The sequence below is a fragment of the Eschscholzia californica genome, unplaced genomic scaffold (assembly GCF_041429995.1).
Source record: "Eschscholzia californica isolate CP2 unplaced genomic scaffold, dmEscCali1.0.p SCAF_4, whole genome shotgun sequence".
Classification (NCBI taxonomy): domain Eukaryota; kingdom Viridiplantae; phylum Streptophyta; class Magnoliopsida; order Ranunculales; family Papaveraceae; genus Eschscholzia; species Eschscholzia californica.
In genome coordinates, this window is record NW_028238461.1 from 29750380 (window position 1) to 29821821 (window position 71442).

The following is a 71442-nucleotide window of genomic DNA, read 5'->3' on the forward strand; positions in this document are numbered from 1 at the left end:
TAAGCCCACTTCACTCAGTTAACTTCACAATGCTGACCACAGTCCTCCTACCAACACTACGGCGGAATAGGACACCCCATCATGAAGATCACTGATAAGGAGAACGAAAAATAAATTATGTCTATCAATTCAAGTAGACAACCGAATGAAGAAATAAAAAGAAACTGAAACATTAAAGTTCAATTAGAAGGAAAACAAAAGAACCCAGTTCTTAAACAGAAAACCACTACTGCAGGAGAATACTTCAAGTACTGTAGGTTCCTGCAAGTATCAGTAGATTGATCGTTTTCGTACGAGAAGGAAAACCCGACACAGACCGCCATAAGAACTCGATATGATTATTTTAATTGCTTCAGGTGGTAGATTGCAGCAACAACCGTAATGCAAATCCCTAAAATTGAACTGAAAATCAGCGAACTGCTACACAAACAACTTAAAATAAGGAATCAAGCAGTAAAACTCACAACTGCCAATAGTTTGACTTCAAAAGGAACTTGCCGAAATCACAAATTTGTTTAGAAGTACGAAAGAAATAAAAAATTAATAAAAGGTTACTCATAAACGATGAAAGAAAAAGATGTGTATATGCTTACAACACAATCAGTATGGCCTACGGAGTTTTGAATAGATTCAGCTGATCCAATATCCGCCCACATAACTCGATAGTTTACTGTGACGTGCACATTACCTGTCGAATTTGAAACACGAGCCAACCATAAAAAGAAACCAATTGCCAGCATTAATCTTGAGTGGGAACCATGTCTTTGGTTACAAGAGATATTCATGCAGAAACCATTCAACTACAACCCAAAATTATATCAACTGAAAAAAAATTCCACGAAAAGTAATTGCGTTTTCACTACGAGCAAGTTCTAAGACATTTTACAGGATCCCAGCTAATACAATAAGCAACTTTTTATTTACGAACTCTGAAAAAATATTGATAGAAAACAAACTGTAAGAAACACAAAACCCCCCATGGTTAAGCATCAATAGCTTAGCTAACAATAGTGCTTGCACAACTCGTGGTGGAGATGGGACAATAAACCAGTCAACGCCATAGTTCAATGTCGATAGCATAACTAAAATACCAACAATGAAGGACGACATGGGCCTAACAAGAACTCTTTTTGTTAACCAAAACTAAATACTTTTCAAGAAACTTGTTTGCGAAGGAACTTTTTCATTTTCAAACTCGAAGAAAATATATTATTAAACAACTGAATATAGGAACCACAAAATCCCCCGTTGTTCATGTATTAATAGCTTAGCAAACAATACTGCTCGCACAGCTCATGATGGAGAGATGGTACAATAAACCAGTCAACCACCATGGTTCAGTGTCAAAAGCGTGTCTAACAATACCAAAAATGGGGGAAGATACAGGTCTAACGAAAAAAACTTTTTGTTACGGGTAGATAGTTTCAACACTTTTGATTAGTAAAAACTCATTTAATAAGCATTTTTTCACTTTGAAACTCAAAAAAGTTGTTACTAGAAAAATGTATAGGTACCACATTACTGTCCGCGCAACTCATGGTGGAGATGGTGCAATAAACCACCATAGTCCAGTTCTGAAAGCGAAGCTAACCAACAATGGAGGACGATACGGGCCTACTAAAACTCTTTTTATTTACCAAAAACAAATACTTTTCAAGACTTAGTACTACTAAAAACTCATTAACATATTTTTTTTTGCACAATTTTTTAAAACTTGGCACTTAAATGAAGAGATTTTTAAGGAATTAAAATCTATTTCAGCCACAATAGTTTCAGATAATATAAGAACATCAGCTGAAAAATAGGGATTCACTACAGATAATTTGATGGGAACCCTCAAAAATAGTTTTAACATTTGGTTGATTTAAAACAAATAATTTACGTGACATATGTACCAAGTTACTAGCAACCGTGGACCTATAAGTCTAGAACTTCAGTTGCGCAAGGAATATTAACTGTAAAAGTAGTTACACCTGTTTGAAGTTTAAATCATAAGCAACATTGAAGTGTCGCCGCAATTGATTCCCTCCAACCCAGAGGTAGCCCGCCACAGTCCTTTAACAATCCTAACAAAAAAATACATAGAAAGTCAATTTAATGATCGAGAAAGAATCCAATTGTAATCTGGTGCAATCATTTACCAAACAAATAACAATCAGAGTTGTGCCTCGCCCTCTTTTGTTATTCTCTTTTCAGCAACCAAAAGTTTAAATTAGGACATCATTGCATCAATACGTATAACATGATTTACCATTTAGGGTTTAGGTAGTTGAGATTAGTTTTAAACTATTAGTTTTGTTAATGGCTAGGCATTTGACATCATTTTAGTAACTCTACAACGAAGCCTGGTATAATTCAGGAAGAGTTTAGACTGCAAGATAGGGGTCAGCAGGATGCGTTATTCAAGCTAGGGCAAATAAGGCGCAGAACTAGTCAATTTCAGCTATACTTAAGAACTAGTAATAATCCGTACAATATTATGACAAGGTGACCTATAACGAAATATCCAAATACGCATCAACTCTAAAATCAGAAGTCAGTGTACCCAATTTATCATAGGAAAATTAGAGAAGCAATGGTGATAAAGAACAAAAACAGATCATCCTACACATTCCTTAGTTCAGTTTCCCAGTTGGACTGAGTCCCAACATTAATCTCGAATGGAACCGCGTTTTTGGTTTACAAAGATATTCGTGCAGAAAACCATTCAACTACAACCCAAATTTATATCAACAGAAAAAAATTTTGCAAAAATGATTGCATTTCACTACGAGCAAGTTCTAAAACATCTTGCAGGGAGTCTGGTGTAAAATGGTTGAAGGTTCCGGGTTAGTAGGTGCAGAGAGGGATGAGGGGAGTCGGATGGCGCAAGTAGCGGTGCATGATGATAGGCCTTCTATTCTGTCTGCGTCTGATGATGGTATTGCTTCTTGCCATCAAGTTAAGGCTACTCGTAGTCTTGATTTTGGTAAGATGAAGGCTAAGGATGGTGATATTCTTACTTCAAATAATGTCTCTATTATAGCTTCGCGACTTGCTTTAGTTGGTTCGAATGTTAAGAAATTTGAAGCTAAGATTTCTCAAACTAAGAGAATGGCCCGCGGGGTTGCCAGTGTTCCGCCTAATGATTAGGTGGATTTGATCTTGGTATTACTATCATCCTGGACACTTTGTTTAGATGCACTGGTCTTAGAGCAAATAACAACAAAAGCTCCATATTTTTTGCTTGTGTGGAGGATAGTTGCAAGTTGGAGCTGAAAGAGATTTTGGGTTTTCAAGAGGGTGCTCTTCCTGTGAGGTACCTTGGACTTCCTCTCTTGTCTACTAAGCTGTCCTACACTGACTGCCTTCCTTTGATGCATAAGATTCTTGGTAGGATCCAATCTTGGAAAGCTAGGTTCCTCACTTATGCTGGCAGGCTATTATTGGTTAATGTGGTGCTCAATAGTATGCTGGTTTATTGGGTTTCTGTTTTTATCCTTCCTAAGAGAGTGTATAAAGAGATTAATAGAATGTTTAGCAAATTCTTATGGAATGGTATTGATATGGGTTCCAAAAGAGCTACTGTGAAATGGCCTACTATTTGTCTTCCAAAGACAGAGGGTGGTTTGGGTGTGAGGAGCATTGAAATTTTGAATCTTGCTGCTAATATGAGACATGTGTGGGAAGTGGCAGTGGGTAAAAACACTCAGTGGGTGCAGTATAATCTCATTAAAGATTCCAATTTTTGGCTTATGACTACCCCTTAGAATTGCTCCTGGTGTTGGAGGAAGGTGATGGAGTGTAGAAAAGGTGCTCGGGGGCTGATGCTTCAGGTGATAGGGAATGGTGCTGGCACTTCCTTCTGGGCTGACCCTTGGCATCCCATGGGTCCTCTTCATGGGTTGTTTGAAGACAAATTCAGGTATAGCTCCTTCTTGAACATTCATGTGAAAGTTGCTAACTATATTAAGGAAGGCCATTGGTATGTGCCTGAATTCTTGTATTATGAGTTGGCTGAAGTCTTTGCTAGAATCCATGAGGTACCTATATATGTTGGGACGGCTGATAGGTTGGTTTGGAAAGTTAGCTCTGAGGGTGATTATACTTTGAAGGACACTTATGAAGCTCTTAGACATAAGGGTCCCATTATGGATTGACATACTCTTGTGTGGGCTGCAAATGGTATTCTTAGGCACTGCTTTATTATCTGGCTAGTTTTAAGCAATGGGCTGAAGACTAAGGAAAGGTTAGGTCAGTGGGGAATGGAGGTGGACAGGGCTTGTGGTCTTTGTGGTGGGGCTACTGAAAATGAAGATCACCTGTTTAGTCAATGTAGTTTTGCTAAAACTCTTTGGAGTAAACTTTTAGCTGCTCTTGGTTATCATAGACCATGTCTGCATTCTCTTGGAGCTGAAGTGGAGTGGTGCACTAGAATGTTCAAGGGTGTTTCTCTTATAGCCAGATTGGGCAGATTAGTGTTTTGTGGTTCTATCTATCATGTTTGGCAGGGAAGAAGAATAGGGTGTTTAGACAGCAGGGTCTTGCTATTGATGCTCTTTACCATCTGATTATTGAGGAAGTGAGAATAAAAGTTGGCACTTGGAGGTGCAAAATAGAGCATACCTCTCAAAATGTTGATGTTGCTGAGGCTTGGAACCTTAGTGTCAAGTTGACTAGGCAGAGATTGAAAGGCTATAGGTGGGAGCCTCCTCCTAGTGGCTGGATCATGGTCAGTACTGATGGTTCTTTAGACAATCTGGCTGCTGGGTATGGGGTTGTGCTCAGAGATGAGGAGGGAGCTGTCCTTTGTATGGGTTCTGGGTCGGCTATATGTCAGACCATCATGGTTCATGAGCTTCAGAGGCTTGAGTTAGGTTTAAGGTTTGTGATGAGACATGAAACTGTCCCATATGAATCTCGTAACTCGGGTTAGTTAGTCAATTTCGAGCAATTACTCTGATGATTTGTATGTTTCTTTTGTCCAGGTGCCTTATATGGAATTGAGCTCGAAAAGTAGATAAAATCGAAAGAAATACGCACCTGGGGCATTTTGGTCATTTATAGGTTATGACATTCTGGTAACTTGGAAAGTATTGGTACTCGGATGCAAAGTATAGTGGAAGACGAACCCAACGACGAAAACGGGAGTCAAATCGGAGTTCGGATGAGAGACTTATAGCTGGTCAAAGTTTGGATTAAAATCAAGTCAACAGTGACACGTGGAAAAAACCTAACGTCGAAGAGGAATGTGTCGGTACAGTCTTCGGGTTCTGTGGGATAGAGTCACGTTGGCAAATGAAGAAGGATCGGGTACTTTCGTGCATCCAGATTTTGGTGGCCCGCAAGAATCTAGCGGTCCATCTTTCGGTCAGCAACACATGGGTCCATCGAAGCCTGTGTTGTAACTCTCTTTGACACGTCCGCGAAACAGCTTATCGGACCTAGCTTGACAGCCAATTGCCAACAACCGATTGTTACCCATATTTGGGGAGATTTCTTCGTCTTTATCTCTTTCCCTCTTATATTTACAGTAGAAAAGAATTGAGAAGTCAAAGATGGAAAGAGATAAACCGAAAAAGATTTAAAAGAGAGATTGCTAGAGATCTGTTAGAGATTAGAGATGGATTCGTTGGAAATAAGATATTGAGCGAGATGATTTGAAGATGGAATTCGGTTTTGTATTTTAGAGAGAGAAGGAGATCTTGGCTACTGATTTTGCTCCTTATCTTGGTTAGATCATGTAGAGATTACAGAGATGGAAAGAACAACATTTTAAAGAAAGAAAGATGGATATTTGGAAAGAGATTTCTCTGTTCAGAGAAGGAATTTTGAAACAGAATTTTAGTGAGAGAGGAGAATACAGGGAGCATAATTTACTTCCTCTTCTCGGCTGAATGTGGAGAAGATTCAGGGATTCATTTGGAGAAGAAAAAGATGATGGAAGGTGCTAATTGAAGGGTATTACAGAATATATATAGGACAGGGAACAGAAGAGGGGAGGATCATCTCGGCTTGGGGAGCAGAGTTCTTCTACTTCTCCTTCTCTTCTCTTGAGCTTCATTATATATCTTATATATATATAGAGAGAGAGAGGGAGAGGGAAAGAAAACATCTCGGCCATTAAAAGACTAAACCGAGAGCTAGAGAAAGGAAGGAAGTTTAGAGTTTCTGTTGCTTTTTCTTTTTTCTAATTCTTCTCTTTGTGAGAGAGAGAAGATTAGATAGAAAGAGTTAAGAGAGAGAGAGAAAGATACTGCAGAGAGAAAGAGATTGAGTTAATTAAAATTTCATTATTTTTATCTTCTTCTTCTCCTTTCTTTACTGTTCGGTTAGAGAGAGAAAGAGAGAGTATATTACTGTTTTTTAGAGAGAGAAAGAGAAAGTTTAGAGTGAGAAAGAAAGAGAAAACAGTGAAGAAGACGAGAAAAGAGATCGGAAAAAAAATTTCCCAGAGAGAAATCGTTTCCAAGAAGATGAGAAAATCGATTTCCTTAGGGTCTGTTTGTCTGTAAAACAGTAAAAACAGAAGGAAAAGATTTTCCCTTAGGGGCGCGTTTGGCTGCACCAGGGAAAATCAGCAAGAAAAGTTAATCCTTTTACCTTTTTCTCTTATACTTCATATTTGTTTTAATCTCGTACCATGATTAGCTAAATCTCTCATCTAGGATTTTATGAAGAAACTAATTCTTGATCTTTTAGATATATTCTTGATTGACTAATTCTTTTGATTGAACGATAAAGTTTAATTTGTTTTAATTTGTTAAATCGGTTAGCTTTTCACTATTTATACTTTTAGATTTGATGCATCGTGCTTATGTTAAATCATTTGACGGTTCATACTTATTAATTGATAGATAGTAGTTTAGAAATATATTTTTCAAAAGAAGACAAATACCATTTTATGATCTAAAAACCGATTTTATCGAAAACATCTTCCGAAATTCAGATAGTTTATTATCCAGAATTTTGAGTTATAGAAAAAAGAACTAGTTAGTTAACTATGTGTAATAAAAGTGATTTTTGTGTAGATTCTGAAATCCTAGGTTTCTCCCCCGTCGATTTGAGTGTATCATTTGTACTTATTTCTCTTTTTGTTCAGGTACTTTATTAATCACCAAAACCAAAATCAATTTTAAAGAAAACGTCTAAATTCTAAGTTTTAGAATAGATTTCACTTAGTCTCTGAGGAACAAACCGGTCTTACCGGAACTATTACTTGACGTCCGTATACTTGCGGGTGGAGACCTATTTAGGAAACCTTTCTAGGCCCATCAAGTTTTTGGCGCCGCTGCCGAGGACTATGTTTTAAATTTGTTCTAATCTTGGAAAGTTTTTATTTTTGGTAAGTTTTTATTTTTGGGCACTTTGACTTGTTTCTCTATTTTTGGTGTGTAGGGCATTAAGGAGCGATAGAGAATGCGCAAACAAGGAAGAGGAGTCGAAAAGAAGAAATTTACATTTTTATTTTATTTATTTTTTTGTGAGAGAGAGACTTTGGATTAAAGTTTTGACCCTAAATTAGAGGGCTTGTAAATTGTAACCGAAAATCAAACGAAGCCTCGGGTTCGGACACTTAAGGGAAGAGTGGCCCGGGTCGTCTACAAAGGTCGTCGCCCGTCTTGAACGGGAGGTAACTTTTCTGATCTCCCACGAATCCCCTGTAAGTGGGTCCTTGTATGTGTTTTGTGTGCCTAATTGATTTGACGAACTGCTTAGTTTAATCGTCTTTAGTAAGGGCACAAACCCCATTACAAGATAGGAGTCAGATTTCATCACCGATCTCTTGCCCATTTAGGAAACAACGTTGCGAATCCCAAACCTCACTTAAATTAAAATTTGGTGTAGACATTGGCCTTAGGGTATCGAGCTCATAGGATATTTGAAACAATTCAAGGACTTGATTTTTATTTGGGCATTCCTCAAAGGAAAAAGTCACTCAATTCTTTAAAAGGTCACCTCGAGAAGAGGCAACGCTACCGAAGGTTGGACGGCTATCACAACGTTCATCGTTGGTCGTCACCAAGAATTGTTTGACCGTATTACTTTGACGGAGTAACCCTCATAACAATTATAGTTCAAGCTTTGTAACGAAGTAGGAGCTGTCTAGATTTTCAGGTAAATCTGACCAACTTGTCTTTCGTCTAGATTTTGTTTAGGTTGCTTGGTGGAGTCATACTGATTGTGTTTGCTTTCCTCTAGGGTCTTCGTAATGATTCCTCGGTTTTCGATTTAAAAAAAAAAATGATGAGAAATGGATAGATCGTGGTCCCAACATAATGGCAGAAGGGACGAGAGTTCTTCAAATCTACCATGGTGGTATTTAGCAAATGGGCAGAATAGTAGTAGTCATCCTAGAGACAATGTGCATAATGATGGTCGTAGGGATTATTATAAACCTTAAGAAGGTTATGAACCATATTATAGATATCCTGACAGATCATCTTACATGCATTATAGTAGACAGTCTTATGCTCCAAATGTGTCCCAACCTTAATGGGAAAACATTGAAACTAATGACTCTTACATGCATTATAACGAAGAATTTTATGCTTCACACGTATCTCAACCTCAATGGGATAACGGTGAAACTGTTGATTCTCCATCTTTAGCATCATCTTCGTTGGCCGAAACTATGAGTATGTTAAAGAAGATTCATGAAGAGTCTATTAGTATGCTAAGTAGGAGTAATGGAGAATCTTCTGCTCCACACGTGTCTCAACTTCAATGGGATAACGGTGAAAAGGTTGACTCTCCATCTTTAGCATCATCTTCGTTGGCCGAAACTGTTAGTGATCTTCAAAAGAGTACTTTCGAGTTTTGTCAGAGTTTAAAAGAAGAGAATGACAATACCTATAGAACTCTACAAGAAATAACAACCAGTATTATAGAATAAGATCACCATGAGAATGTAGAGTACGGTCCACAGTGTCCTGTGTACTATGATGACGAGGATACAATTTTAGAGGAGTACAGTTCTCCCGACAACATCGTTATTGAGGCTAAAATCTCAAAAACGATGGAGCCCGATATTGAGATATCCTCTCATTGTATCGAACTTGAAATCCATTCAGACCATAATGAAGAGTTCACTAGAGTTGAAGATAATTTGCAGTCGTTTGACTCAACTGAGGATGATGAATCATGGTTGACCAATTTGCTAAATGAGAGGATTGACTCGCCTGATTTAGGCAAAGATTTAGAATTCTTTAGGGACACCGATGATAACATGATAAAAGAAATTATAGAAGGACTATCTAACTCGACTTCTAGGGATTGTGACTCTGATAGTAGGGTTTCTCCATTGAAGGAACCCGAAGTACCTGTTTTACAGAACCCTAGTTTAAGTCCGGGTGTCATTGATAGTCCTCTAGATTACTTTGCATTTTGTCCCTCAAAACCATGTGTAGATTTTGAAGCACTTACTCCCTCTGTCGATCATCCATATGAAGACCCATTCTATCCGGTCTGTACTCTCTCTAGTGCGGTGCCAAACTTAACGACCTTATTGTCGTCTAAGTTTGGAGATTGCCCTTCTTTCTTGATAGTCTCACTTACACTATCACCAAGTTACGAAAATGTGAGACTATCGTTCACTGAAAACTTTGTGTTTTGGGTGGACCCATAGATGTATCGATTTTCCTGTTGCATTGAATCTTAACCCAACTGAACCAGGAGTATCATTTCGTGTGATCGGTTGTTGGTGTTGCAACGCAGCAGAGGTTTCTTCCATCACAACATCTGCATTAACCCCAACAGAGTTACCATCTATCATCTCATCCTCATCTTCACTTGGTAATCGGTTAGCAGCCAACAAGAATCGACCTTCCCCTATCTCTCCTTCATCCCTTAAACTAGTATCTTTGCTGCGAGAAAGCGCCTTCATGGCTGGAAAATCCAACCAGCAGCCTTTCCGATCAGCAAAAACCTTAGAAAAACCCTAAAAAATCACTTTTCACTTCCCTTTCTCTCTCCTCACTGGATTTTCTCTCTCCTCTCCACTTCCCTTCCTCTCCCCACTCCTCAAGTTATCTTGGCCATGAAAGGGAAGTCTTGTGGCAACTGAGTAGAAGTTCTTGGTGTTGGCGTCGGATTCTAGCTAGCAGACCGACAGCTCATCGACTCATTTGCACTTCTTTGGGGGATGGTCATGATACCAAATTTTGGACTGATTCATGGCATCCTCGTGGTCTTCTATTTGATGCTTTTGAGGAGACACATAGATATGATTCTCACCTTCATTTAGATGCCCGGGTTTCTCAGTTTATCGGGCAGTCAGGCTGGGCTTTCCCTGGGCATGTGGGAGCTATGTTAGGGACTATTGAGGTCGAGGCTAGAGAGGTGGTGGTAGATAGTACTCGAAGAGATGAGGTGATCTGGACGCCTAGCCAGAATGGAGAGTTTACTCTCAAAGAGACGTATGAAGCTATTCGACCTAGAGGAACTCGATTGAGCTGGACTACATTAGTATGGTCACCGGGTGGTATACCCAAACATTGCTTCATCACGTGGCTTGCTTTCCGACAACGCCTCAAAACCAGATCGCTTCTGGCTAGTTGGGGTATGGCTATAGACACTACTTGTGTATACTGTGGGGGAGACGAAGAAACGGTCTTCCACCTATTCTTTGGGTGTTCAGTCACAAAGATTATATGGGAATCGTTATTACTTAAGATGGGATTCCAGAGAGTATGTGTATCAATCATTTTGGTGGGCTTTCTATCGCTGCCCGAGTGGGTCGTTTGCTTCTAAATGCCTATGTTTATCATATTTGGAAGGAGCGGAATAATAGGGTATTTAGAAGTAATGTCATGCCACCGGGGTTGATTATACACACTATTTGTGATGAAGTGAGGATCAAGCTGAATACCGTTACCAAACGGTTTGAAGTTACGGAGGAGAATTGGAGAACCATTGATCGATGGAATCTTACTATCTCTCTCCAAAAGCCGGTTTACACTCCATGCAAATGGACTCGGCCGACGGCAGCGAGATACATGATTAATACGGATGGTGCATTGAACGAGGTGGACGCGGGGTATGAAGCCATTATTCGAGACTCGGAGGGGACTGTTGTGAGAGCAGCCACAGGTCAGGTTGACGGACAGACTATTTTCATACATGAGCTACAGGGCGTTGAGTTGGGTTTGGAGTTAGCACTTAGTGCCGGATTGCAGGAAGTTGAACTTGGCCTTGACTCGATGAATATCAAGTTACTTCTTGCAAAACCACATCAGAAATTACCATGGAGGGCGAGGCGTTTGTGGAAGAGAGTTCAGAGGCTTCGAAGTCAATTTCGGAGTTTTCGAGTTTTTCATGTCTATAGAGAAGCCAATCAGGCTGCAGATTTCTTGTCAAAGATGAAGCTCGGACCGGGGGTGACTCACTTGAATATTAGTCAACTTCTGGTGGAATTAGTCAATATCGTTAATGCGGACTCTAGAGGGACAGTGAGAATGAGGAAAGGTGGGCTAATGAAATGATGTAATTTTGATTTTTCTTTGCTGTTTTTTGATTTAATATTTCATTGTTCTCAGTTCGGGCAACTCCCGCTTATCATTTAAAAAAAAAAACAAGTTGCTGACCACTTGTCAAAGATGAGGCTCGGACCGGGAGTAACTCACTTGAATGTTAGTCAACTACCGGTGGAACTAGTCAACATTGTTAATGCGGACTCTAGAGGGACAGTGAGAATGAGGAAAGGGTGGGGCTAATGAAATGATGTAATTTGATTTCTTTGCTGTTTTCTTTTTTGGTTTCTTTTTTCTTTGTATCGGTTCGGGCTTCTCCCGCTTATCATTATCAAAAAAAAAAACAAGGGCTGGACCCCATAGATCAGCATGGATCATATGCAAAGGAGAAGTGGAATAATGATTAACAGGAGAGAAGGGAAGAGAATGATGCTTAGCCGAAACACAATTTTCACACAAAGTGTTTTTGATTACAGAGGTGGTTACTGGTAATTTAAATTTAGACATAATAAACTTAAAATTTCGAAAATGTGGATGAGCAAATCTCTTGTGCCAGGTTTCAGGGCTGGTACGAGATCCTTTTGACGCCACTTTGGTGAAGAAAGTTGAAGAAGAAGCAGAAGCAGGGATATTATGGAGGTGAAAGAGGCCATCAGAGATCGTTCCGGCGAGCAGGGTCTTCCCTGTGGGAATTTCCTTAACAAAGAAACCAGATCGATGGAAAAGAATGAAGCAATTAATATCACGAAGAAGTTGAGAGATGGAAATGAGATTTTTCTTGAAGTCAGGAACAAGAAGAATATGTTTAAGACGAAATTTGTTAAAGGGGAGTAGAACATTACCAGTGCCAGCTACAGAGGAAGTCTGACCATTTCCTACCATGACTTGATCAGGAACAGTAGTATCAGCACGAGAAATAATAGATGCTGAATCAGATGCAATATGATTGCTGGCACCTGAATCCATGTACCAATGTGGATCATGAGTGAGATTATCAAGTCCAAGAGCTGCAAAGGAGTAAGCCAATTCAGAAGAACGAGTAAGTTGAAAACATTGACGAGCTGTGTGACCAGGTCGACCACAATACTGACAAATAACTTGTTGTCTCTCTGGAGGAGGTGAACAGTGGAGAAATTTCGAGAAGTAGCACCACCTCTCCCTCCATTTCGGTAAAAACCTCTTCCACCACCTCTGTTGTAAGAACGACTCTGTTAGGTCGATATTGAGGAACAGGGGGTCGTGATGGAGGAGTTGATTGAGTGAGAAGAACTGTGGGTAATGGAGGAGTTTGAGTTTGAAGTAACTCAATACGAAACGCCTGTGTGAGAAGTAGAGAGTAGAGCTCATCACAGGTGGGAGGGGTTAATCGAGTGGTAATAGAGGTGACAAAAGACTCAAACTCAGGACCAAGACCAGAGAGAACAATGAGAACAAGTTCTTGGCCTGAAACAGAGTGACCAACAGAAGCAAGAGAATCAGACAAATTCTTAATACGAAGAAGATAATCAGAGATACTTTGTGAACCCTTTTTGCAGGTTTGAAGCTGAAGTTTAAGATTCATTAGCCGAGCTGAGTTAACAGAGGAGAAATTTCTCTCAAGGGCCTCCCAGACAGCTTGAGAGGTGGTTAAACCAATAGAACTGGCTCAGTGAGAGTAGCATTGATCCAAGAAAGTAACATTTGGTCAATACGATACTAGTAACAAAAATCTGGATTGGGGATAGGAGTAAAGGAAGAAGGAGTGGGAAGAAACTCAAGAGGAGCAAAGCAAGAGCCATTAACATATTTGTATAAGTCTTGACTGTGAAGAATAGGGAGCATTTGGCTACGCCATAGGAGATAGTTTGTTTGATCAAGTTTGATGGAAATGAGATTGGAAATGTTAGTGAGGGTGGGAAAAGGGAGAGAAGAGGGTGAGTTTTTCAGTAGAGATAACAGTAGGAGAGGTAGTGTGCCGAGTGGAGTCAGCCATTAGAGAAGAGAAGCACTGAAATCAAGGAGACGAAGAATATCTCTTTAGGCGGCTCTTGATACCATGAGATTGTATTTGATCAAGATGCCCTAAAGAGGGCTGAACAATTCTATTAAATAGAGGAAAGATACAATTGTAAAAGGGCCAAAAATACCCTTAATAAAGTATAAAAAGGACTATGAAGATGACTACACAAATATACATATATAATAACACCCTCAACACTCTGAAGAGAAAACCAGATCGCGTCTCGTTGCAAATACCTTGGAAACATCAAATGGTTTTTTATGTGTTATTTATAATTCTCAAACAAGGATAAAAATTAAAGAAGCAAGTTCAGAAGCCCCCTTCACACAGTTAACTTCACAATGTTGACCACAATCCTCCTACCAAGCCAATATATGGCAAAATAGGACTAATGACCCGATCATGAAGATCCCGAGTAAGGAAAAATTATGTCTATCACTTCAAGTACACAACCTAATGAAGAAATAAAAAGAAACTGAAACAAGAAAGTTCAAGTAGAAAGAAAACAAAAGAACCCAGTTCTCAAATAGAACACCACTACGACACGACAGGTTCCTGAAAAAGTATCAGTAGATTCATCATTTGTATATGAGAAGGAAAACCCGACACAGACCGCCAAAAACTCCAAATGTTTTTCTTAATCGTTTCAGGTGGTTAACAGAAGCAACAAACATATTTCAATTCTGCTACACAAACAACTTAAAATAAGGATTCCCCCTGAAAGACCAAGTGATTTGTTAGCGCAATTCGTAGTCCTAAAATATGGAAAATAAAGATGAGTGCTGGATGCCGAACTTTCACTGACATTTTCTCAAATAATTTGATGCCATTGCAAACAAATGCCGTAAAGACATTGCCTACAAAAAATAAGAAACTTCTACGAGTTGGGTGTAGAAGACCTTCTTCAAGAAGAAACCATGAAACTATGTCAACCTAATTGCATGCTGCAGAAAAAAAATCAAGAAAGAGTCTACATGGAAATACAAGAAATTCAATGGAATTTATAGTACGAAAACCCAAAGAAGAAAAAATGTGCATCAATTCGAGAAGATATGAAGAAAAGCAGGGACCTTTAGAGGCATATTTACTTGCATTGTTGGACCTCATACAGGAAAATTTGTTCTTATAAAACAATTAACGTCTCCCCATTCCCCAAGACAAAGAAATGAGTTGGAGAGAGAAGGAGCCGAGAGGCGCTCCTTCAAGCTTGTCTCCTGAGTTGTTTATGCCCTCTCTACCATTAGTTCTGATAAGGCCCCTGGGCCTGATGGATTCTCCTCCCATTTTTTTATAGCTTGTTGGAAGATTGTTGGAGATGATGTTGTTAGTGTTATTTCTAGATTCTTCTCTTCTGGGAAGTTGCTTGGGGAGATGAACTCTACTTTGGTTACCTTGGTTCCCAAGATTCCTTCTGCCTCTAAGGTTCATGAATTTAGACCCATTGCTTGCTGTAATGTGGTGTATAAATGTATATCTAAAATTCTCACTTTAAGAATGAGAGGGATCATTGGAAATTTGGTGAGCACTTGCCAATCTGCTTTCATTCCTGGTAGGGTCATTCAAGATAACATCCTCCTTGCTCATGAGCTAACCAGGAATTATCATAGGGAGAAGGGGTCTTCTAGATGTGCTATTAAAATTGATTTACAGAAGGCCTATGATACAGTGGAATGGGAGGGGCTCTGAGGAAAACCATGGAACTTTTTGGCTTTCCTCCTCTTTTCTTGAGTTGGGTTTTTGCTTGTGTGACCTCTCCTAAGTATTCCATTATGGTGAATGCCAGCGCTTATGGTTATTTTGAAGGGAAGAGGGGTATTAGACAGGGTTGTCCCATGTCTCCTTTTCTTTTTCTGCTCTTAATGGAGGTTCTCAATGTTCTTCTCTTGAAGAAAGTGCAAGAGGGTGGTATTCATCTTCATCCTAGATGTTCTAATCCTCTTATTACTCACTTGTGTTTTGCAGATGATCTTCTTGTTTTCATCAAAGGGGATGTTCACTCAGCTATGGGTTTACATCAGGTCTTGGAGAAATTCTATGTTTGTACTGGCCTCAGAGTAAATCAACTTAAGAGCTCCATTTTTGCTGCTGGAGTGGATCATGACACTCTTTGTTTGATTAAAACTGCTATTGGGTTTGATTGCAGCCCTCTTCCAGTAAGGTATCTTGGGGTGCCTCTCATTTCCACTAGACTTAAGTACGCTAACTGTTTGTCACTTATTGATAGATTTTTGGCTAGAGTTAAATCTTGGAAATTGAAATTCCTTTCTTATGCTGGTAGGCTTACAATGATTTCCTCTGTTCTTTATGGTATGGTTCAGTTCTGGTTTTCTGTTTTTGTGCTTCCCATGAAAGCCATTGATGAAATCAATAGAATCATCATGAGGTTCTTATGGACTGGTTCAGAGATAAGGATTGGAAACAATGCTGTTAACTGGGCTATGGTTTGCTCTCCCTTTTCTGAGGGTGGTCTCAAATTGAGGAATTTGAGGAAGCTAAATGTTGCTGCTTGTTTGAGACATATTTGGCACATTGTTACAGGCAGGATGTCTATGTGGGTGATCTGGGTTCATAAGCATTTGGTTAGAGAGAGGTGCTTCTGGACCATTAAAACTTCAGAGGATGCTTCTTGGGTTTGGAAGGAGGATTCTTCAATATAGGAAGCTTGGAATGAAGTTTGCAAAGCATCTTGTGGGAGATGGTCATAACATCAGTTTCTGAAAGGACAATTGGCATCCCTTGGGAGTTCTTATTGAATTTCAGACTGATTTTTTCAGGATGGACAGTAGGCTTCACAAGAATGCTAAAGTCAGCTGCTGCATTGTCAATGGCAAATGGTATGTTCCTGTTATGGTTGAGGGAGCTCTTAACCTTATTTCTTCCAGGTTTGATGACATTCCTATTGGTGGAGGTGAGGATGCCCTGGTACATAAGGGAGGTTGCTGTCTCAGTTCCCTGGCATGGTCTCATTTGGTTTAGTTACAATATCCCTAGGCACAGCTTTATTGCTTGGATTGGTATGCATAGAGCTCTTAAGACCAAGAAGAAACTTATTGGCTGGGGGTTAGACCTTAATCCCACTTGTGTTCTCTGCTGCAACTTTGTTGAAGATGATTATCATCTTCTTTTTGATTGTGAGTTCTCTTGTTCTATTTGGAAGAGATTGATGAACTTGTTTAATGTTCATTGGGTGTCTCATAATGGCTGGGAGGCTACTATAGCTTGGTGTGCAGCCATGTTTGCTGGTAAAGACAACTTTGCTATTCTTGGGAAGCTGACTTTCAATTGTTTCTTTTATCATATTTGGGCTGAGAGAAACAGGAGAGTCTTTACTGGTAAGCTGGAGAGTTGTGATGCTATCTTCTATAGGATCTCTTCTGATGTCAAGCTCAAGATGTCCAGGATCAATATAGGAAAGTGCTTGATTGTAACAGGAACAGGTGGGTGTTATCATGATCAACTCAGATGGTGCATATGGTGCTGAGAGAGATGGGTTTGGTAGTGTTCTTAGAGATCACAATGGTGAGGTCCTTGCTGCTATATGTGGCAGATCTAACCCTATTAATGTGATTCACCATGAGCTTGAGGGGGCTGAGGCAGGTCTAACACTTGATGCTGATCTTGGTCTTACTAAAGTTATCCTAGCTACTGATTCTTTATTAGTTCATGGTCTTCTTACTAAGTCTGAAGTGGTTCCTCCTTGGAGGTCTTTGTTTATCTGGCGCAAAATTAAGACTCTTATGGGGGGGTTTTGAGGCTTGTTTGGTTCAGCATGTTTATAGAGAGGTTAATGGCGTGGCAGATCTTCTTTCAAAGGCTAAGTTTGATCTTGGTGTTGAGGTTTTATATGGTTCGGCCTTAGGGGAAGAGATTCATAAGGTGCTTAGAGAAGACAAAAATGACTTTCTTAGAAGAAGATATCATTAAGATTGCTTAGAGATTCATAAGTGTTGCTGTGTTTTTTTTGCTAGTTTTTTCCTTGCTTATTTTTCTAGCTTTGTAAGACCTTGGGTCTCCTTTGTCTTTTGTCTTCTTTTGTTGGGTTCGGGCCCCTTATAGCTCGCTGATTTATGCAAATAAAAAAAAAAGACAAAGAAATGAGTTCATCACATGTTAGGGAATGAAAAGATGAAGCGAAATTCTTAAAATATAGCATGCTAGAAACTGAGAAGAAAACTTAAAAGCATACTATTTTCCCTAGAGACATTAGATAAGCATGGAAAGCCGGTCTTTGGATATGGGACACTCCTGTAACGTAATAAAATAGACTTGATTATCTAGAGAGTAAACTTTAAATGACAAAGAAGAACAATGTGCGATCGATGCAAAATAAGAAAACCCCCTTGAGAGCAAGCCAAATAACATCTCCTGGGTGTTAGCCCAATTTGTGGATTCCTGGGAAAATTAAACAAATTCCTCATGCTGTAATTACCAATCCTTTAAATATGGCACCCAAGAAACCAGTAAGGTTTCGCTGGGGAGGAAAGGAACGCAGACAATTGATCTATGGATTATCCCATATTCCTTGAAATATTAATTAAGTTAAATGTGATCGATATGAATACATAAACCCTCATAGAGAAGAATCAATGGTAAGGAAGAGTTTTATGAAATATATGCAAAAAGGAAAACCTCATTGAGAGCAAACTGAATCACATCTCGTTGGAGACAGTCCAATTAGAGGATCCCTGTAATAAAATGAATGAATTTTGCATGTGTCAACTATTACTCCTTGTTTCCTCTAACAAGGATAAAAGTTAAAGAAGCAAGTTAAGAAAGACCACTTCGACTCTCATCGGAATCAGTTCACTCTATAATGCATTGCATAAGGTAGACTCCCTTCCAATAAAGATTTTCGCTTTTGGTTCCAAGAGCCTCCCACGAAAACAATCTACAGACTTAAACCTTGTTGACAGGAAGTGTGCTACAAGCAACTGAAAACGACAATCACTTTACACGATGATGCTAGGGGTAAAATTAGGTTAAGGAAATGTTGGACCTGATGTATAGTGTCTTGGGTTGATTTCTTTTTTGTTGTTTTAGCTTGTTGCTTTGCTTGTTGCTTGTTAGGGTCGGGCCCTTTAACCCGCTCACTATTGCAAAAAAAAAAAAGATTTCAAACCACAATAAACCTTCCTATGACCAAGATGTCATTAAGTACGCAAAACAGCCATACCCATCACCACGAGCGGATTCACAAAAACTCATGTTCATGTTTTCCATACAGACATATCTAACATCAACTATATTGATCTTAGTGTTTCCGCGAAAGCCTCTTAGGAAACCACACAGCAGGAGCTCAAAGATTAATATAAATATGAAACCTGAACAGTCCCTACTTACAGTTTAAAGTAGCCACCGAAAACAGAGAAAACTAATTGATCCAGAGAAACAACACAAGATAGACACATGGAGCCAAAACAGATAAACAACACAAGATAAAGACATATAAGAACGACCATGAGGCCTTCCCACGCAATGGCCGCGAAGTACATCTAAGACAAAGACCATTCGACAAACAACATGGGTCTAAGGTAAGATCAAACAGAAATTCAACAGCTCGCAAATAAATTGTATAACAGTACTAGGTCAAACCGCTCATATCAACAAGATGGAATCTCCACCACGAGGGACAAACCATCTAGCACTTTCGAAAGATGAACAAAGAGAAAAAAGGAGGAAGCAAGGGTAAAGGACCTGGCTACAAGCTTTAACTCCTGCTAAGACTGCGTGAGGAGAGAGAAAGTGACGTGAAAAGTGATTTTTTAGGGTTTTTCTAAGGTTTTGCTGATCGGAAAGGCTGCTGGTTGGATTTTCCAGCCATAAAGGAGCTTTCTCACGGCAAAGATACTAGTTTAAGGGATGAAGGAGAGATAGGGGAAGGTCGATTCTTGTTGGCTGCTAACCGATTACCAAGTGAAGATGAAGATGAGATGATAGATGGTAACTCTGTTGGGGTTAATGAAGAAGTTGTGATGGAAGAAACCTCTGCTGCGTTGCAACACCAACAACCGATCACACGAAATGATACTCCTGGTTCAGTTGGGTTAAGATTCAATGCAACAGGAAAATCGATTGGTCTAAAGCAAGGGTCTGTCTCTCGAGTCCTTGAAGAACAAAACAATGGTTCTGCTCGTTTTGGTGCTACTAGCACTGCTCGTGAGAAAGGAACCAATCAGGGTTCAAAGTTATTAGCCGATTCTATTAGAAACAACATTTTTTCGGGTCTTCTTCGCAATCCAAATTCAAGTATTGGCATGACTATAGTAGGTGAAGAAGAACAGCAACCACCGGAATTACAGAGAACTCAGGCCGAAGAGATTAGGGTTCCAACAACAGGTAGGGTTTCGAGGTGCGACGGGCAAATGGGCCATGGACCTGCAAACCAGGGCAGTGCTTCAGCAAGTTCAGGGGGTGTGCATAAAGTTTCTAACTGGTCTAACTTATTCCCACGTCAAACAGCAGCTAACCGAGCTACACTAAGATACATACCTCCAATCAAAGTGAATAATCGTTTCGTGGCAAACCTAAAAGTATCAAACTTTGCTAATGAAATGAAGTTATGCGAGAACATTCTGGTTGGAAGCTTTGTTGGTGAAAGACTAGCCTACGGGTTAGTGTATAGTGTTTTATTGAAAAAATGGAGTCCGAAGGGAGAAATGAAGCTTACGGTACATGGTGATTCGGCTTATGTTATACATTTCTCTTCCATTGAAGACAGATTGCGAGCCTTGGAATTCGAACCTATATTTATTGCTGGGAGACTTTTTGTGGTACGTCCATGGCGACTTAATGTTGAGAAGGAACTTCAAGAAATGAAAACTATTCCATTATGGGTTAATCTCCGAAATATTCCCTTTCTCTTTTGGAACCCGGAAGGTATTTCAAACATTGCTAGTGTATTGGGTGTTCCTTTAATGCAGGATAGTCGAACGGAATCCAGAGAGCGGATGGCGTTTGCTCGTGTTTGTGTGGAAGTGGCAGTAGACACTGACTTACCCGACGACATAACTATTCAGATTGAGGAGGGTGATTCTGAATATTTTGTCCAGGTTCAAGTAGAGTATTCATGGAAACCAACTAAATGTGAAGTCTGCTCTGTTTTTGGGCATGATGAAGGGACATGCAAGAAACAACCAAAACCAGATGTTGTTACAAATGTTGATGAAGGTGGTAAATCAAGACCTAAAGAGGTCAGATTGGTAGATAATAATTCTACCACTCGTTTGGGGCCGAAAAGACAAGACTCACAACACCAAACTCAGAATGCTAGTGGGAGGCAATATGGTAACAAATCTGGTTGGACAAATAGTAATGGTGGAAGAGGAGGGGGAAAGAAGAGACCAGCAATGGTTAATCGGGAGTCAGGTCTGAACAGTATGGATGAAGACCGAGAGAGAGAAGGAGGTTGGTCGGTGGTAGTTTCGAAATCCAATACTTTCGTCATTGGAGCAGGCCACTCGGAGAAGCATGATAATCAACGTCGGAAAATAGCAAAGAAATGAACCGGTTCGTGGTAAATCTACGCAGCATAGTCTCCTTCCAGGTAATTCTTTTTCGGCTCTATCTAATTCTGGCGAATTCCATCCTGGTTCTTTTGAACACGAGCCTGGAGAGGAGGGTTTGGAAAAGGACCAAAATATTCATGAGGGAAGGGAAGGGGACAGGTCACGAACTGATCATGACCCTATTTTGCTAAACCCGAGATTAGAAAGTAATACTGAGCCCTCTGAGGAGCTCGAAACAGCCCCCTCCATTGTCTAATGATTAATCTCGCAAGTTGGAATGTGAGAGGTCTTAATGACTCTCTCCGTATGAAGAGTGTGAGAGATTTTGTGAGATTGAATCGTATTGGTTTGTGTGGCCTTTTAGAAACTCATGTCCAGGAAAGGAACAAGACTCGTATTCAGCGTAGTCTCAATCCTAGCTGGACCTTTATTGATAATTACGTGGCTGTTCCGAATGGACGGATTTGGATTGGTTGGGACCCGAGTAGGGTTGATTTCACTGTGTCCCACGTTGGAGGACAAGTTATTGCAGGTGGTGTTCGTTTTCCAGATGGTTCGAGTTTCCTTTTGGCAGTGGTGTATGGAAGCAATAGCATTGTTCATCGCCGGGAGCTCTGGAGGGACCTTGAGTTTCTTATGATGGGTTCTGAGGCTCCGTGGCTAGTGCTAGGTGACTTTAACACCACTATGCTCGCCAATGAGAAGAGAGGCGGTAATAGCTCACCATCTCAAGGCTCCAATGAGATGTTTGACTGTGTTACCGATTTGGGACTATTTGATTGCCCGTTTACAGGTTGCTTCTATACATGGTCTAACAGGCAGATGGGAGTTGCTAATGTCAGTTCCAAGATTGATCGGGCTCTTATTAATAGTGGTTGGTTGAACTGCTTTCCTCTAGCTAAAGCAGATTTTCCACCGCCTGGGGATTCAGATCACTCTCCCATTATTATTCCGCTTGCTGCACCCAACATACACCGGCGTACTCCGTTTCGGTTCTTTAACGCTTGGACGGAGGATCCCACGTTTCGTGCTCTTGTTGTTGATGTATGGAAGGTGTCAGTACGGGGTAATCCGATGTTTCGTATGGTAACAAAACTCAAAGCTTTGAAGGCTCGATTAAACGAATGGAAGAAAGATCGGTTCAATGGGGTGACGAACCAGGTAATCATTAACCGAAATTTTTTACATTCAGTGCAGGTTCGATTGCAGGAAGATCCAGCAAACCCAGTTTTACGGAGGCAAGAGAGAGTAGCTAATGAAAACTATAGTAACGTTGTACGGGCTGAAACAGCAATGCTCCGACAACGTGCTAAAGTTGACTGGCTTACTCTCGATGACAGCAATTCAGCTTATTTCCACAACTCTATTAAAGAGAGGAAGTCTCGGAACGCTATCACTCGACTCACCAGAGAGGATGGTTCGGTGGCTGAGGATCCAGTGGAAATAGCTAATATGTGTGTGGATTTCTATCGGGACTTATTCGGTCGAGAGGATGAGGATAATGAAGCATTAGATCATATGTCTAATGTGGAGTTCTCACGCCCGCTATCGGAAGCTGAAGGGGCTCTTCTTACTATGAGGGTGACCAGAGATGAAATATATGCTGCTTTGCAAACTATTGGTTCTGATCGATCGCCGGGGCCGGATGGGTTCTCTTCCCATTTTTTTAAGGCGTGTTGGGACATCGTGGGGGATGATTTTGTGGAAGCTATCCAGAGGTTCTTCAGCTCAGGAAAACTTCTCAAAGAGGTAAATTCTACTTTTGTGACTCTTATTCCTAAAATAGATAATGCTTCTTCAGTGTCAGATTTCAGACCGATATCTTGCTGTAATGTGTTGTATAAATGCATTACCAAGATTCTTACTATACGGCTGAAGGGAGTTATTTATTCGATGATTAGTCCAAACCAGTCAGCTTTTATCTCTGGACGTACTATCCAAGACAATATCATGCTGGCCCATGAGATTGTCCGGAACTACCATCGACCTACTGGTCCAGCTCGGTGTACGGTTAAGATTGACCTTAAGAAGGCGTATGACACAGTCCGTTGGTCTTCACTACTCTTGGTCCTTGGTAAGTTCCATTTTCCAAGCATATTTATAGAATGGATACGGGCTTGTGTTACTACGTCCAAGTTCTCTATTCTGGTCAACGGTGAAGCCCATGGTTACTTTGATGGGAAACGGGGTTTACGGCAAGGTTGTCCGATATCCCCATATTTGTTTGTTTTAATGATGGAGGTTTTCGCGGTCCTCATTGATCGAGAGGAAAGAGCAGGTCGGTTTCTGCTCCACCCCCAGTGTCTAGTTCCGAAGGTTACTCATCTTTGTTTTGCCGATGACCTCATGGTCTTCTTTCGAGGAGACATGGGTTCGGCTCAATCTCTAAAAGATGTGCTAACTGGTTTTCATCGGGCGACGGGGTTGCAGGCCAATGTGCTCAAGAGTACCATCTTCTTTGCTGGTCTTTCGGCTCAACGTCAGAGTGATATCACCACCATCCTGGAATTCAGTACTGGTTCTCTGCCTATTCGATACCTGGGATTACCTCTTATATCGTCTCGTCTTACCTATAGTCATTGCATCCCGCTAATTGATAAAATCAAGAGACGAATCCAATCTTGGAAGAGTCGCTTTTTAACATTTGCGGGGCGTGTTCTTCTCATTAAGGTGGTTTTGAACAGCATGTTACTATATTGGGCAGCGGTGTTTGTTATTCCCAAAAGGGTTATGAACGACATCAACTTTATCTTTAGTAAGTTCCTCTGGTCAGGTGCTGATATGGGGTGTAAGAGAGCTCCTATTGGCTGGGAAAGCCTTTGTTACCCAACTGGTGAAGGGGGTCTCGGACTTCGTAATGTCGAGGTGCTGTTTGAGGCGTCTAACCTTCGCCATATATGGGATCTGGTTAGTGGTAAGACGACTTTGTGGGCTGATTGGGTGAGACATAATCTCCTCAAAGATCAACACTTCTGGACTTTATCGGCTTCGAGTAGAAGTTCTTGGTGTTGGCGTCGGATTCTAGCCAGCAGACCGACAGCTCATCGACTCATTTGCACTTCTTTGGGGGATGGTCATGACATCAAATTTTGGACTGATTTATGGCATCCTCGTGGTCTTCTATTTGATGCTTTTGAGGAGACACATAGATATGATTCTCACCTTCATTTAGATGCCCGAGTTTCTCAGTTTATCGGGCAGTCATGCTGGGCTTTCCCTAGGCATGTGGCAGCTATGTTAGGGACTATTGAGGTCGAGGCTAGAGAGGTGGTGGTAGATAGTACTCTAAGAGATGAGGTGATCTGGACGCCTAGCCAGAATGGAGAGTTTAGTACTTGTGTATACTGTGGGGGGGATGAAGAAACGGTTTTCCACCTATTTTTTGGGTGTTCAGTCACAAAGATTATATGGGAATCGTTATTACTTAAGATGGGATTCCAGAGAGTATGTGCTGCAGATTGGGAAGGGGAGCTACAGTGGTGTATCAATCATTTTGGTGGGCTTTCTATCGCTGCCCGAGTGGGTCGTTTGCTTCTAAATGCCTATGTTTATCATATTTGGAAGGAGCGGAATAATAGGGTATTTAGAAGTAATGTCATGCCACCGGGGTTGATTATACACACTATTTGTGATGAAGTGAGGATCAAGCTGAATACCATTACCAAACGGTTTGAAGATACGGAGGAGAATCGGAGAACCATTGATCGTTGGAATCTTACTATCTCTCTCCAAAAGCCGGTTTACACTCCATGCAAATGGACTCGGCCGACGGCAGGGAGATACATGATTAATACAGATGGTGCATTGAACGAGGTGGATGCGGGGTATGGAGCCATTATTCGAGACTCGGAGGGGACCGTTGTGAGAGCAGCCACAGGTCAGGTTGACGGACAGACTATTTTCATACATGAGCTACAGGGCGTTGAGTTGGGTTTGGAGTTAGCACTTAGTGTCGGATTGCAGGAAGTTGAACTTGGTCTTGACTCGATGAATATCAAGTTACTTCTTGCAAAACCACATCAGAAATTACCATGGAGGGCGAGGCGTTTGTGGAAGAGAGTTCAGAGGCTTCGAAGTCAATTTCGGAGTTTTCGAGTTTTTCATGTCTATAGAGAAGGCAATCAGGCTGCAGATTTCTTGTCAAAGATGAAGCTCGGACCGGGGGTGACTCACTTGAATATTAGTCAACTTCCGGTTGAATTAGTCAATATCGTTAATGCGGACTCTAGAGGGACAGTGAGAATGAGGAAAGGATGGGGTTAATGAAATGATGTAATTTTTTTTTTTGCTGTCTTTTGATTTTATATTTCATTGTTCTCGGTTCGGGCATCTCCCGCTTATCATTATCAAAAAAAAAAAAACTCCTGCTAAGACTGGACAAGAAACGAGCCTGCGGATCCTCATCACCAGGCACCCTGAAGAGCAGGAAATTTTATGCCTTTTATCGGAAAATACATATGTCACACAAAAGAAGACGAGCACAAGTTATAACTTCCAAATCTTCACCCAAAATCCTCAAGAAAACAAAGGATGCAGCAAGAACAATTCCCCAAGATATATTAAGGAAATGCCGACCAGATTGTGCAAACAAGACATAAGCCACCAAAAGAACACAAAATGTTTTCTCTTAATCGCGGACAGCAGCAACTACCGTAATGCGAATCCCTAAAAATAAAGAAAGGTTAACACACTGCTACAAAACAACCTAAAGTAACTACTCCCTCCAGTAAGACCATGTTTCAACGCGACGTGTAGTCCTTGAATATGGAGGATGAACATGAGGGCTGGATAACAAACATCCACGGACATTTCCTCGAACAATTTGATTCAATTTCTAACAGTATGTCGTAAAGATACCGCGGCAATACAAAAATTCAATGCACTTAAAGATAAAAAGACAAAGAAAACAAAAGTTTCAAACCAATTTTAAGGAAAAAATTTGAACACCACACTTTATGATGAGAGCACTTCCATGTCGCAACGGGCACCAAATCTTAAAAGTAAGGTAAAGGAATTTTAATACGCTACAAAAAATGGACTAATCGTAAACTAAGCTTTCACAAAAGCAAAAAGTAGAAAACCCCCTTACGATTAAACAACCTCATCTTAAATCCAGGACCTGGAAATATCAAATGTCAGTGATCATTTGAATCGGGACCAACAAAATCACGCAAATTGCACCGTTAAATCCAATTCCAACTGCATCTCGTAGTGGTCAGAACGATCATAACCCAAAAAAAAAAACTTACTCCAATGGAGCAAGGACAGAAAACTCCTTTCTTCAAAAGAAGAACCTTACCAGTACTCCAAGAGTTAAATCCTAATCACCGTGGGAAAATGAGGAAGGGAGGTTTAGAAGAGGAATGAAAGTGAAAGTAATAAAAACAAATTAAGCTTTTAGGGTTCAATCAAAACATTAATGTTGACAAACTCGTTGTGACCAGGTCTGTAGTGCTAAAACCTCCAATGCAGTCCCTAGAATAAGGAGAAAGAAATTGCATGTATTCAATAGTCAAATAAAGAACCAAGTTAGCACATAAAACCTCCTATACAACAATAACAAATCGCTTCTCCAAGTAGATCCTATCATCTGTAAATAAGTAATACAACTCTGATATGAAGATTAATGTATCCCCTCGAAATGTGGAAAAAGTAACGAGACTGAGCGGAAGAAAAGAGAAACTGATAAGACCGTATTTAAACAACCAACCAAAAAAGTAAACAGATCTTAGGGTGAGAGTTAAAGTATTACTCTTTTCTACATCAACACATCATCGGATTTTGACAAACTACCACTCCATAATGTTGTCCTTGTACTAAGGCGAAGATATACCTGAATACAAAACATGTACCCATTTAAATAATCAACTTGAAATAGAAAAACCCTTCAGGCTCTACATGTATTCAATCCATACAAGACGATCCACCAAGATGAAGCAAGACCAAGACACTTGAAGAAAAGACACCTAACAACTACAACACATAAAAGTTAAAGCTATACACCCACCAAAAGAGAAGAGTTATGTCGTCGGGTAAGTCAGTGTCTACTGCCACTTCCACACAAACACGAGCAAACGCCATCCGCTCTCTGGATTCTGTTCGACTATCCTGCATTAAAGGAACACCCAATAACACTAGCAATGTTTGAAATACCTTCCGGGTTTCAAAAGAGAAAGGGAATATTTCGGAGATTAACCCATAATGGAATAGTTTTCATTTCTTGAAGTTCCTTCTCAACATTAAGTCGCCATGGACGTACCACAAAAAGTCTCCCACCAATAAATATAGGTTCGAATTCCAAGGCTCGCAATCTGTCTTCAGTGGAAGAGAAATGTATAAACATAAGCCGAATCACCATGTACCGTAAGCTTCATTTCTCCCTTCGGACTCCATTTTTTCAATAAAACACTATACACTAACCCGTAGGCTAGTCTTTCACCAACAAAGCTTCCAACCAGAATGTTCTCGCATAACTTCATTTCATTAGCAAAGTTTGATACTTTTAGGTTTGCCACGAAACGATTATTCACTTTGATTGGAGGTATGTATCTTAGTGTAGCTCGGTTAGCTGCTGTTTGACGTGGGAATAAGTTAGACCAGTTAGAAACTTTATGCACCCCCCTGAACTTGCTGAAGCACTGCCCTGGTTTACAGGCCCATGGCCCATTTGCCCGTCGCACCTCGAAACCCTACCTGTTGTCGGAACCCTAATCTCTTCGGCCTGAGTGCTCTGTAATTCCGGTAGTTGCTGTTCTTCCTACTATAGTCATGCCAATACTTGAATTTGGATTGCAAAGAAGACCCGAAAAAATGTTGTTTCTAATAGAATCGGCTAATAACTTTGAACCCTGATTGGTTCCTTTCTCACGAGCAGTGCTAGTAGCACCAAAACGAGCAGAACCATTGTTTTGTTCTTCAAGGACTCGAGAGACAGACCCTTGCTTTAGACCAATCGATTTTCCTGTTGCAATTAATCTTAACCCAACTTAACCAGGAGTATCATTTCGTGTGATCGGTTGTTGGTGTTGCAACGCAGCAGAGGTTTCTTCCATCACAACATCTGCATTAACCCCAACAGAGTTACCATCTATCATCTCATCCTCATCTTCACTTGGTAATCGGTTAGCAGCCAACAAGAATCGACCTTCCCCTATCTCTCCTTCATCCCTTAAACTAGTATCTTTGCCGCGAGAAAGCTCCTTCATGGCTGGAAAATCCAACCAGCAGCCTTTCCGAAACCTTAGAAAAACCCTAAAAAATCACTTTTCACTTCCCTTTCTCTCTCCTCACGGGATTTTCTCTCTCCTCTCCACTTCCCTTCCTCTCCCCACTCCTCAAGTTATCTTGGCCATGAAAGGGAAGTCTTGTGGCAACTGAGTAGAAGTTCTTGGTGTTGGCGTCGGATTCTAGCCAGCAGACCGACAGCTCATCGACTCATTTGCACTTCTTTGGGGGATGGTCATGATACCAAATTTTGGACTGATTTATGGCATCCTCGTGGTCTTCTATTTGATGCTTTTGAGGAGACACATAGATATGATTCTCACCTTCATTTAGATGCCCGGGTTTCTCAGTTTATCGGGCAGTCTGGCTGGGCTTTCCCTAGGCATGTGGCAGCTATGTTAGGGACTATTGAGGTCGAGGCTAGAGAGGTGGTGGTAGATAGTACTCTAAGAGATGAGGTGATCTGGACGCCTAGCCAGAATGGAGAGTTTACTCTCAAAGAGACGTATGAAGCTATTCGACCTAGAGGAACTCGATTGAGCTGGACTTCATTAGTATGGTCACCGGGTGGTATACCCAAACATTGCTTCATCACGTGGCTTGCTTTCCGACAACGCCTCAAAACCAGATCGCTTCTGGCTAGTTGGGGTATGGCTATAGACACTACTTGTGTATACTGTGGGGGAGACGAAGAAACAGTCTTCCACCTATTCTTTGGGTGTTCAGTCACAAAGATTATATGGGAATCGTTATTACTTAAGATGGGATTCTAGAGAGTATCTGCTGCAGATTGGGAAGGGGAGCTACAGTGGTGTATCAATCATTTTGGTGGGCTTTCTATCGCTGCCCGAGTGGGTCGTTTGCTTCTAAATGCCTATGTTTATCATATTTGGAAGGAGCGGAATAATAGGGTATTTAGAAGTAATGTCATCCCACCTGGGTTGATTATACACACTATTTGTGATGAAGTGAGGATCAAGCTGAATACCGTTACCAAACGGTTTGAAGATACGGAGGAGAATCGGAGAACCATTGATCGCTGGAATCTTACTATCTCTCTCCAAAAGCCGGTTTACACTCCATGCAAATGGACTCGGCCGACGGCAGGGAGATACACGATTAATACGGATGGTGCATTGAACGAGGTGGATGCGGGGTATGGAGCCATTATTCGAGACTCGGAGGGGACTGTTGTGAGAGCAGCCACAGGTCAGGTTGACGGACAGACTATTTTCATACATGAGCTACAGGGCGTTGAGTTGGGTTTGGAGTTAGCACTTAGTGCCGGATTGCAGGAAGTTGAACTTGGCCTTGACTTGATGAATATCAAGTTACTTCTTGCAAAACCACATCAGAAATTACCATGGAGGGCGAGGCGTTTGTGGAAGAGAGTTCAGAGGCTTCGAAGTCAATTTCGGAGTTTTCGAGTTTTTCATGTCTATAGAGAAGCCAATCAGGCTGCAGATATCTTGTCAAAGATAAAGCTCGGACCGGGGGTGACTCACTTGAATATTAGTCAACTTCCGGTGGAATTAGTCAATATCGTTAATGCAGACTCTAGAGGGACAGTGAGAATGAGGAAAGGGTGGGGCTAATGAAATGATGTAATTTTGATTTTTCTTTGCTGTTTTTTGATTTTATATTTCATTGTTCTCGGTTCGGGCATCTCCCGCTTATCATTATCAAAAAAAAAGTAAAGGCTTCTAAAAAGCAGTGTGTGGCTGAAGCTGGTGTGAAGGAGAATTTGAATGACAATGGTGAAGGGGTGATGAATATGGATGAAGGAGATAGTGAGGCTTCTGTGGGGGTAGCCAATAAGGTTGCTCTATTTGGTAATGGAGTTGTTGGGGGCATGGGGTGCCTGGTTGGAGGGAGAGGGCACCTTCCAGAATTTTAAATGATTAGTGTAGGATTTTGGAATGTGAGGGGGCTAAATGACTCTCTCAGGAGGAAGGAAGTGGTGAAGTTTATTAGGAGTAGTAGTTTAAGCTTGTGTGTTGTTTTAGAGACTAGAGTAGATGTAGCTAATAAAGATAAGGCTAAGAGGTTGCTTATGCCTACTTGGGAGTGGGAGAATAACTATTGTAGTGATAAGTTATGTAGAATGTGGTTGTTATGGGACTCTAGCCAAGTTATTGTAACTGATTGTGTGAAGACTGATCAGGTTGTGACTTCTAAGGTATGTTTAAAGGATGGGAGGTGGTTTCTTCTTACTTGTGTGTATGCTAGGAATGTGTCTAGGGAGAGAAGGGATTTATGGACTGAGCTGAGGAGAGTTGCTGCAGTTTATGAGGGACCATGGTTAGTCATGGGTGATTTTAACTGTGTGTTACAGGTGGATGTGAAAGTTGGGGGTGCTTTACTTCATCAGAGGGGTGTGAAAGAACTCAAAGAGTGTGTTGATGATGCTAAACTCTTTGATTGTCCTTTTTCAGGTAACTTGTTTACTTGGACTAATTCTCAAAGGGGGGATAGGTGCATTTCTGAAAAGTTGGATAGGGCCCTAGTTAATATTGAATGGAGTCAGGAATTCACTAATGCTCAGGCTGAATTTCTGAATTCTGGTGTCTCTGATCATTCTCCATGTGTGGTTTCTCTTTTTGAGAAGGAGAGAGCAGGGCCTAGGCCTTTTAAATTCTTTAATTGCTGGATAGAGGAGGATGGCTTTATGGAGGTGGTTGATGAAGCTTGGAAGGTCCAAGTTACTGGGAATCCTATGTTTAGACTGGTGTGTAAACTCAAGAGAGTTAAAGCTGCTCTTAAGGAGTTGAAGAGGGAGAGATTCTCTGGTTTTGCTGATCAAGTTATTCTAGCCAGGAGGAGAATGGAGGAGTGTCAATCTCAGCTGCAAATGAGGCCTCTTTCTGAAGAGGCTAGGATAGAGGAGAGGGTAGCTGTTGCTGATTTTGCAAAGAAGGCCAGGATGGAAGAGTCCATGCTTAAGCAAAAATCCAGGGTCCAAAATATAGAGTTGGGTGATAGTAATACTAGGTTTTTCATGCTTCATTAAAAGAGAGAAGATCAAGGAATAACATCTCCTTTTTTGTACAACAGTCTAGGTGAGAAGGTGGTGAGTTCTTCCTTGGTTGCTGAAGAATGTGTGCAGTTCTTTCAACAAATGTTTAGGGTCTCTGAGTTTCCTTTGGAGATTCTTGAGCTGCTTGATAATATGGAATTTGGGAGTACCTTGATTAGTCATGATGCTGATATGTTGACCAGGAAGGTGACTAGGGATGAGGTGGTCCACGCTCTTGCTACAATTGGCCTAGAAAAAGCTCCTGGTCTTGATGGGTTTATTTCTCATTTCTTTAGGGCTTGTTGGGAGATAGTTGGGGATGATTTTACTGAGGCTGTTTTGAGATTTTTTTTTTTTTTGAAGTGGTCAGCGGGGATTAAAGGGACCCCGACCCTATATTATTGAAACAAAAGATCAATACAAAAGTTCAAAAGGCAACAGCCTAAAGCAAGACCACAAACAAAAACAATCAACAAAATACATCTTAAGGCACACTCGGCCAATGCTTCCTGATTCTAATAACCCCCTTCCTGTCATCCTCCACAATAGAAGCAAGCTCTCCTGGCAAGTCAGCATCATTCAAATGAATCACATCTCCTATCTTCATTTTGGAGAGATAGTCAGCTGCACTATTAACCTCTCGGTAAACATGCTTCACCTTACAACCTATGAAGCACTCCATCTTACTCTTGATTTTGGACAAGAGAGCACGAGCTTTCCAAGGGAACTGACTAGCCTGATCCCCAAGAGCAGACACCACAGCAGCAGAGTCTGAAGCTATGATAATGAACTGAAGACCCATAGACTCAGTCAGCTCCAAGCCTAAGGTAACACCTTGCAACTCATGAAAAAACACACTCTGCACTGGAGTATGAGCAGCACAGGCAGCAAGAACTATACCTTGAGTATTTCTAATCAAAGCACCATACCCAGCCCTATCCTTACCCATGGCTCCATCAGTACTAACCATGACGCAGCCTTCATCAGGAGTTTTCCATCTGTGCCCCTTGGCCACAAGCCTGACCAAAGCTCTGTTAACATTCAGCACCTCAAGAATTCTCCTATTAGTAGCTGATTCTTCAATCCTAGCCCCCCAACCAGCAACCTTAATCTTCAGCTCAGAGAGAATAACATAAATAACTTCCATTTCAGACATGCTCTTGTGTTGAAAGGCTCTAAAGTTCCTTTCTCTCCAGACATGATACACAAAAGCATTGAGAATCAAGCAGCCCATTCTCTTTTTAAAAGTATTACCACTAAATTGGGCAATACACCAATGAATACCCTGGTCCCAAGCAGAGAAAGCAATAGGTTGCAAATCAAGCAATTGCAAAAGATCCCTCCAAATAGAAGTAGAAAACTTACATCCAAACAGCAGGTGGAAATCAGATTCATCCTCATGAGAGCAAAGAAACCAAGCCCTCTGCACCTGCATACCCCAAGAAATAAGTTTCAAGTTGGTCTTTAACCCCCTATGCAAAGCTACCCAAGTGATAAAGCAGTGCCTAGGGATAGAAGAAGGAAACCAGACCAATCCCTTCCAAGAAACCTGGCTACCTTTGTTTCTAAGATGCTCATAAGTCTCCTTAAGAGTGAACTCCCCATACTTACTAACCAACCACATAGCCCTATCTTCTGGAGAAACCCCAATAAGAGAGGAATGCAAGGAGGAGACAATAGGTTCAATCAGAGGGAGCAAATAAGAAGGAAAGTTCCAATTCCCTTCAAGGATGAAAGCAGACACTAGGGAACTAAGACTGAAATTAGAAGCAAATCTTAAGTTCTCCACAAAGAACTCATAAAGCAAGCCCTGAGGATGCCAAATGTCCAACCAGAACTTCAGAGTAGTACCACTCCCAAGCTGATGAAATATCATATGCTGAGCTTGCTCCCTGCTCCCTAGAATTCTCCTCCAACACCAAGAACAGTCATTAGGGACCTTCATAACCCAAAAACACTTGTCCTTGATTAGGTTGTTAGTGACCCATCTCACCCAAAGAGTATCCCTGCCACTAACTATATCCCACACATGCCTAAGATTGAGAGCATTATTCACAGTCTGAACACTTCTAATGCCCAACCCCCCTTCTTCCTTAGGAAGACAAACAATTTGTCTCTTCACAGCTCGAGTCTTATGCCCAAGCTCAACCCCACTCCAAAGAAAATTGAAGAAAAGAGAGTCAAGCTCATTAAGCACCTTTTTAGGGAGCACAGAGACAGAAGTCCAATAGATAATCATGCTACACAACACTGCTTTGATAAGAAGAGACCTCCCAGCAAATGAAAGATATCTAGCCTTCCAAGATTTGATCCTACCTTGCACCTTCTGAATGAGAGGGGCACAATCAGAATAAGTAAGTCCTGAAGCCACCAAAGGCAAGCCCAAATATCTCACAGGCAGAGCCCCCCATTGAAAACCTAGAATAGTCTGAAATCTCTCCTTCTCCTCAGATGCAATACCAGCCCAGTACATGGTACTTTTGGCACAATTCACCCCTAAGCCAGTAGCTTTCTGAAGTCTATGAAGAACACTATGAAGAGCATTAACAGACTCACAATCTCCTTTAAGAAAAACCATTAAATTATCTGCAAAGCACAAATGAGTAATATTAAGATTCTTACACTTTGGGGTGGAGATGAAATCTACCCTCAGCCTCCTCCTTCATAATAAGAGAAGAGAACAACTCCATAACAAGCACAAAAAGGTAAGGAGAGATAGGACATCCCTGCCTAAGCCCCTTCTTACCCTTGAAATAGCCATGAGAACCCCCATTAACAACAATAGAATATCTGGCGGAAGAGACACAAACATAAACCCAATTCACAAACTTCTCAGGAAGATGAAAATTTCCTTAAAATCTTGAGCAAGGCTGACCATCTGACAGTATCATAAGCCTTCCTAAGGTCAATTTTAACAGTACATCTTGGGGACCCTCCCTTGTAGTTGTAATTCCTAACAATCTCATGAGCCATCATAATGTTATCTTGGATAGATCTCCCAGAAATGAAAGCTGACTGGTTCTCACTAACCATATGAAAAATGAACTGCCTCAATCTAACTGTCAAAATCTTGGTAATGCATTTATAAATGACATTACAACAAGAGATGGGTCTAAAGTCCTTCATAGAAGAAGCATTCTGCACCTTTGGAACGAGAGAAACCAAGGTAGAATTAACCTCACCAAGAAGCTTCCCAGACCTGAAAAAGCTCTGGATAGCAAGCACAAAATCATCCCCAACAATTTTCCAACAATGCTTAAAGAAGAAGGAAGAAAAACCATTTGGTCCTGGAGCCCTATCAGAACCAATAGATGAGAGAGCAAACACAGTTTCATCTCTACTCACCATCCTTACTAACTCCTCACAGTCCTCATAAGCCAATAGATGTTGGAACTGAAAAGAGTCAAGAATACTATCCTCCTCATCATTAACATCAGCAGTACCCAACAAATTTTCATAATAGGACACACATTTAGCAATCACCTCCTCAGGATCATCCACTATCTCACCATTAGAGTTCTCAAGCTTTCTAATAAGATTCCTTGATCTCCTTTCCTTAATAGTGCTATGGAAGAATTTGTTGTTATTGTCATCCAAGGTAAGCCACCTAACTCTAGCTTGCTGCTTTAACATAGATGACTCAGCCTTAGCCTTAGAAGCATACTCTTCCACTGCCCTTCTCTCAACCCTTCTAAGCTCAGCATTAAGAGGATCCTCCTGAAGACCCCCCTGAGCTCTAACCATCTCTGCCTGAGCAGTAGCAACCTGAGAAGGAAAATCTCTAAACTTAGCAGCCTTTCACTGGATAAGACTACTCTTAACAGCCTTGAGTTTAGACAGAAGCCTAAACATAGGATTGCCTTCCACTTTCTGATCCCAAACTTCTTCCACTAATTCCTTAAAACCAGTCTCCTCCACCCAGCAATTAAAGAACTTAAAAGGTCTCCTCCCTCTAACTTGCACCTCATCAAGAGAAACTATAGCAGGTGAGTGGTCAGAAGATCTAGGCTCCCCAAAATCCACATTGGAACCAGGAAAGAGCTCAAGCCAATCAATATTAACTAGAACCCTATCAATCTTGGTCCAAATAGCAGCTACACCTTCCTGTCAATTAGACCAAGTAAAATAACAACCAGAAAAAGGACAATAAAAATGGAGAGATACCTGAGAGCACTCCAAAAACTCCTCAAACTGACTAGCCTTGACATCTGCCCCTCCAATCTTATCATCACACCCCATGATAGAATTGAAGTCACCCATGAACATCCAAGGAACCTTAATCTCAGCAGTCAACTCCTTGATATCCTTCTAAAGAATCTTCCTATCAACAGCAAGATTGCTACCATACACCACAGCCAAGAGAAACTCACTACCATTCTGCATCTCCACATGGACAGCAAGTAACTGGCTAGATTTAAACAAAATATCCACTCTCAATTCCCTACTATCCCAAGCCAACCATATTCTACCACCCTCATCTTCATCATAGTTATCTAAGAAGCTCCAAAAAGGACTAATGCTTCTCTGAATAGCCAGTTTATTACTCCTCACAACTCTAGTCTCAACCAGCCCCATAAGACTAAGTTTCTTAATTCTAATGAGATCCCTAACATCTCTTATTCTGAGAGAGCTATTTAACCCTCTCACATTCAAGCAACCAAAATTAACCATTAAAGGTACGGGAAGGACCTCTTACCATCCCACCAGAACTGGAAGTTAGAGAAACCCCCTTCCTGGAATACAAAGCTACCTTAGTAGCCACACCAGCACGACCTTCATCACAAGGCTCAGACTCTCCTTCTGACCTATTCTCATTGCCTCCAGCACCAAAAATCAGTCCTCCTTCAGGACTCTTGTAAGAAGAAAAACCACCCACACATTGTCTCTTGGAACCTTTAGTGTTCCTTTGCTCCTCCAAGGGAGAAGAAAGAACAACACCAATACCAGCACTAACCTTCTTATTTCTCTTATTAGTAACCACTGACCACCCACCTCCCTCATCTACCATGGTAGCATCAGTTCCAGCCAAGTCTAGCTCATGAGAACTCCCCTCTTTACTTTTTGCAAGCTCTGCCTCACTAGGAGGCACAGCTTGAGCACAAGTAGCCCAACTTTTTGCAGAAGAGTCCTTCACAAAGGCCTCATTCTGATCACAAGCTGGAGCACAATGAGAAGGAGGAACAGAAGAATAACTAGACTGCCCAGGAACTCCAAGATTAGAACCTTTAGGTTGCCTAGGAACCCAAGCCTGGCTACTTGTACCCTTAGAAGGACCAGCAGAGGCCTGCTTCCTAGCTTCTGAATTGTACTCAGGCTTTGGAACATTTTGTCGAACACTTGTTGGGCATCGACTAAGAGAATGTCCAAAAGCAGAGCAACCATCACACCTCAAAGGTTTCTACGCATATTCAACCCTAACTTCAATTCTTCGAACCCATCAATCAAAATAGGAATAGTAGATGGCAGCAAACAATCCTTACCTATCTCCACAAGAACACGAGCAAATGGCATCCGAGTTTTCAGCTCAGTTGGTCCATCCAACATAATGGGAGAACCCAAATGACTAGCTATCTGAGAAAGACCTCTCCTATTCCACAAGAAGCTCGGAACATTTCTCAAGCACACCCAAACAGGAACTGATTCCATCTTTGTAATATCTTCTTCGATGAAGAGCTTCCATGGGCGAACCAAAAACAACCGATTAGCAATAAAAAGAGGTTCCATCTCCAGGACTCTCTGTCGATCCTCCTCAAGAGCAAACCTAATGATGAAAGAAGAATCTCCTTGCACAGTAAGAAACATCTCTCCCTTGGGTTTCCAAATACGCAGTAAGGTAGCACGAACAATGGGGTAACCCGATGTTTCGTATGGTGACTAAACTCAAAGCTTTGAAGGCTCGATTGAATGAATGGAAGAAAGATCGGTTCAATGGGGTGACGAACCAGGTAACCATTAACCAGAATTTTTTACATTCAGTGCAGGTCCGATTGCAGGGACATCCAGCAAACCCGGTATTACGGAGGCAAGAGAGAGTAGCTACTGAAAACTATAGTAATGTTGTTCGGGCAGAAACAGCAATGCTCCGTCAACGTGCTAAAGTTGAATGACTCACTCTCGATGACAGCAATACAACTTATTTCTATTAAGGAGCGGAAGTCTCGGAACACTATCACTCGACTCGGTAGAGAGGATGGTTCGGTGGCTGAGGATCAAGTGGAAATAGCTAATATGTGTGTGGATTTCTATCGAGACTTATTCGGGCGAGATGAGGAGGATAATGAAGCATCAGAGCACATATCCAATATGGAGTTCTCACGACCGCTGACAGAAGCTGAAGGAGTTCTTCTTATCATGAGGGTGACCAGAGATGAAATATATGCTGCTCTGCAAACTATTGGTTCTGATCGATCGCCGGGGCCGGACGGGTCTCTTCCCATTTTTTTAAGGCGTGTTGGTCGATTGTGGGAGACGATTTTGTGGAGGCCATTCAGAATTTCTTCAGCTCTGAAAAACTTCTCAAAGAGGTAAATTCTACTTTCGTTACTCTTATTCCTAAGATCGATAATGCTTCTTCAGTTTCAGACTTTAGACCTATATCTTGTTGTAATGTGTTGTATAAATGCATTACCAAGATACTGACTATTAGACTGAAAGGAGTAATTTATTCGATGATTAGTCCGAACCAGCCAGCCTTTATCTCTGGCCGTACCATTCAGGACAATATCATGCTAGCCCATGAGATTGTCCGGAACTATCATCGACCTGATGGTCCAGCTCGGTGTACGGTCAAGATTGACCTTAAGAAGGCGTATGATACAGTTCGTTGGTCTTCACTATTCTCAGTCTTTGGAAAGTTCCATTTTCCAAGGATATTTATAGAATGGATACGGGCTTGTGTCACTACGTCTAAGTTCTCTATTTTGGTCAATAGTGAAGCCCATGGTTATTTTGATGGGAAACGTGGTTTACGGCAAGGCTGCCCGATATCTCCATATCTGTTTGTTTTAATGATGGAGGTATTCGCGGTTCTGATTGATCGAGAGGAAAGGGCAGGTCGGTTTTTGCTACACCCTAAGTGTCTAGTCCCGAAGGTTATTCACCTCTGTTTTGCAGACGATCTCATGGTCTTTTTTCGAGGAGACATGGGTTCGGCCCAATCCCTAAAAGGTGTGCTAACTGGCTTTCATCGGGCGACGGGGTTGCAGGCCAACGTGTTTAAGAGTACTATCTTCTTTGCTGGTCTTTCGGCTCAAGGTCAGAGTGATATCACCACCATCCTGGCATTCGGTACTGGTTCTCTGCCTATTCGATACTTGGGACTACCCCTCATATCATCTCGTCTTACCTATAGTCATTGCATACCGCTGATAGATAAAATCAAGGGACGAATCCAATCTTGGAAGAGTCGCTTTTTATCGTTTGCGGGGCGTGTTCTTCTGATTAAGGTGGTTTTGAACAGTATGTTACTATATTGGGCAGCAGTGTTTGTTATTCCCAAAAGGGTCATGAACGACATCAACTCCATCTTTAGTAAGTTCCTTTGGTCAGGTGCTGATATGGGGTGTAAGAGAGCTCCTATTGGCTGGGAAAGCCTTTGTTACCCGACTGATGAAGGGGGCCTCGGATTTCGTAATATCGAGGTGTTGTTTGAGGCGTCTAACCTTCGCCATATATGGGATCTGGTTAGTGGTAAGAAGACTTTGTGGGCTGATTGGGTGAGAAATAATCTCATCAAAGATCAACACTTCTGGACTTTATCGGCTTCGAGTAGAAGTTCTTGGTGTTGGCGTCGGATTCTAGCCAGCAGACCGATGGCCCTTCGACTCATTTGCACTTCTTTGGGAGATGGTCATGATACCAAATTCTAGACTGATGTATGGCATCCTCGTGGTCTTCTGTTTGATGCTTTTGAGGAGACACATAGATACGACTCTTACCTTCATTTAGATGCCCGGGTTTCTCAGTTTATCGGGCTTTCAGGCTGGGTTTTCCCTATACATGTGGCAGCTATGTTAGGGAATATTGAGGTCGAGGCTAGAGAGGTGGTGGTAAATAGTACTCTAAGAGATGAGGTGATCTGGACGCCTAGCCAGAATGGAGAGTTTACTCTCAAAGAGACGTATGAAGCTATTCGACCTAGGGGAACACGATTGAGCTGGATTTCATTAGTATGGTCACCGGGTGGTATACCAAAACATTGCTTCATCACGTGGCTTGCCTTCCGACAACGCCTCAAAACCAGATCGCTCCTGGCTAGTTGGGGTATGGCTATAGACACTTCTTGTGTATTCTGTGGGGGAGACGAAGAAACGGTTTTCCACTTATTCTTTGGTTGTCCGGTTACAAAGATTATATGGGAATCGTTATTACTCAAGATGGGATATCAGAGAGTAAGTGCTGCAGATTGGGAAGAGGAGCTACAGTGGTGTATTAATCACTTTGGTGGGCTTTCTATTGCTGCCCGAGTGGGCCGTATGCTTCTAAATGCCTATGTTTATCATATTTGGAAGGAGCAGAATAATAGGGTATTTAGAAGTAATGTCATGTCACCGGAGCTGATTATCCACACTATTTGTGATGAAGTGAGGATCAAGCTGAATACTGTTACCAAATGGTTTGAAGATACGGAGGAGAATCGGAGAACCATCGAGCGCTGGAATCTTACTATCTCTCTCCAGAAGCCGGTTTACACTTAATGCAAATGGACTCGGCCGATGGCTGGGAGATATATGATTAATACAGATGGTGCACTTAACGAGGTGGATGCTGGGTATGGAGCTATTATTCGAGACTCGGAGGGGACTGTTGTGAGAGCAGCTACAGGTCAGGTTGATGGACAGACTATTTTCATACACGAGCTACAGGGTGTTGAGTTGGGATTGGAGTTAGCACTTAGTGCCGGATTGCAGGAAGTTGAACTTGGTCTTGACTCGATGAATATCAAGTTACTTCTTGCAAAACCACATCAGAAATTACCATGGAGGGCGAGGCGTTTGTGGAGGAGGGTTCAAAGGCTCCGGAGTCAATTTCGGAGTTTTCGTGTCTTTCATGTCTATAGAGAAGCCAATCAGGCTGCAGATTTCCTGTCGAAGATGAAGCTTGGACCGGGGGTGACTCACTTGAATATTAGTCAACTTCCGGTGGAATTAGTCAATATCGTTAATGCGGACTCTAGAGGTACAGTGAGAATGAGGAAAGGGTGGGGCTAATGAGATGATGTAATTTGACTTCCTTGCTGTTTTTTTGATTTCTTATTTCTTTGTACTCGTTTCGGGCTTCTCCCGCTTATCAAAATCAAAAAAAGGTAGCACGAACAAACCCAAATTCCAGTCTCCGACCAATAAATGAACCAATGAGCCAACTCTCACACTGACTGATTTGCTTAGAATAATCCTTGGTAGAAATCACAGTAACCCTCTCTTCATTAATCATCACAGAAGGGAAGAACTCCAACTTTTCCTTCATACCACCTTCTCTCTCTTGAAACAACTTCGCCCAGCTTGAACTTCCCTGACGAGTATCGGAGCTAAACCTCTCCTCCTCCATCGGACTCTTCGAACCACCATCTAAGAAACCAGAAGAAGAAAACCTTTCCTCCCTCTCCATAATCGTTGGAGAGGGAAGAAGGAGATGTCTCCCAGCCGCCAGACCAGCTAAAGAGGCACAACAAGCAAGAAAGAAGAAAAAAAAAAGACACCGACCACCACAAAGCCACCGGAAAACTAACTCAGCCGCACTTTTTCTCTCTCCTCGTTTTTAGGGTTTTTTTGTTCTGTTTATAAGTCTGTAACTTGTGCCTGTTTTGAGATTCTTCACCTCAGGAAAGCTCTTGAAGGAGGTAAATTCTACCCTTGTAACTTTGGTTCCTAAATCTGTCAATGCTTCTAGAGTTAGTGAATTTAGATTCTAGAGTTAGTGAATTTAGATCAATATCATGTTGCAATGTTGTTTATAAATGTATTACTAAAATTCTCACTTTGAGGATAAGAGATTGTATATTCAATCTTGTTAGTCCTTGTCAATCTGCCTTTGTCTCTGGTAGGTGCATTCAAGATAATATCCTTCTTGCTCATGAGTTAACTAGGGATTATCATACATCCATTGCCCCCCTAGGTGTGCTTATAAAATTGATTTGCAAAAAGCATATGATACCATTTAGTGGTCTGCCTTGATGAAAGTGATGGAGAAGATGGGGTTTCCTCCTAGATTCAGAGAGTGGGTTTTAGTCTGTGTCTCTTCAGTTAGTTTTTCCTATTGTGGTTAATGGTGGCTCTTATGGTTATATTGGAGGCAAGAAGGGGTTAAGACAGAGGTGCCCTATGTCCCCTTACCTATTTGTTCTTGTCATGGAGGTGTTCAATGTTCTTCTTAGAAAGGTGGAGGAGGGAAGGTTTAGTCTGCACCCTAAGTGTACCAGGCCTGTTGTCACTCGCTTGGCCTTTGCAGATGATTTATTAGTCTTCTCCAAGGGTGATATGGAGTCTGTTGCTGCCTTGAATGAAGTTTGGATTGACTTCCATGTGTGCACTGGTCTCAAAGTCAATCAAGGGAAGAGCTCCTTATATGCTGCTGGTCTCACTTATGCTGTGGTGAGTAATGTGGTTTCTAGCTTGGGTTTTGAGTGTGGATCACTTCTTGTTAGATATCTGGGGGTGCCTCTGATATCCACTAAACTGAAGTTCCATGATTGTTTGCCTCTCCTAGAAAGGGTCAGTAATAGGATCAAATCTTGGAAGACCAAAATTCCTCTCTTATGCTGGTAGAGTGGTTGTGATCAAAGCCATTTTGCAAAGTATGGTGTTATGTTGGTTCTGTGTATTTGATCTTCCTAAGAGGGTGATTAAGGAGCTTGATTCTATGCTTAGTAAGTTCTTGTGGAATGGTTCAGGAGCTGAGGACAGAAGAGCAGCCATTGAGTAAAGTCTGCTTCCCTGCTCAAGAGGGGGGTTTGGGCTTTAGGAGTTTGGCAACTCTTAATATTGCTAGTTGTATGAGACATATATGGGACATTTTCATTTCTAAGGATACCTTGTGGGTGGAGTGGGTTCAATGTAACCTTCTTAAGAACAAGGAGTTCTGGCTTATGAAGATTCCCTCTACAGCCTCTTGGGTTTGGAGGAGGCTGCTTCAGTAGAGATGTTATGGGCTGAAGTTAACTGTCCACATTATTGGTAATGGGCATTCTACTAGACTCTGGCAGGATAATTGGCATCCTATGGGGATTCTTCAGGTCATTTTTTTTCTGACATTTTCAGATTTGACAGTAAGTTTCATGCTCAGGCTAAGGTAAGCTCTTGTATTGTTGATGGGAGGTGGGTTTTACCTTGGCAGATGGTTGAATTCTTGGGGGCCATTGCTTAGGGGTTTCAGGAGATCTCCATTGATGAAGACAGAGAGGATTTGCTCATTTGGAAAGCTGGGGAGGCAGGAGTGTTTTCTTTGAAAGAGACTTATGGATCTTTGAGAAAGGTTGGGCAAGATTGTTCCTTGGCATGGGTTGGTTTGGTTCTCCCACAACATTCCTAGACATGGTTTCATCTCTTGGTTAGCTATGAAGGGGGGCCTTAAGACTAAATGCAAGCTTCTGTTCTGGGGTATTGAAGTGGACCCTTCATGCTTCTTGTGTGGTCAGGGAAGTGAAGATGAGGCTCACTTGTTCTTTCATTGTGAGTTTTCAAGCTCTATTTGGAAAAAACTTTTGAGATTGCTGGGGCTTTTTAGAGTTGGTAGAGAGGAATGGGGAGATGAAGTGAAGTGGTATTTGGCTATTTTAAGGGGAAAGATGGGCTGGCTGTGTTAGGGAAGCTGGCTTTTAATTGCTTCATATACCATATCTGGTGGGAGAGAAATAGAACGCTCCATAATGAGACCCATCTTAGCAAAGAATTTGTGCTCCAGCAGATCATTCAGGAGGTCAGGGTGAAGATGGCCCATTCCAAATGCAAAATGGTTGATAATCCTTGGAATAGAAGGGTTGCAGCTGCTTGGAATATTGATATGTGTTATGTGAATCCTCAAAAGCTTGAATGCAGATGGCAGGGACCAAGGTTGGGTACTATGATGATCAATACTGATGGGGCTTTTTCTTCAGTTGGTGCTGGTTATGGGTGTCTGATTAGGGATGCTGGTGGTGCTGCTCTTGTGGCAGCCCATGGGAAGGCAGTTCCTATATCTGATATATTTCATGAACTTCAAGCAATTGAATTGGGGTTGAGGGTTGCTAAAGGCCTTGAGTTGACTCATGTGAGCATTGCTACTGATTCCCAGGTTGCCGAGGCTTTACTTGATGAGAGGGTTTCTTCTCCTCCTTGGAGGCTGGCTACTTTGTACAGAAAGGTTAGGGAGCTCATAGGGTCCTTTGTGAGCTGTGATGTGATTCATTCTTTAGGGAGCTGAATGGTGCTGTTGATTGGCTTTCTAGGACTGCCCCTAGCAATGGGGAGGTGATTTTACAGCCTTCTGATTTTGATGCTGAGTTGCAGCAGATTATTGATGCTGATAGGAGGGGATCAATGAGAATAAGGAAGAAATGATTGTTTACTTTTTTTCATGTTAATCTGTCTTTTTGGGGTCTTGGGGCTCCTCTTGTTTTTTTTTGTTTGGGAGTGTTTTCACCCCTAGTGGGATTGGATAATTTGGCTTTGTAGACTCTTTTTGTTTATGGGTCAGGCTCCCTTAGCCTGCTGAGTTATGCAAAAAAAAAAACAAAAAAAAAACGTTCGCACGTGCTCGGGTTTTGAGTCGTTGCGGTCCACCACCTTATGTAGAAGTACGTCCACCGAAATCAAGAATGGAGTCAATGTCAAAATATCCCAAAAAAAGGGAGATTTGCTGTTTGGACTCCCTTTCCTATAATTCACTTGTTGTTTGGACTCCCTTTTTCGAAAAAGTAGCTAAATATAACAACCCCACAATATTTTTGAGATGAAAATACTATTTTACCCTAGGCAAATAAGAAATACTATTTGAGATGAAAATCAATTTTTGTAAGAAAAACTTGGTTTTCTTTCCTATAAAAACAAAAGGTTCTCACATCAATTATTTTCACACGGGGTTTGTTTGGTACGTGGGAAAAGCAAGTCAGAAAACCGATTTTTATAAGAAAGACGAATTCCACTGTTTGGTGAGACAGTTGAGGTGTGAAAGTTGTTTTGTGATGGAAAAAAAGGTGTGAAAATTGCCCCATTTATTTTACCACCTTCCACATGGGAAAACCCATTTCTTACCCAGACTTTGTAAAGTTGCGCTCTCTCTCCTCTCGTGAGGCTATTTCCGTAAATTCCCCTCTTTCCCTTCTCCCTCTCTGTCGGTCAGAACTGCAAATCATTCCTCTCTCTCCTACAGCTTCTTTTGATATCTCGGGTGCAGATCATGTGATTAGTATTACCACTTTCCACGTTTTCATGTAAGAATCAGTAGAGGCTAAATCGTTTCCTCCATGCTCTATAAACACACATTGAAGCTTTAAAAAATTGGTTCAGATTTAGTTATTTTGGCATCGATTACGTTAGGGGTTCAATTAACTTGTTTTTATTGTGAATATTTGGATGATTGGTCTTCTCAATTTGCTGGTTCAGTGATTCTTAGCATTTTGGGAAGGTTCTATCTTGGATGGAAACATCATGATACAGATTGTACAAGGAAATGAAAACTCATTAATCGATTTCTCGAACATTGTTGGGATCATCTCTTATCTCCCTAACTGAAACCCTTATGAAACTCTAATTGCCGATGGAGGTGTATAGTTGCTGGGATCGAAACCCTAGAGCTGGTTTTTAATTTTGAGATGGGGAAGAGAAGAAAGGAGAAGACAACTCCCGAAATTCAGAAGGCACTACATGAAAAGTCCATTATGTGCATATTAATTTCCGAAGACACACTCCTTGAAAGTTCAACTTATACATTACTTTATATAGTTACCCTCTTACTCTCAATCAAACACTAGAACTTTTTTTGATAATGATAAGCGGGAGATGCCCGAACCGAGAACAATGAAATATAAAATCAAAAGACAGCAAAAAAAAAAAAAAAACAAAATTACATCATTTCATTAACCCCACCCTTTCCTCATTCTCACTGTCCCTCTAGAGTCCGCATTAACGATATTGACTAATTCAACCGGAAGTTGACTAATATTCAAGTGAGTCACCCCCGGTCCGAGCTTCATCTTTGACAAGAAATCTGCAGCCTGATTGGCTTCTCTATAGACATGAAAAACTCGAAAACTCCGAAATTGACTTCGAAGCCTCTGAACTCTCTTCCACAAACGCCTCGCCCTCCATGGTAATTTCTGATGTGGTTTTGCAAGAAGTAACTTGATATTCATCGAGACAAGACCAAGTTCAACTTCCTGCAATCCGACACTAAGTGCTAACTCCAAACCCAACTCAACGCCCTGTAGCTCATGTATGAAAATAGTCTGTCCGTCAACCTGACCTGTGGCTGCTCTCACAACGGTCCCCTCCGAGTCTCGAATAATGGCTCCATACCCCGCATCCACCTCGTTCAATGCACCATCCGTATTAATCATGTATCTCCCTGCCGTCGGCCGAGTCCATTTACATGGAGTGTAAACCGGCTTTTGGAGAGAGATAGTAAGATTCCAGCGATCAATGGTTCTCCGATTCTCCTCTGTATCTTCAAACCGTTTGGTAATGGTATTCAGCTTGATCCTCACTTCATCACAAATAGTGTGTATAATCAACCCCGGTGGCATGACATTACTTCTAAATACCCTATTATTCCGCTCCTTCCAAATATGATAAACATAGGCATTTAGAAGCAAACGACCCACTCGGGCAGCGATAGAAAGCCCACCAAAATGATTGATACACCACTGTAGCTCCCCTTCCCAATCTGCAGCACATACTCTCTGGAATCCCATCTTAAGTAATAACGATTCCCATATAATCTTTGTGACTGAACACCCAAAAAATAGGTGGAAAACCATTTCTTCATCCCCCCCACAGTATACACAAGTAGTGTCTATAGCCATACCCCAACTAGCCAGAAGCGATCTGGTTTTGAGGCGTTGTCGGAAAGCAAGCCATGTGATGAAGCAATGTTTAGGTATACCTCCCGGTGACCATACTAATGAAGTCCAGCTCAATCGAGTTCCTCTAGGTCGAATAGCTTCATACGTCTCTTTGAGAGTAAACTCTCCATTCTGGCTAGGCGTCCAGATCACCTCATCTCTTAGAGTACTATCTACCACCACCTCTCTAGCCTCGACCTCAATAGTCCCTAACATAGCTGCCACATGCCTAGGGAAAGCCCAGCCTGACTGCCCGATAAACTGAGAAACCCGGGCATCTAAATGAAGGTGAGAATCATATCTATGTGTCTCCTCAAAAGCATCAAATAGAAGACCACGAGGATGCCATAAATCAGTCCAAAATTTGGTGTCATGACCATCCCCCAAAGAAGTGCAAATGAGTCGATGAGCTGTCGGTCTGCTGGCTAGAATCCGACGCCAACACCAAGAACTTCTACTCGAAGCCGATAAAGTCCAGAAGTGTTGATCTTTGATGAGATTATGTCTCACCCAATCAGCCCACAAAGTCGTCTTACCACTAACCAGATCCCATATATGGCGAAGGTTAGACGCCTCAAACAGCACCTCGACATTACGAAGTCCGAGACCCCCTTCACCAGTTGGGTAACAAAGGCTTTCCCAGCCAATAGGGGCTCTCTTACACCCCATATCAGCACCTGACCAGAGGAACTTACTAAAGATAAAGTTGATGTCGTTCATAACCCTTTTGGGAATAACAAACACCGCTGCCCAATATAGTAACATGCTGTTCAAAACCACCTTAATGAGAAGAACACGCCCCGCAAATGATAAAAAACGACTCTTCCAAGATTGGATTTGTCTCTTGATTTTCTTTCTCATCAGAAAAAGGTCGATTTTCTTACTTAGACATTTTAACATATCAAACGGACCCTTAATTCACATGTGAAAATTGTTACTTTCTTTCCCACGAGAAAAATTTGGTTTTCACATTGCATCTTTTCCCCGTAACCCGTAACAAACTGACCCTAAACCGAGTAGCCATATTTTATCACCAAAAGGCTAAATTGGTTTTCTTGTAGCCCTAGTAGCGAGATTAACCTGCTCCAGAGTTCCATCGCAACAAAGATTTCAAATCAGTTCGAAATAAAACTCGTTACGATCCTAAAACCAGTTAACTTAGGTTGTGTTTATTTTTAAAAGAAATTCAGATTGGAAATCTGAATCGATGCCCGATTCAGATTTCAGATGTTTTTTTGATAATGATAAGCGGGAGAAGCCTGAACCGATACAAAGAAATAAGAAACCAAAAAGGAAAACAACAAAGAAATCAAATTACATCATTACATTAGCCCCAGCCTTTCCTCATTCTCACTGTCCCTCTAGAGTCCGCGTTAACAATGTTGACTAGTTCCGCCGATAGTTGACTAACATTCAAGTGAGTTACTCCCGGTCCGAGTCTCATCTTTGACAAGTGGTCAGCAGCTTGGTTTGCTTCCCTGTACACATGAAACACCCGAAAACTCTGAAATTGGCTCTTAAGCCTCTGAACTCTCTTCCATAAACGCCTCGCCCGCCATGGTAATTTCTGATTTGGTTTTGCAACAAGTAACTTGATATTTATAGAATCAAGACCAAGTTCAACTTCCTTCATCCCAGCACTAAGAGCTAACTCCAATCCCAACTCAACACCCTGCAACTCATGTATGAAAATAGTCTGTCCATTAACTTGACCCGTGGCTGCTCTAACAACATTCCCCTCTGAATCTCGAATAATGGCTCCATAACCCGCATCCACCTCTTTCAGATCACCATCGGTATTAATCATATGTCTCCCTATCATCGGCCGAGTCCATTTACATGACGTATAGACCGGCTTTTGAAGAGAGATAATAAGATTCCATCGGTCAATTGTCCTCCGATTCTCCTCAGTATCTTCAAACCGTTTGGTAATAGTATTCAGCCTGATCCGCAAATAGTATGAATAATCAGCTCCGGTGACATAACATCGCCTCTAAATACCCTGTTATTCCGCTCCTTCCAAATATGATAGACATAGGCATTTAGAAGCATACGACCCACTCGGGCAGCAATAGAAAGCCGACCAAAGTGATTAATACACCACTGTTGCTCCCCTTCCCAATCAGCAGCACATACTCTCTAAAATCCCATCTTGAGTAATAGCGATTCCCATATAATCTTTGTGAGCGAACAACCAAAGAATAAGTGGAAATCCGTTTCTTCATCTCCCCCACAAAATACACATGTAGTGTCTATAATCATACCCCAACTAGCCAAAAGCGATCTAGTTTTGAGGCGTCTTCGAAAAGCAAGCCACGTGATGAAGCAATGTTTAGGGATGCCACCCGATGACGATACTAATGAAGTCCAGCTCAATCGAGTTCCTTTAGGTCGAATTGCTTCATACGTCTCTTTGAGCGTAAACTCTCCATTCTGGTTATGCATCCAGATCACCTCATCTCTAAGAGTACTATCTACGACCACCTCTCAGGCCTCAACCTCGATAGTCCCTAGCATGGCTGCTACATGAGTAGGAAAGACCCAGCCCGACTGCCCTATAAACTGAGAAACCCGGGCATCTAGATGAAGGTGAGAATCATATCTATACCCCCTCGCGAAAGCATCATAAAGAAGACCCCGGGGATGCCATAGATCAGTCCAAAAATTGGTATCATGACCATCCCCCAGAGAAGTGCAAATGAGTCGCTGAGCCGTCGGCCTGCTGGCTAGAATTCGACGCCAACACCAAGAACTTCTACTCGATGCCGATAAAGTCCAGAAGTGCTGATCTTTGATGAGATTATTTCTCACCTTTCAGCCCACAAAGTCGTCTTACCACTAACCAGCTCCCATATATGACGAAGATTTGACGCCTCGAACAACACCTCGATATTACGAAAACCAAGTCCCCCTTCATCAGTGGGGTAACAAAGGCTTTCCCAGCCAATGGGAGCTCACTTACACCCCATATCCACGCCAGACCACAGGAACTTACTAAATATGGAGTTGATGTCATTCATAACTCTCTTGGGAATAACGAACACTGCTGCCCAATATAGTAACATACTGTTCAAAACCACCTTTACGAGGAGAACTCGGCCCGCGAACGATAAAAATCGACTCTTCCAAGATTGGATTCGTCCATTGATTTTATCAATCAGCGGAATACAATGACTATAGGTGAGACGAGACGATATAAGAGGTAAACCCAAATAACGGATAGGCAGAGAACCAGTACCGAATTCTAGAATACTAGTAATATCACTCTGAACTTGGGCCGAAAGACCTGCAAAGAAAACCGTGCTCTTAGTCACATTGGCCTACAACCCCGTCGCCCAATGAAAACCTGTTAACACACCTTTTAGAGATTGAGCCGAACCAGCGTCTCCTCGAAAGAAGACCATGAGATCGTCGGCGAAACAAAGGTGAGTAACTTTCGGAACTCGACATTTAGGGTGTAGCAGGAATCGACCTGCTCTTTCCTCTCGATCAATAAGAACCGCGAATACCTCCATCATTAGGACAAACAAATATGGAAAAATCGGGCAGCCTTGCCGTAGACCTCGCTTCCCATCAAAATAACCATGGGCTTCACCATTAACCATAATCGAGAACTTAGACGTGGTGACACATGCCCGTATCCATTCTATGAATATCCTTAGAAAGTGAAACTTACCAAGGACTGAGAATAGTGAAGACCAATTAACTGTGTCACACTCCTTCTTAAGGTCAATCTTAACCGTACACCTAGCCTAGGTATCTGGTCGGTGGTAATTCCTAACAATCTCATGGGCTAGCATGATATTGTCCTGAATAGTACGGCCAAAAATAAAGGCTGATTGGTTCGGACTGATCATCGAATAAATAACTCCCTTCAGTCGTATATTAAGAATCTTGGTAATGCATTTATACAACACATTACAACAAGATATTGGTCTGAAATCTCACACTGAAGAAGCACTATCTATTTTAGGAATAAGAGTCACAAAAGTAGAGTTTACCTCTTTAAGAAGTTTTCCGGAGCTGATGAACCTCTGGATAGCTTCCACGAGAACCCATCCGGCCCCGCCGGTCGATCAGAACCAATAGTTTGTAAAGCAGCAAAGATCTCATCTCTAGTCACCCTCGTAATGAAAAGAGCTCCTTCGGCTTCCGTAAGCGGGCGTGAGAACTCCACATTAGGTATGGGATCTAATGCTTCATTATCCTCGTCCTCCTGACCAAATAAGTCTCGATAGAAGTCCACACACATATTAGCTATCTCCGCTGGATCCTCGGCCACCGAACCATCCTCCCTGGTGAGTCTAGTAATAGCATTCCTAGACTTCCGCTCTCTGATAGAGTTGTGAAAGTAAGCTGTATTGTTGTCATCAAGAGTAAGCCATTCAACTTTAGCACGTTGTCGGAGCATTGCCGTTTCAGCTCGAACAACGTTACTATAGTTTTCGGTAGCTTCTCTCTCTTGCCTTCGTAAAACCGGGTTTGCTGGAGTACCCTACAATCGGACCTGCACCGAATGTAAAAAATTCCGGTTAATGGTTACCCGATTCATCACCCCATTGAACTGAACTTTCTTCCAATCATTCAACCGAGCTTTTAAAGCCTTGAGCTTTGTCACCATTCGAAACATCGTGCCCCTTACGGACTCCTTCCATACACCAGCAACAAGAGCTTTAAATGTGGGAATCTCCGTCCAGGCATTAAAGAACCGAAACGGAGTTCGCCGGTGTATGTTAGGTGCAGCAAGCGGTATAATGATAGGCGAGTGATCTGAGTCCCCAGCCGGAAGAAAGTCTGCTTTAGCTAGAGGAAAACAAGTCAACCACCTACTATTAATAAGTGCCTGATCAATCTTGGAACTGATGTTCGCAGCTCCCATCTGCCTGTTAGACCAAGTATAGAAACAACCTGTATACAAACAGTCGAACAGTCCCAAATCGCAGCACAATCAAACATGTCATTGGAGCCTTGAGATGGTGAGGTATTACCACCTCTTTTCTCATTGGCCAACATCGTGGTGTTGAAGTCACCTAGCACCAGCCAAGGAGCCTCAGAACCCGTCATAAGAAACTCAAGGTCCCTCCAAAGCTCCCGGCGATGAACAGTACTATTACTTCCGTACATCACTGCCAAATGAAAACCCGAGCCATCTGTTAACTGAACACCACTTGCAATAACTTGCCCTCCAACATGGGACACAGTAAAACAGACCCTAGTAGGGTCCCAACCAATCCAAATCCGTCCATTCAGAACAACCACATAATTATCAATGAAGGTCCAGCTAGAATTAAGACTACGCTGAATACAAGTCTTATTCCTTTCCTGGACATGAGTTTCTAATAAGCCACACAACCCAATACGGTTCAATCTTACAAAATCTCTAACACTCTTCATACGGAGAGCGTCATTAAGACCTCTCACGTTCCAACATGCGAGATTAATCATTAAACAAAGGAAGGGACTGTTTCGACCTCATCAGAGATCTCACGGTTTCCAACACAGGTAGTATTCAAAGAGGGGGTGTGATCTGTCCTGGGCCCTTCATTAACATTTACACCTCTTCCAGTGTCTCATCATCACATTCCGGGCCAGGAAGGTCAGAACCTAAACCATCGGGACTAGAGAGTGATGAGAAAGAATTACCTGAAAGTGGTGTATTTTGTCTGGTTCTGTCGTGTCCAGGAACACTCTTTTTTGCCATTTTTCGGCGCGACTGATCTGACTTGTCAAATTGTCCAGTACCTACATTGAACCTATTAGATTTTGATAGAACCATAGACCACCCCTTTTCATGCTCTTGATCTCCCTCTCGGTTATGTTGAATTGAATCACTAACCATGGCAGGCCGCTTCTTGCCGAGACCATTCACCCGATTAGTTTGGTTGTTAAGCTGCTTCCTTGTATTGTTGCTGCCAACCTTATTCATCTCCACACTTTTCTGACCTAATTTGGGATTTGGAAGGTTTTTTTTAACGGTAAGCAGGGATAAAGGGCCTGAACCCTACAAAGGAAAGCAACAAAAAACAACTACAAAAAAACTAAGTACGACTCTTCCTAAGCCTTACAATACCCTCTTTGTCTTGCTTAATAATGGTGGCCAAATCACAAGGTAACCGAGAGGGGTCCAACTCAAGAATGTCAGGCCCTGGCTTCAATTTGGACAACCAGTCAGCAACCTGGTTTACTTCACGAACCACATGAACAATGCTGCAGTCTTCAAATCTGCTCCAAAGACTTTTGATTCTATTAAAGAGCCACCAATTCACCCAAGGAGGATCCTTATTACCAGCTAAGAACAGACCACAAGTATGCAAAGAATCAGTAGTTATAGTAACCTTACGAAGGTTCAGCTTAATAGCTAAATTGAGGCCAAGTTCCACTCCTTGGAGTTCATGAGCAATGACTGAATCAGGAACAACAGAACCAACAACTGCAGCCAGTACCTCTCCCTCACTGTTTCTGATGACTGCACCAAACCCAGCTGAATCAGGATCAAAGGAACCATCTGAATTAATCAAGTAATAGCCCTTTGAGGGAGGAATCCAAGTATGCTTGCTGAAAGAAGGAAAAGCCAGAGGCATCTCAATATTCCATCTATTCAAACATTCTGCATTTACAAAAGTGCAGTCCACCTTTCCCTTCCAAACAGAAAGAGCAATCTTGACTTCATTAACAATCATTCTAAGAATTGTTGAGGCAGGCTTGAGCTCATGTTGAAAAACTCTTCTATTCCTTTCTCTCCAAATGTGAGAAAGGTAAGTGGTGAAGACCATACCTCCCAGTCTCAACTTCAGAAGAGAACCTGCTAAGAGACCAAGGAACCATGAGATAACCTCCTCCCAAGAACCAGGATTAGTCCACTGAAACCCCATAATAGCAAGAAGGCCCTCCCATACAAGAACAAAGTACTCACAATTGAAGAAAATGTGATAATCTGTTTCCAAACCATTAGAACAGAGAATACAGCCAGGGTCCACTGCCACACCCCAAGACAACAGTCTCTCACATGTCTTAAGCCTCCTATGAACAACCACCCAAGCTATAAAGCCATGCTTGGGATCACAAGGTTAGACCAAATCAAGTCAGCCCAATCAACCTTCACACCATGGGGTCTAAGCATAAGATAGGTCTCTTTAACAGTATAGGTTCCATTTCTAGCAGGAGTCCAGACTACCTTATCATAGTCTCCTCCTCCAATTTCCACATCATTGAGGCCCGACATAAGAGAGTCTAGGTGCATACTAACATAAGGAGGGACAGTCCATCTACCATTGTGAATGATATCAGCAACTTTAGCATTAGCATGTAGGAGGGAACTATACCTTAAAGCCTCAGGAAAGAAATCCCAAAGTAAGCCCTCGGATGCCAGATATCTTTCCAGAAAAGAGTATGAGTGCCACTGCCAATCAGATGAACCACCATGACTTTGGCCAACTCCCTGCTCTCCATAACTTTCCTCCAGCACCATGAACAGTCATGGGGGACATGCATAAGCCAGAAGTCCTTGGACTTAATCAGGTTGCCTTTCACCCATCTGACCCACAAAGTATCTTTGTTGCTAATCAAATCCCAAACATGTCTAAGGTTAAGAGCATTATTCATGGCTTCAATATCTCTAATACCCAAGCCACCCTCTTCTACTGGAAGGCAAACAGTAGCCCATCTGATTGCAACCTTCCTAGCCTCCAAAGACAAACCTGTCCACAAAAATTTGCTAAACAAAGAATTGATTTCTTTATATACTCTCTTGGGAAACATGAAGACAGAGGTCCAATAAATAATCATACTAGAAAGAACTGCCTTGATCAATAGCACTCTTCCTGCAAAAGAGAGAAACCTGGCTTTCCAAGAATGGATTCTAACCTGAATCTTATCAATAAGAGGAATGCAATCAGAATAAGATAATCTTGAGGAAATTAAAGGAAGGCCAAGATACTTTACTGGAAGCACACCCTTCTCAAAACCCAAGAATGATTTAACCAAAATACCACCACTCTCACCTCCTGCCCAAAAGATAGTACTTTTCAAAGTATTAGCAGATAAGCATGTTCCCTTAAAGAACCTGTCTAAAACAGACCTTAAAGCCAAGGCAGAGTCTCATCACCTCTCATGAAGACCATCAAATCATCAGCAAAACAAAGGTGAGAGACCTTGGGGCTCTTGCACTTGGGATGGAGATGAAACCTACCTTCAACTTCTTCTTGGGAGAGCAAAGAAGAAAAGACCTCCATAACCATAACAAACAGGTAGGGGGAAATAGGGCAGCCTTGTCTGAGCCCTCTCTTCCCCTTGAAATAGCCATGAGCCCCTCCATTCACCACTATAGAATAGCTAGGGTTGGTAACACACTCCTCTATCCACTGAATAAACTTAAAAGGCAAATTAAACTTCTGTAGGACTTTCAAGAGAGAAGACCACCTCACTGTGTCATAAGCCTTTCTCAAGTCTATCTTCACTATGCACCTATCAACTCCATCTACTCTATGGTAGTTTTTAACAATTTCATGGGCAAGCATTATATTGTCCTGAATTGATCTACCAGAAACAAAGGCAGATTGATTCTCACTAATCATGGAAAAAACAACCCCTTTAAGCCTCTCAGTCAAGATCTTTGTAATACATTTATACATGACATTGCAACAGGAAATAGGCCTAAAATCTGTCAAAGAGGAAGCATTAGCAACCTTTGGAACTAAAGAGACAAGAGTGGAATTTACCTCCTTTAGGAACTTGCCAGACTTGAAGAAGTTCTGAACAGCAAGGACAAAATCTTCTCCAATGATACCCCAACACTTTTTAAAAAAGAAGGCAGAAAAACCATCTGGATCAGGGGCTTTCTCTGAACCAATGGTGGACAAGGAGTAAACAATTTCATCTCTAGAAACAGGCCTAACAAGCATATCCATATCACCTGCAGGAAGGGGGATTTAAAATCAATAGACTCCAAAATAGCATCCTCCTCATCACAAGTTGAATCAGACCCAAGCAATTGCCTATAAAACTCAACACAATTCTCAATACCCTGGCCATCAAAAAGACAGTGAATACTGTTCCTAGACATCCTTTCCTTAATGGAACAATGGAAGGAGTTATTATGATCATCTAAAGTCAACCACTTAACTATGGATTTCTGCTTGAGCATAGAAGCTTCAGCAGAGGCTAGGTGAGCATATGACCTCAGAGCATCCCTCTCTTTATGCCTCAAATCAATGCTGATTGGATCATTATGAAGAGCTTCTTGAATCCCTTCAAGCTCTGACTTGGCTTGCTCCACTTTGGAAGGGAGCTCCTCAAACCTACTCCTCTTCCACTCAATGAGTCTGGCTTTAACTGCCTTCAATTTAGTAATAAATCTAAACATTGGGTTACCCAACACACTTTCAGTCCATACCTCTTGCACCATATCCATAAATCCAGGCTCCTCAACCCAACAGTTAAAGAACTTGAAAGGCTTCCTGCTCCTAGTCTGGGGAACAATCAAAGAGACCACAGCAGGGGAGTGGTCAGAAGAACCAGGCTGAAGAAATTCAGCTCTAACATCAGGAAATAACATCAAAAACTCCAAATTAACTAAAGCCCTGTCCAGCTTTGCATAGATGCAATCCTCTCCCTCTTGCTTATTTGACCAAGTGAAAAAACACCCTTGGAAAGCACAGTCAAAGAGTTGAGAAGTCTGAAGACAGTTCACAATACCAGATAGGCTAGCTGGGCTCACTCCATCTCCTCCCTTTTTCTCCTTAGCAGCAATCACTGTGTGAAAATCCCCCAAGAACAGCCAAGGCATGTCAAAATTGAAGACCAGCCTTTCTATGTCCCTCCATAGCTCCATTCTATTAGTCATGGAGTTTTTGGCATAGACAACACCAATCATAAATCTTTTACCATCCAGGAGATCAACTCTCTCAACAATTATCTGATCTGATTTGAAAATCAGAGAGACAGTAACTTGGAGGGGGTTCCACCCCAACCAAATTCTCCCCCCATCATCCTCCTCATAATTATCAAGAAAAGCCCAATAAGGACTTAAACTCCTTTGCACTTTATCTTTATTTCTAAGGGAAACTCTGGTTTCAACAAGAGCACATAATTCCAATTTATTAATACGAATGAGGTCTCTCACCTCCTTTATTCTAAGGGAACCATTAAGGCCCCTTACATTCCAACTAGCCAATCTATCCATCTAATTTGGTGGAGGAACCCCTCCCAGCTGACTGAGCACCTCCCTCACCCACATAAGAACCTCCTTCCTGTCTCATACTTCTACTAGCAGCACTAAACATAGCAATCTTACTTGCTATGGTAGCCTTATCACCAGGAATATCAGAACTGGCTAAGGCCAAATCATCCCCACACTCAAGCTGGTTAAAGCTCCCAGTACCCTTCCCTGGCCAAGGACTACTAGGTAAAGCCCTAGAGCAATGCCTTTTATTGGCCACCCTGTTCAAATCCTCCCGAACAGGAAGCATAGGAGCATCAACATTCATTTTAGAACCCTTCTTCTTCCTATTGGTCACCACAGACCAACCATCATTCTCAATATGAGCAGGACCAGGATCAACAGGGACCAGGGGTTCAGAGCTAGGAAGGGCCATGGAACCATCAAATTCAACCATTTGAAGATCCTCACAATTAATACCCTTCTGAGCCCCTGACACACCACTAGGTAGCTTAGCTTCCACCTGAACATCCTTAAGAGGAGTATCCTCTCCCACTGTACCCGAACTAGTAGCAACAGGAACATGTTCCTTACCTTTCCCTGTTGGAGCCTCTTTAGAAGAGGAGGCCCTACGAGAGGGGGCAAAAGGTCGAACACCTTGAGGACATCGGCGATTTGAATGTCCAAAAACACCACAAGTAGCACACCTTTCAGGCTTCCATGAGTATTCAACCGCCACTTCCACCCACTTATCATCATCAACAAGGAGCTTTACCACTTTGGGTCTAGGATGATCAATCTCCATTTCCACACACACTCGAGCGTAAGACATCCTAGTCTGTTGCTCAGTCTGAGTATCAAGAACCAAAGCATTTCCAAGGATACTAACCACCAAACCAATACCCTATGCATTAAAAAGAACACAAGGAAGATTTCTCAAGTTTACCCAGACTGGAACTGTACTAACTTCCTCAATTTCCTCTTCTATATGGAGCTTCCATGGTCTAATGACGAAAAGCCTGTTGGCAATATACATTGGACCAAATTCCATCACCATTCGACGATCCTCCTCAAGGTCAAAAGTCATAACAAAAGCAGAGGTACCATGAGCAATCAACTTCATAGCACCCTTCAATCTCCAGGCCTTCTTCAAGGTATTCTGAACAAGCATAAAAGGAAGCCTATCACCAAAAAAATATCCAAAGAGAGCTTGCTTACAACGTTGAATCTGCTCATGAAAGTCTCTCATAGAAACCAGAGCAACCTTCTCTTCATTCACTACAGCAGGAGGTGAATACCTAAGCTTCTCCTTCACTCCACCCCCTCGTCTGAACAGATTAGCCCAACTCGAACCTCCAAAACTTTTATCATCATTCATCGAATCTCCATCAGAACCAGAGTCCATCTCAGAAACCATTGACTTTCCCCCTACTCGTTGGACTGTTTTGAGCCCTCAGCCACCATTTTCAGGTGCAGAGAATCCTCACCAGTCCATGGAGGGGGAACCTTCGCTCCCTCATTAGTCAGCATTTACATCAACCGAGGTAAACACCAACAAAATGGGAAGTTGTCAACAGAAATCCAACCGGAAACAACACAGAAAACAAGGAGAAATAGTAACCTGACCGGAAAAAACGTCACCACCACCACCTAGAAAATCGCGCCACCACAGACCTTCTCTCTCCTCCAAACCTGTTTATAGGTTTGCTATGTCTCAGGATTTGGAAGGTTATTGATACGCTGGCTGCCATTTTGTCGTGTGACATGGGCTGGTTCCATTTCTCTAGTGACAGTAGGTTTCGGTTGTAGAGGACAATTGGACTTATCATGTCCAAACACTTTGCATGCCCCACATGTTGGTGGTTTCCACGAGTACTCAACATGTACTTTTGCCTTATGTTCCGACATTCCTTCTTTAACTCTAATATCTATTTCATCCGATAACTCATCATCAGCATTAACTTCCACACACACACGTGCAAACGCCATTCGTTCTTTCGATTTCGTTCGGCTATCTTGCCTTAGGGGGACACCAAGTACACTCGCTATTTTGGAAATCCCTATAGAGTTCCAAAGTAGGAGGGGTATGTTCCTAAAGTTAACCCAGATTGGTATTATTCTCATCTCTTGTAATTCACGTTCTACATTTAGTCGCCAAGGTTTAACAACGAGAAGTCGACCAGCAATAAATATAGGATCACTTTCCATCGCTCGTCTTCTATCCTCGGAGGAAGAAAACTTGATTACATAGGCTGAGTTACCATGTAATGTGAGCTTCATGTCTCCCTTCGGCATTCACATTTTTGAAAGAACACAATGCACTAGTCCATATGCTAATCTTTCCCAATTGAAACTACCGATAAGCACTTCTTCAAAAGATTTGATTTCGGTTGCAAAGTCAGAAACATCAAATTCTGCTACTCGTCCACCATCTCTTACTCCTGGTTGAACATAATGAAGTTCATCTTGTTCGGTTTCTTGCTGCGAGTGAAAGAGATTAGTCCAATTACCAATTTTAGAAGCACCCACCAAAGGAGGCCCAACTGATGTTTGGACCTGGTTTGACGAACCTCCTGCTCCCATCGGAACCCTAATCTGTTCTGCATGGGATCTCAAGATCACCGGCGAGTTGAAACTAGCTTGTTGATCAGAGTTCTTCCTCGCATCTGCTAACCCTCGAAGAACTCCAGCAAACAAGTTATTTCGAATAACATCAGCTGATGGATTAGAACCCATGACCCTTTTCTTTGCAGCAGCCATTGAAGAACCTCCATTAACCCTAAGCGAACTCGATGTAGTTATCTCCTTTGAAACAGAACTTCGTGATGAAGAAACCCCATTCAGTGGTGTTGATTTAGGCATTGCTTTAAAACAAATACCAACCGAATCTGATATTTTTGGATCTGTTCGCTGCTCTTCATCATTGTCTCCTCTAGGGTTTCCTTTTCCATCTCATCGTCACTGCTAGGTTGATTTCCAACCAAGAGAAATCGACCTTCGCCTACTTCCCCTTTGTCCTTCATGAATGCTTGATCACCGTAAGTGATCTCCAACCCAACCGGAGATTCCAGCAAGAAAAAACCCTAAAAAACTTTCAGATGTTTGTTTTTCTTTATTAATAAAATCTGAAAACTTGACTGAAGGGATTGGAAGTCTGAATGGGCTGAATAAAACCCATTGTTTCACACTTAAAACACAAGTCTGAAACTTGAGGGCACCATCTGAAATATGCAAAAAGACCATTTTACCCTCGGGAAAATAACACTGATTCGGCTCATTCCCATCTTCAGTTGAGAAACACAAAACCCTAGGCCGACTAGTCTTATTCTTCTTCTTCAACGTTTTCCTCCATTAGAGTTTGCTTCTCATCTTTTCTTCTTCTAAGTTAGATATTGATTCCTCCATTAATGTTCCTTCGTAGTAGCATTCCTTGTTAGATCTTGATTTCGGACATGTAGAGGAGTGAGATCTAATTCTGAAATTTTAAAGAAGTTTTCGTTTGATCTTCTCTTCATATGAACTTGTTAGGTATGAGTGAAACCCAACTTTCTTTCCTGCTATTTTTCTGCTACCCTCTTTCCATGCACGGTCACCATCACCACCAGGGTCTTCACAGTGGTGTTCGAGCTCAGCCGCCTCCTCCATGAACACTCTCTCACCCACAATTTCATCACCACAATCCTCCAAACTCTAATCTTTACTTCCAAAACTCTTGTTTCTCAATCCCTCAAATTCCTTACTTCTAGAACCCTAATTTCTCAAACCCTCGATTTATTGAAGAAGATTGGGTTTTCTGTGTTAGGAATCAGGGAATTTGGTGGCAAGAGGAGATGAAGTGGAAAGAAGATGGGAAATTTTCAAGGTGTAGGAAGTAAAAAAGAGGAGAGAGAAAGAGTGAGGCGGCGCGATATTCTAGGGTTGGTTTTTTGAGCTTTTCGGCGGTCGGTGGTTGGTGGTTCTGGGTTTGTGGGAGATTTTGCTTGGTCTGGCGACAGGGGAGCATATGCTCTTACTCCCTCCAATTTCTATGGAGCGAGTAGGAGATGATTCTACTGGTTATGATTCAAAATTTGAAGAAGATGTGAGTGGTTCAGGAGTTAAAGGGGGTTATGCTGATTCGAATGAGAAGAGAAGTGCGTCGAGTTGGACTTCTCTGTTTCGACCGGAGGAGACAAAGTTCAGATCTAAGCTGGAGTATTCACCTCCAGTAATGTGGAAGGAGGGTGAGCTTCTAGAAATTTTATTAGAACAGTTTGAAGATGAAATCAAGGAGTGTGAGAATCTGGTTATTAGGTCGTTTGTTGGTCAGAGACTTCCTTTCATGGTGGTTCGAAGGGTTTTACTTGATCGATGGAAGCCCAAAGGAAATATGCTTTTGACTGCACATGGAGATGCAGCCTATATTATTCGGTTTGATCTCGAGGAGGATAGACATAGGGTTTTAGAGATGGAGCCACTCTATATTGCTAACCGGTTGTTCTTTGTTCGACCATGGGAGTTGTTTATTGAAGATGATGTAGTTGCAATGGAGTCCTTGCCTGTTTGGGTTTGTTTTCGTAATGTTCCCATGTTTCTTTGGATTCCAAAAGGGTTGGCAAAGATTTCTAGTCACTTAGGTAAGCCTATTATGTTAGATGAACCAACAACAAGGAAGTCTCGGCTGGCTTATGCTAGAGTGTGTGTGTGGAGATCTCCAAGGATTGTCTTATGCCTGAGGTAATTTCTTTTTCAGTTAAGAATGTTAGAAATATTGATATTAAGGTTGAATATGCTTGGAAACCAATGAAGTGTACTTGGTGTGGTGCTTTTGGTCATTCAATTGGTAAGTGTAAGGTCACTGTTCGACAGAATGCCTCTAAGAAGGCTAATGTTGAACCTGATCTTCCTGTTCCTAATAATGGGAAGGCAGTAATTCCTGAGAGTGGACCAGCTCGTGTGAGGGGTGTGGCTTCTATGAGGGAGCCTCCTCCAAAGAGCTTTAAGCTTTCTTTAGGTCCTGCTTGTGCTCAGAGCTTGCCTCCTTCTAAGGAGACCTCTGCAAAAAGTATGGATGGAATTGCTTCTTCTTCTGTTCCTAGTATTGAATTGATGGATGAGGGTGGTTGGACCCAAGTTAGGAACTCTAAGAAAAACAAGAATTTGGATGTGGCTAGGAGGCTCACTCCTGCAAATAAAGAGGATAGAAGTAAGGTGACTGCTCATAAGAGGCTTTGTGCAGTTGATTCTACTCAGGGTACTATTGCAGCTGATATAGTGGGGTCTAGTTATGTTGATCAAGAGGTAGATGCTATGGAGGTGAGTGGAGCACAAGAAGGGAATGTGGGTGTTGCCACAAGAGTTGCTCTGTTTAGTGGTGTTGGGGGAGGTCAGGTGAGAGTTGGGGGGGAAGGGGAGAGGTCCTCTTAGAACTCTTAATGATTAGCTTTGGGAGTTGGAATGTGAGAGGGCTTAATGACTCTCTCAGAATAAAGGAAGAAGTAAAATTTATTAGAGACAATAAGTTGAGTCTTTGTAGCTTGTTGGAGACTCATGTTGATGTGGTTAATAATGACAAGGTTAAGCATCTTTTGATGCCTACTTGGTGCTGGTTTGATAATTATGATTGTGATAGAGCTGGTAGAGTGTGGCTTGGGTGGGATCCTTGCCAGGTCTCTGTTTCTTTGGTTTCAATGACTGATCGAAGTTTGACTGTCATGGTGGTGTTGAGGGACAGTAGGTCCTTTATGTTGACTTGTGTCTATGCTAGGAATACAGTGGTGGAGAGAAGAGCTTGTGGTCTGAGATGAGGGGGCTTGATCAGGCTCATATTGTTCCTTGGATCGTGGGATTTTAATGCCATCTTGGAGGTGGAGGAAAAGATGGGAGGTGCTGTGGTGAGAGCCAATGAGCTTGTTGATTTCAGAGATTGTGTGAGTGACACTAAGCTTTTTTATTGTCCTTTTTCAGGGTGTTATTTTACTTGGTCTAACTTACAGGAGGGGGATTATTGTATCACTCAAAAGTTGGATAGGGCCTTGATAAACATTGAATGGATTCAACTCTTTCCAACTGCTAGGGCTGAGTTTCTTAATCAAGGTGTTTCTGACCACTCTCCTTGTCTGGTTAGCTTGTTTGAAGAGGTTGGTGTTGGGCCTAGACCTTTCAAATTTTTCAATTGTTGGACTGAGGAGGAGAAGTTCTTGGAGGTGGTGGATAAGGCTTGGCAAATGGAAGTGACAGGAAACCCAATGTTTAGATTGGTTAGCAGGCTTAAGAAGGTGAAGGCTGCTCTCATCTTGTGGAAAAAGGAGAGGTTTAGTGACTTCTCTGGCAAGGTTGCTTTGGCTAGGAAGGAGATGGAGACTTGTCAGACTAGGTTGCATCTAAACCCCCTTTGTGTGGACTCTAGGAAGGCTGAGAGGGAAGCAGTAGCTTCTTTCGTGAAGAAGGCTAGAATGGAAGAGTCTATGGTGAGGCAGAAAGCAAGGGTCCAAAAGATTGACTTAGGGGATGGGAACACTAAATTCTTCCATGCCTCTTTGAAGGAAAAGAAGTCTAGAAATATCATTCCTTTCCTTTATAATGAGATGGGAGAAAAGGTTCTCAGAGCAGACTTGGTGGCCCAGGAGTGTGTTGATTTTTACCAAAATATGTTTGGTGTCTCTGATTTTAATACGCCGAGTGCTTTTGATCGTAGACTTTTAATGAGGAGGAGTTGGTGTGCTGATCGAGGCACGTGCAAGCTTGTAGTTTCAAGGCAAGGTGAGTTTGCCGAGTGCTCTTGGTGTGGACTTAGCTGTTTTGCCAGGGTGTAGTTCCGCCGATGAATGCCTCATATCCATAAGGATAAGGGTATTACCCTTTACAGATACATATTATTTGCCTCTTCTATCCATAAGGGTAAGGGTATTACCCTTTACATATAATTTATATTGTACCTGCATTGTGTTTGGCGTGGCCAAAGCTTGGAGTATTTTGGCAAAGCGTGGCTTGCCTTGTTTGAATACTCGAGTCTGCTGATGTCGAAAATTGGTCTCCCATTAAATCAGCATGAAGAAGGGAGTTGATGCATGACAGCCTCCATTATGATGGTATATTCTGTTGTGAGAGGAGAGATTCCTCTAATCAGCTCTGCTTATAGCTCTGGATTCTGCTCTGTTCTCTGTTCCAGCTCCTCGCTCCTTGCTCCAGCTCCTTGCTCCTTCGAGGTCATCGTCAGTGAAGACCATGGGCGGTGAGGTCTCGTAGCGTATTGTCATGATCTCGTGGTTTTTCTGGCGCCGCTTGTTGCCCCTGTCTTCCCAATGAGTTGGCCCACCGGCTATAACGTTGATAATGATGCGGGAGCATCGGAGCTAGATCAACCCAAGCTGACCCAAACAGCTCTGGATCATGAAGCAGGTCTGGAACAAGCAACGCTGGGATACGACGATATTCTTACCCGGGGTCTGAGCGTTACTTTGCTGAAGTTGGACCAATCAACTGGATAATTATGGTCTTTAAAGAAGTTTCTCGCCGACTTAAGGAGTCATTCTCGTTTTAGTAACTTGCATTAAATTTGGTCTAGTCTTTCTACATTCATGCATTTAAACTAAGAAAGCATTTAAACTAAGAAAGTTTCCAATGTAACTAGATTCTATGCATTTAGACTAGCTTTTATTTCCCCATTTAGTTATTTCCCCATTTAATGTATTCTCCTTTATATAATGAGGCTTATTATGAATGGAAAAAAGGGCAGAGAATATTGAATTGGAAATTATAGAGTCTTTGTGACTTTGGATTTGTTTTGATCAACTCCTTTATCCCCTGGTTTTGGAAGAGCCATTGGTGGTGGATTTCGAGCGTCTTTATCATCTGGTGGTGGCAACTTTATCCAGGTGTGGTGTTAGCTCAATCAGTTTCTTTATCACTTTGTGGTGGCAACTTTATCAAAGTGTGGTGATCCGGATCTTCCTAGTTACCTGTTACGATATTTTCCCTTTCACTCCGTACTCACGCTTCCGGGAAAACGTATCAAGTGGTATCAGAGCTCAAATTCAGGTTGGTGGAGTGAAATTATAAGCCACTGTTTTGGGGAGAGCATTAAAGTTTCCGGGGAAGACGGTGGAAGACAAAAAAAGTTAAACCAAACACCCCTTTAATGTCGCCAGAAAAAAGTCGTCGGCCAGATGTTGCTGGCGACTTCATCATCTTATTATAATAATAAGATAATATTATTATAATATTATGTTATTTATTACGTATATTACTATATTATACTACTATTAGATTATTATAATATTTTCTTTTTATTTATTTATTTATTTATTTTTTGAGTAAAACCATACATTCATTCATAAGTGATCAACATCACGAAGTTACATGGTAGATATTCTTATTTCTCTCCTCAACTTCGTGAGAGTTACATAAGATAAGTTCATGTGTATAGAGAAGCCAATCAGGCTGCAGATTTCTTGTCGAAGATGAAGCTCGGACCGGGGGTGACTCACTTGAATATTAGTCAACTTCCGGTGGAATTAGTCAATATCGTTAATGCGGACTCTAGAGGAACAGTGAGAATGAGGAAAGGGTGGGGCTAATGAGATGATGTAATTTGACTTCTTTGCTGTTTTTTATTTCTTATTTCATTGTATTCGTTTCGGGCTCCTCCTGCTTATCATAATAAAAAAAATTGACTCGACACTGACTAAAAGCAAAGACCCTAAAGGCCGACAAAAGATCCTGAAGATCGTGAATGAAAAGACCCTAAAGGTCGACAAAATAATTACATTAATACTAATAAAAAACGAATCAAGATGTTTTCCAATCCCCTTTCTTTGCACTAATCGGTCTTCTATTCTTTAAATCCTCCATTTATAAGTGGTGATGGTGTAGGAGAAAGATATGTTATGTAATGTTGTGGAGGAACTGCAATAGATCGAGTTTTATAACCGTTTTACCATCATCGAACGCAGCCGATGGATTGGTTAAATTACGGTGATCGTAACCTTGTTTTTCCACTTCAATAACAAAATCATTCTTGTACTCAAATAAGAGAGAATCGACAACTTTAAATCTATTCTTAGTAGCACCTAGAGTGTACATGTAGTGTGATTTGCCTGAACCACAGTGGTGATTGAGATGAGGATCCCTTTGCCGGAGGAAAAAACTCAGATATGTACCTGGTTTAGGAGAGAGAGAGTGACGGTTATAGGGAGAGGTTAGAGAGAGAGAACAAACTTTGTTGGGAATATTTTCTTATTATTATATTATATTATATTATGTTATATGATTATATTATATTATAGATATAATATAATATTATTATATTATATTATAATATTATATTATTATTATATTATAATATTATATTATATTATATTATGTTATATTATATCTATATAATAAGGGAGGAGGGTATCTTTTTCCCTCCTCCCAATGGTTAGGATTTATCCTCACCAATTTATATCAAGTGGTTGAGGATTGAGTTTTTTTAGAATTGGAAGGTCTAGATCTAATTACTTTTCATCCAACGGAAGAGAAGAAAGCAAAGAGCATCTTTCAAAGATACCCTCCCAAACAACTCCTTGCGTCCCTCATCTTCCCGTCCACTCTTCTTCCAATCTTTCTCAAGACATTCTCTGACTCCCTCTCTCATCTCTCTTTTTTTTTGAAAAATCTCCAAAACTCCTTCCTGCTCATCTCTTCTCACAGGTACGTCTCTCTCTCTCTCTATCTTTTTCTCTTTATCTGCTCTCTCTCTATTTTTGTTTCTTGATGTCCCTCTCTCGCTCAGACACAGAAACGTTCTCTCCATCTCTCTCGGTTCATACAGGTGATTGATGTTGAAATTTGTAACTTTCGAAATTAGGGTTCATTAATTTGATGACTTTTTAAATTAGGGTTTCTGGGAATGAGATAGTTAACCTTCTTTCAAGCTTTCAAGGTATGTTAAATCTAGGGTTTTGAAGATTTCTTAGGTAACTGTCTAATCTGATTTATGTTATGTGTTATGGGTGTTGATTCAAATGTTTTGATATGTTATCTAGATTGAGATGTTATTTAGGTTTTTAACCTGATTTATGTTATTGGGATTTATGTCTAGGTTTCTTATCTATGATTTCACATCTAGGTTTCAAATACCATCAATAATGGAGTACCCGCTGTTTTGCAATTTTGCCCAATGATTTGATATGTTATCTACAACTAGAAGGTTATCTCGGTTTTCAAATACTATCACTCTGCAGTTTTGCCACCATTTTGGTTTTTTCGGGGTAGTCAAACTTAGGAGAACTTAATTTAACAGTCAAATTTCTAGGTTTCGCCAATACACTCTTACGTGAAAAATTTATTCGAGTTTCCTTCCCATCTCATGCTCTCTCTCATCTTCTCATCTCACATCAATTTGTCCACTTGCAGGCATCTCTCTATCTCTCTCACGCACAATCTCTCTCAGGTTTCAAGTCTCTGGATCTGACTGTAGGATTTTAAGGGTAGCCGTTCAGGTGCTTCTTCTTAAAAATTGTTTGTGTTATGCTAAATCGAGATTAAATTTGTTGTTTAGGCCTTTAAGGTAACTTGCAATGTTAGTTTTCATGATATTTGATAATAGTTTGGGTTTAGGTTATGTAAACATTGAAGCTTTAAGGTTAACTTTTAGGTTAACAAAAAGTAAATTTTTAGGTTAACTTGCTATGTTAGTGTTACTTCTTATATGGGTCTTCTAATCTAATTACGTCCTTTTTTCCATATAGTGTTACTTTGTTCTTCATTGCAACTCTCTTAGGTAAATATCTTGCCACTCTATACATTTTGTTTGATTTTATTGTCTTTTCACCTTTACATTGTTACTGGATTCTTGGCCTCTTATGCTACAATATGATTTAAGTCATTAATTTGGTGTTCAACTATTATCTTGGCTCTTAGAGTCAGTATAACTTTGGAGAAATCTTTACAATTTTACTCTCATCTTCCTGATTTTCTTATTTGAAGAAATCTATGTGGTGTAAGCTTACAATGTGCTGATTTTTCCTTTTGAAATGATTCAACTTAACGGTTTTTTTTGTGTGACTGATTTTCTGATTGCAGTTCTCAATAAGTATTAAGTTGGTTGGCAACTTGATATTTATAAGTTTCCCCATCCTCCCATGGTCAAATATGGGCTCCTAAGTTTATCTCGAGTGATCTAACGGAGTAACAGTTTATATGGGTATGAGGGGGAAAGGAAAAATCCTTTTTTCTTTACTCTTAAGATAATACAAGCCACACAGAGTACCTGAAGCAACAATTTGCAATACTAATTATGCCGGATGCTAGAACTTACTGAGGTGAGATTTTACCTAATGATTCATAGTTTTGTTACTTATAGTCTCCTTATTCTGCAATGTTTATGATTGTCATTTGATTTCAGTATTTTTCAAATGGGGCATGTGACTGTAAGATTCATTGTGTCCGGTATCTTTAAGTAGTCTGACCTGTCCGTAGACTCATAATTAAGTGTAGGTTGAACATGTCAGCCCCTAAATAGACTCACAAGCTGCGTGAAGTAGCCCAGTCTGGGCATGTGTTCCAGCCCTCGGTGAAGCATGGGTTTGGATTAGACCGGGTGTGAGCATCCTAACCCTCTCTCATGCACACTCTTACAAAAAATTGAGTTTGGGCTTCCTCTCACCACCCATGGGTCTTTGTTCCTCTCTATCGCTCACACTCGTATCTCTTTCTCCCACATATACACATAACGTCTTTGATTAAGAGCTTCTAAACATAACCTCTTTCTCTCTCTCTCTCAACATAAGGTTTCGGTTTAAGGCCTCCAGACCGAGATATACGTCATCTTTTAGTTCATATTTAATTGTTTCATTTGTTCCTTCTACTTCATTTTCTTTCATTTGTCTGTGTTTAGTTGATGTTTTGTCTATCTCACCATGTTAATTTGAACTGTGTGATTTTGGTTGCTAAAATGTTTTGCCTTATTATAGCTGGATTTTTTGGCTTATTATAGTTTGTATGCCCTTCGTTATTATGTCACCATGTTAAATTTTTTTTTCTTAATTTACAGGTTCTTCTAACTTCGAACGATCTTCTATAGGTGTTGTTCGTCAGATTAGTCTGCTACGAGTGAGTAATTTCTTCGGCTTTGATCACTGGTTGTATAGATTCCCCTCTTTATAATTGTTAATCAAGTGTTGAGACTTGGTTAATGAAGTTTGGTCTACGAAACTTGGTATTTATAATGGTTGGAGTAGCTAATTCTTAATGTTTTTTCTTTACTTCTTATTAGATAGATTCACATTCACTCAATGCGAATCGAATTGCATAATATGCTTGAACTTAGGTATAAAATATGGTTGAACTTATTAGATAGATTAGATAGATTCGCATTCACTCAATGTGGAAAGTAGAATTAGTGTAGTTAAGTTTCTTATTTTTTACAGACATTTTCACATCTCTAATATTGTCACTTCTCTCTTTATATAGTTTGCTAAAATTTTCCCTCTTTCTCTTTACAGTTTTGGTGAAATTTTTTGTCTGTCAATGTTAATGTAATTTTGTTGGTTTTATCACTTTTTTTTTGTAACATTGTTACTGAATTTTTGGCCTCTTAGGATTCAATATGATTTAAGTCATTATTTTGTTGTTCTATTATCATTTGGCACTTAAACTACAGTAAAACTTAGGAGAAATCTATATATTGAATCTTGCATCTTGCTGGGTTATATTCTTTGAAGAAATTTGTGTGACCTAAGCTTACTATTTGTTGATTTTGTCGTTTGAAATTATTCAAATTTCTATGTGTTACTGATTCAAACTCTAGGCTTACTGAATTTGTGATCGATTACTCATTTTTGTGTTTGTGATTAGGTTCTCTTTTACTCATCAACTCAACTTACGGTTTGTTCGAGGGATTATTGAATGGATTTATTACAGAAAGAACCTCCTGCAGTACTCATAGGGGTTCATAATCCGTCTGAGCGAAGTTCAACAATTAAATATCTTCACAAGTATATCTACAAGAGTGAAGATTGTACGACTATGGTAGCGGAAGAAATCACAAAAGATTCGTTACAAGAACCTCTTCCAAAAGATCGTACAGTTGTGGTTGTGGAAGCGCCAAACGAGATTCAAAAGGGTTTTGTATTCTAATTTGTAATGTTTATTTGTCACAAGAACCTCTTCCCAAAGATCGTACAGTAGTGGTTGTAGAAGCGACAAACTAGATTCAAAAGGGTCGTGTATTCTAATTTGTTTCAAATTATTTTGAAATGTAGCTCTTAATTTGAATTTCCATTAGAGTGTATTTTGTGGTACTCAGTTTTTGTGATTATGTGGATTTCTAAAACTGAATTGTGTAAATTGAAATCTAGATTTTTCTAACGTGTTGAGTTAATTGTTGTATTGACTATAACCATTAAAGTATTCTATTTTTTTTGTTAAACGTAATAGAACACGACTAATTTTTATTTATTTTTGTTGTCAGTTTATACCATCAATCTGAAAGAGAAAAAATACACATCTCACATAACGTTTGAAAATACTGTCCTTGCCCTATGGGCACGGGTAGGGGTGGGAATCGGGCGGGTATGGGAACCCGCGGGTAATTCTGAGTCAGGCTCGGGCGGGTCGGGTAAGTTTCTCCTCTGCCCACTCGGGTTCTCGGGCGGATTCGAGCGGGCTTTCCTGAAATCTCCTATGATCAAAGCCCGCCCATGCCCACTAAAGCGTCGGGCAAGTCGGGCTTCGGGCATCGGGTTTCTTTATTTGATATTTTTCTACCAGATCAGGAAACTCTATAAATTTGATATTGTTCAAATAAGCTTCTCTAAACAAATTGATACCAAATCTTTACAAAACTTATAAATCAAGAATGAAAGAAATACTCAGATTCCGTAACATAAGAAATCAACAACTGATATAGATCTATATATGCAAACATGAGACTTGGTTGTCTTCCACTTTTTTTCTTATCTTTGTATGTTTCATTAGTTCTTCTTTGTTCTTCCTTCACATCAAAATAATCTTAAAATTTGACCACTACATAGAGATGGAAGATGATCCCAATAACTTATTTAATAGAGAAAAAGGTTGGCACAAGAAGGTCTAGTAAATAAGAGAGAAACGGCTAGAGAGACAACGTAGATTCTTTTTCTTTCTCTTTGCTATCGAACTTCTCATATTCAATGTGGTAAACTATTAGGGTTGCTTCAATGTGTAGTTTATATATCTTGGGAGAAACCTTAAATCTACTTTGGGCTTTATAGTGAAGTATAATCGACACTCAAAGTGATTGGCATCTATAGGCACCCGTCGGGTGAGCATATCGGGCTCGGGTATGGGCGGGGTGGCGGGCAGAGCTTTTCACCCGAGCCCGCCCACGAAAAATCATCGGGTTGGGCGGGTAGTACCCATCTTCGGGCGCGGGCGTCCATGGACATTGTCGGGCGCGGGTAAACGTGACGAGTATCGGGCTTTCGGGTAGAATTCCCACCCCCGCACGGGTTACACCCTCGTTTCCTTATATGAAGGGAGGGAGCCACCATTCTCTTACATGGAAACGGGTTTATTCTCTCTAAAATAAAACCCTAACTGCGATATCCATCCCGTGAAGATCTTGTGAGAACACCATTCTCTCTTCCTCTCTCTCTCTAACAGATGCTAAGTCAGATCCGAAGGGTTTTCAATGGTTTGTTATCTCTGTTTCATGCCTTTATGGTTATTTACCCTAAAATAAAACCCTAACTGCGTGACAAGAACAAGATGATTAGACGGATATCGTGAAAGAGAGATATCAAGAATGTACGTCGGTGGCGACGAATGTTTATGCTAATTCTCTCAATATTGCTCTGAAAGATGTCGGCCAGTGACCTCTAAATATTGATATCAGGAAACCCTAATTTTTCTACGGCTCAAACGTAAGATCCTTAATTTGTGTTCGTCTTCGCAGTGAGATCTCTGTAAGTACATTTTCTGGCCTCGCTAATTCCGCTATAGCCTAATCTTTAAGTCTCGATCCTTAAATTTTTAATTGAAACGATAAAGAGGTTCAGTGCCTTTATAGGCGTATTATGACTTAGTATTAACTAATTGCGTTAGATATTGTTGT

The 71442-nt window shown here is 41.3% G+C and overlaps 3 protein-coding genes and 2 long non-coding RNA genes across 6 annotated transcripts; 2 read left to right on the top strand and 3 right to left on the bottom strand.

Moving 5' to 3' along the window:
• Window positions 1-28904: 28904 nt before the first annotated feature.
• Window positions 28905-46018, bottom strand: LOC147544060 (uncharacterized). Its single transcript, XR_015223576.1, has 2 exons — window positions 45929-46018; window positions 28905-29052 (listed from the first exon to the last, which is right to left on the bottom strand). It is a non-coding gene; the product is annotated as an uncharacterized LOC147544060 (long non-coding RNA).
• Window positions 46019-51779: 5761 nt separating this feature from the next.
• On the bottom strand, window positions 51780-57801 carry LOC147544061 (uncharacterized). Its single transcript, XM_086635589.1, has 9 exons — window positions 57331-57801; window positions 56441-57288; window positions 55250-56292; window positions 54417-55139; window positions 54016-54231; window positions 53759-53925; window positions 53333-53666; window positions 52294-53162; window positions 51780-52229 (listed from the first exon to the last, which is right to left on the bottom strand). Exons 1-9 carry the CDS (start codon window positions 57799-57801, stop codon window positions 51780-51782), a joined length of 5121 nt encoding a protein of 1706 aa, XP_086491715.1.
• A 290-nt stretch (window positions 57802-58091) lies between these two features.
• Window positions 58092-58679, bottom strand: LOC147544062 (uncharacterized). Its single transcript, XM_086635590.1, has one exon. It carries the CDS (start codon window positions 58677-58679, stop codon window positions 58092-58094), a length of 588 nt encoding a protein of 195 aa, XP_086491716.1.
• Window positions 58680-60411: 1732 nt separating this feature from the next.
• On the top strand, window positions 60412-63853 carry LOC147544063 (uncharacterized). Its single transcript, XM_086635591.1, has 5 exons — window positions 60412-61000; window positions 61117-61780; window positions 61900-62096; window positions 62331-63125; window positions 63612-63853. The coding sequence occupies exons 1-5, from the start codon at window positions 60412-60414 to the stop codon at window positions 63851-63853; spliced, it is 2487 nt and encodes an 828-aa protein (XP_086491717.1).
• Window positions 63854-65970: 2117 nt separating this feature from the next.
• Window positions 65971-69649, top strand: LOC147544064 (uncharacterized). 2 transcript variants are annotated; one of them, XR_015223803.1, is made up of 7 exons: window positions 65996-66056; window positions 66475-66555; window positions 66762-66847; window positions 67097-67128; window positions 67431-67669; window positions 68401-68459; window positions 69204-69649. It is a non-coding gene; the product is annotated as an uncharacterized LOC147544064 (long non-coding RNA). The 2 variants fall into 2 exon arrangements; XR_015223804.1 differs by lacking the exon at window positions 66475-66555 and having other exon boundaries at window positions 65971-66056.
• Window positions 69650-71442: the final 1793 nt, after the last annotated feature.

What these genes read in the sequence shown, in the direction of transcription:
- LOC147544061 (XM_086635589.1), bottom strand. Translation starts at nt 57,801, where the DNA reads ATGGTTTCTGAGATGGACTCTGGTTCTGATGGAGATTCGATGAATGAT. An exon ending in TTAGTACAGTTCCAGTCTGG is followed by an intron (nt 57,289 to 57,330) that starts GTAAACTTGAGA and finishes TTTAATGCATAG; the next exon opens with GGTATTGGTTTGGTGGTTAG. An exon ending in GATCAAGGCAGTTCTTTCTA is followed by an intron (nt 53,926 to 54,015) that starts GTATGATTATTT and finishes TTTTGTGGACAG; the next exon opens with GTTTGTCTTTGGAGGCTAGG.
- LOC147544062 (XM_086635590.1), bottom strand. Translation starts at nt 58,679, where the DNA reads ATGCCGAAGGGAGACATGAAGCTCACATTACATGGTAACTCAGCCTAT.
- LOC147544063 (XM_086635591.1), top strand. Translation starts at nt 60,412, where the DNA reads ATGGAGCGAGTAGGAGATGATTCTACTGGTTATGATTCAAAATTTGAA. An exon ending in AAAGATTTCTAGTCACTTAG is followed by an intron (nt 61,001 to 61,116) that starts GTAAGCCTATTA and finishes TTTCTTTTTCAG; the next exon opens with TTAAGAATGTTAGAAATATT. An exon ending in GCTTGTAGTTTCAAGGCAAG is followed by an intron (nt 63,126 to 63,611) that starts GTGAGTTTGCCG and finishes GAGGTCTCGTAG; the next exon opens with CGTATTGTCATGATCTCGTG.